The sequence below is a fragment of the Copadichromis virginalis genome, linkage group LG3 (assembly GCF_057382275.1).
Source record: "Copadichromis virginalis isolate Kocher_CV1m ecotype Utaka linkage group LG3, C_Virginalis_male_GT1.1, whole genome shotgun sequence".
Taxonomy (NCBI): Eukaryota; Metazoa; Chordata; class Actinopteri; order Cichliformes; family Cichlidae; genus Copadichromis; species Copadichromis virginalis.
In genome coordinates, this window is record NC_140620.1 from 2,908,727 (window position 1) to 2,980,228 (window position 71,502).

Below are 71,502 nucleotides of genomic sequence, written 5' to 3' on the forward strand. Positions count from 1 at the left end.
GACACAGGACTTGAAATCAGGCCGGAGCTTCCTGGAGCAGGAGGTCGCAAAACCTGACGAAGAAGCTCCAACAGCAGGAGCAAGCCCTGAAGGAGCTACAGAAGAAAAAGGGTCAAGTTAAGGAGGAGCGGAAGAAGGAGAAGATGCAGGACACTGGAGAAAAGCACTGCCTCAAATTGGGGCCAGAACCTTAACAAGACCTTGTGGTCTCCTGTTTAGCAGAGGTGAGGACCTGCAGAGCAAGAAGCAGTCTGATCCAGACTCTTCATGCTGTCCTTCAACAACAACTTCCATTCATGAGAACGGAAGAAGGAACAGAGCAGACCCAGCAGCACAGGTGGGAGGGGCTCATCAGTTCATTTGACTGGACACTGCAACATTTCTCTGCTTTCTTCCTCTTTCATTTACATTAAATTTGTATTTTATTTCCCTGTGTGTGTCTCTGTGTTCAGATGTGACTCACTTCTTTTTGATTGTCCTGTTGAATGTTCAGACAGAGTCCAGCCTCTCTCCAGGAGGCTGATTCCAAAGCCTCTGTCAGTGCGCCCCAGGGCAGCTGTGGCTACAATGTAGCTGCCATCAGCAGTGTGTGAATGGGTGGATGACTGGATATGTAAAGCGCTTTGGGGTCCTTAGGGACTAGAAAAGCACGACACAAATACAGGCCATTTACCATTTACCATCTCTACTGATTTGACTTTTAGACCTCAGAGATTATTTTGCTGCTCACACAGGTACCGGCTAGATATAGGCAGGCTCACCTCAACACATGGCTTGGGCTTTGGAATCAGCCTCCTGGAGAGAGGCTGGACTCTGTCTCAGTCTGGAGTTGCCCCCGAACCAAATGGTGGACACCAGAGCTGAGGGGAGCCACCAAGCTGAAGAAGGAGTCCTATTGGGCTTAGTTAGCCTGTGGAACTTGGGAAGCAGCTGATATGTACCGATAGGGCTTTGGAGTTGACGTCACGCCGCAGTGCATTGTGGGATCGCGGCGCCATGTCAGGAGGCAACAAATCAAAACAAACACACAGTGTTGGAGTGTTGGAAGCGGGACTGCCAGAACCATGCTTAAAATCAGCGCAAAAGACAAAGGGCTGTATCGCGACCGATTGCGCCCAGACGCCAAGAGACGGTACTTGGAAAAAATAGCGTGCATGGGTAATGTGGACCCGTATGAAAAAAGGCAGTGGAGAGGAACCCAGACAGCCTACCGCCGATGTCCTATCCCAATATCTTCGCGCACCTTGCCTGTGGAGTCAGCGCATAGGGGAAATCATTTTCGTGAATATAAATCCCTGGAGGTGCATATCTAATTCACAAACAGTTGGGTACAAGATTTGGCCATTTTTAAGCCTCCACGTGAGTATGTTGACCATATGACCAAGATACAGCCAGAGGTTGCACATAACATGGACTTCTCCTCAGCAGCTGCCCCCAGAAATTGCTCTAGATGAACGATTGATGCCAGCTGTGCGTTGCCATGTAAATAGTTTGCATACTTGCTAAGTACATGTGAACAGATCTTGAATTTAAAAAAACAACATACTTTTCTTTTCTGTTTTATTGAAACCACTTTACAGAAAGTACAATTATTTACAATGAACTGTGCATGCAACACAGCAGTTTTATGAATATTCAACAAGAGCAAGTTTCATTTGGCCCTGGTTTGACAACCACACATGGGGCACATATTCACCAAAACACAGCACACCTTAACAGTCTTATCAAGCAGTGTTGTGTCTTCACCCTCGCATGATATGAGTAATCAGATTGGAATTGTAGTGTGTAGCTTCTTGAACTTGTTACGCAAACTACTATTACACGCTCAACATGAATTCTCAGGTGGGCAATTGCTCTCGTTTTGGGATGGCAGAGAACTCGATATGCGCTCGGCTGACCGCTGCAATCCAAGCGTGACGTCTTCGTTTAGTAATATCGGATACATGAGATCCCTCCCGTTGCCTCCAGGAGGGGAAACGATGAAAAGAGAGCCAATTTTCCAGCTTCTTGCCTTCCTTATCGTGTGATCTGCCGTTGCAACCGACAACACAGCACGTACGAACCATAGCTGTTGCTTCCGTGTGCTTTGTTTGGCCTACTTTCATGGCGGGAGGGGGCGTGGCTCCCCTCCTGTGACATCACGCTCCAAAGCCCTATAGAGATTGACAGACCACATGACTTTCATGCATTGCATGCCGGGCACTGGTGGCAAAACAATCAAAGCAATGCATCAAACACAAGCATTTGCAGCACTGCAAAACGTTCATTCTCCGGTTCCAATACCTTCTTGCTTTTTCTTTGCCCCCCAAAAAGTTATGTACAAAACGAAGGAGAACAATGCCGGGCCGTACGAAGATAGACTTGATGAAAAGTCAAAGAAAAGATACGAGGAAAAAAATCAAAGGAGTGAAAGGGTCAGACCCTTACGAGCACACAGAGGGACAAAAGACGTTAGCGTGCTGCCAACTTTCACCACACTCAGATTTATAATCATACGGTTCTTGGAGTGAGTGCATACACTCATGAAGTTTAGTAACTTCAGGTCACTGCAACAAGCCCAGGTACAGTTTACCGACGGATGGGTGCAGGACCTTGAAATGCACCGTGTAGAACAAAGACCATCGTACGAACAAAGGTAAGTTTACCAGTCTCACAAATCGTCGTCATAAATACACATTCGTTAACTGTTTATTAATAGGACCTTTGAGCTCAACGGTAATTAATTAGTAGTGGAAATAATCTCTGGTAGCATCACAGAAATGTAGCAGTGACAATAATACTGTATGTTGTAATCATACTGGGCAATTAGTGATACAAAACAACTATTTTATCCTGTGAATAAAAGTATGTTTTTGTCAGTGTACCATAATAACAGAAGCTAAACGCAATATAGGGCTTTGGAGCGTGATGTCACGGGGGTGGGCGTGGAAAGGCTTTTGGCCCGAGCCGCCATTTTGGGGGTCTAAGTAAGGAGCGAAAGCATAGCCATGGTTCGTACTTGCTGTGTTGTCGGCTGCAATGTTCGATCTTACGACCGGCACGGGAATAAGTTTGGATTGTCTTTTTATGCTTTCCCAACCTGGAAGCAACGTGAAGGAGCTCATGTATCGGATATTACCAAACGAAGGCGTCTAGCCTGGATAGCAGCCGTGAGACGAGCTGATATCAAGTTCTGTTACGTCTCCAGATATCAGCTGGTGTGCTCAAGACATTTTCATTCCGGTAAGTTCTAAATATGTTCACATCACACTTTATAGCTGAATAATATCATCGTTGGTGGTCTCGGAAGTTATAGAAATTGCAATCAAACATGAATGGAGTGACTTGATTGGTTGATGTAAAGACAATAAATGAAATGAGACAGGAAGGACACAAATTGGCGTTAATAATTTGCCCGATTATCAAAGTGTTAATTTGCATGTACTTTACAATTATGGGCATATAATATGATAACGTTATTTTAGCAGTTCAATGATAAATGTATAACATTAATTATGGTGTGGGTGAAAAATGGCTATTTCACTCGGTGCACTCCAGCTGACTTACTTTGACGACGTACTCAGAGTTTGGCGGCTTGAAAATAGCCAAATCTTGCACCCAGCCATTTGTAAATTGGATGTGCGCCTCCAGTGACTTGTAATTACGAAACTGGTTCGCAGTGTAAACGCTTACTCCACAAACAAGATACGTGAAGATATCGGGGTAGGACAGTGGCGGTAAGTCGTCTGGGTCTTTACTCCACCGCCGTATTTCATATGGGTCCAGATTTGCGATGCACTCTATTTTTTTCAAGTACCGCTGCTTCGCCTCTGGACGCAATCGGTCTCTATACCGTCCGTTTTCTTTTGAGCTGCTTTTAAGCATGTTTCTTGTCGTCGTCGTTCCAACACAGTGTGTTTGTTTTGATTCGTAGACCCCGAAAATGGAGCTGCGCTCCCACAATGCATTGCGGCGTGACGTCAACTCCAAAGCCCTATTGTGTCAGGACAATTCACTATTTATGCACAATAAACAAAGGAGCATAGCGCGACCATTTCTGTTCAGCGCCAGACTTGCCTGTAACCTATATCACCAATTATGTTATGAAAAATTACATATTAACTACAACAGCAGACTGACCTTTGTGGGAATGCTTGGAGCAGACTAACCTGTGAGCTGGAGTGTTCTGGGACGTTATATTTGGTATATCCAGACCATCCGTCGGCTCTTACTTCGGAAACATGGCTTAAAAAATTTCTCTTCGACGACGTAATCCGATAAAAAAAACGATCTCTTTACCCGTCGGCTTCCCGTGGCTGTCATGCGACCGGCTATTGCAGTTAATAATACAACAGCTTCTTGAAATTTTTTGGGTTTCTTTTTACCGCTGTGTAACTGAGTTCAATTGAAAGCCTGCGTGCGCTTGTACCTCTTGCCACAAGTTCCCAGAATCTTTTGCGGTTTTACCCCTGAATGACGTCACATTTTCAATCTTTATCCTGGTGGGCCGGTCTCTAGTCAAAATGCCCGGGCCGATTTTTTTGTCCCAGTCCAGCCTTGTTTATAACTTGCATAGTTCACATTTCTGTATAGCGGTATATCTCAGATTTCTGTATAGTTTTTATTTCATATTTATATCCTGTTCATAGCCTGTACATATAGTCAGTGTTGGGGAGTAACGGAATACATGTACCGCCGTTACGTATTTAGAATACAAAATATGAGTAACTGTATTCCGTTACAGTTACCGTTTAAAAAGGTGGTATTCAGAATACAGTTACTTTGTTGAAATAAATGGATTACACTGCGGTACTTTCCTGTTTCATATTGTCGCGGGTCAGGACTGTTTGGGTTTTGTTTGACAGCTACGTTCTGTTGTTCCAGGCGGCAGTGTTACAGTTGCCATGGTTACAGGGCGACGCTCTCTCTCTCTCTCTGCGACTGTGTGTTTCCTGGGTGAGAGAGCGCCTTTTCGTTGTTGTTGTTGTTGTGCTAAGCTAACAGGCAGAATGCTACAAGCATAGCTCTAAAGAATGTAGCATCATGGGCAGTGTAGTCCGTGCTGCAGGGAGAATGGACTGCCATACACGTTATGTGTCTGTGAGCGCGAGGAGGGAGAAAAGGGGGAGTGGAAAGGTACGAGTTGTCGAGGAAAAACGGGAGCTGGAAGCATGTAAATATAATAATAACCACTGCAGCCAAGAAGAGAGCCTGACGAGCCCAGCTGTAAGTAAGCTATTAAGACTCGACTGTACACCGTGTTCGTGTTTTCCTCCGAAAACAATAAGTTCTGTTGGAGCAGTCTTTCAACGCCTCTCTCTGTCTCTCGCAAGAAAAGTTGACCCACACAACAAAGTAAAGCTATTTTTCGGCTACGAGCCGACAGGGACCCCGCCGTATTAGTCAGAGGTCCCTTTACTACAGTTCGGAGTCGCGGAGCTTCAGTAATAGTAATAAATCACAGCAATAGTACATTCACGTTGTTGTAAAAAGCATGATAATATATTCCAAAATATTCAGAATACGTTACTCTCATTGAGTAACGTAACGGAATACGTTACAGAATACATTTTGGGGCATGTATTCTGTATTCTGTAATGGAATAGATTTTAAAAGTAACCTTCCCAACACTGCTTATAGTTATAGCATAGTCACAACATACTTCATACCGTGTACATTATAACATACCATAATAGACCCATTTCTGTAATATACTCACATATCTATATTATTGCTAATATATATTGTAATATATCTATATCACTAAAGCACTTCTGGATGGATGCAAACTGCATTTCGTTGCCCTGTACCTGTGCATGTGCAATGACAATAAAGTTGAATTCTATTCTATTCTATTCTATAATAGTCCAGTAGACCAACTCCCTCTCTTGCAAGCTCCTCTTCCGTTCCCTGGATCCTGGAGACTCTCTTATTCACAATCGTGAAACACTAAATTGCAGCTGCGCTACCTGGCTTAGCTCAACGTTCCAGCGCTGGCTGTCATCCAACCAATAGGTCTGCTTCGGGATGGCAAATGATTAGTAGCAGCTGGCGAAGTGATTAAGCGCACATCTGGCGACTCCAGCGCGGGACACTCCTCCCGGGTCAGCTGCCGTTCCGTGCCACAGTTCCCGGAAGTACATGTTCCCACATCACAACAAAGAACACACACACACACTGGGCGGAGAGGAGAAAACCGCACACAAAGTGCACACAAACACAACCCAAACTGGCAGATCGACCGGTGAGGACCTTCTGGCCATGACAAAATGAGCAGATGAAACAACAGCCGAGGGAAAGATGTATTGTCTGGTAGTAGTAATGTTTTCTAAGTGGGTAGAAGCATTCCCCACAAAAAGTGCAGACAGCAGTGCTGTGGCAAAAGGCCTCCTGTCAAAAATCATTCTCGGGTGGGGTATCCCGGGGAAAATCACAAGTGACAGTGGCACTCACGTTGTGAACCTGACATTAAAGAAAATCGGCGAGCGACTAGGTTTTATTGATCCCAGTTCTTTTATTCTTCTACTGGACAGAGAAGACGCGACTCAGTGTGGTCAAAGTATTTATAATCATTTTATTCAATCATTATCTTCCGGAAGACAGATGTGCACAGTGCTAAGCATCAGCAGATCTGAAGAGCCGTCCTTGTGTGGCAGCACGAGGTGGGAATAAAGTAAATACTGTTCACAGTTTAAAAGACAACGCCACCCTGGGAATTTCACCCAGAGAATACTGGAAGTAACACTAATCACCAAGAAGGCAGTTAGGTTCGCTATACTCAGTACAGAGTAGGGCTGAACGATTATGGAAAATAATCTAATTGCGATTTTTTGCCCCAATATTGCGATGCGATTATTTTTTAAGGTCTTTGTCTTCTGTATTATTAAACAAAGACAAGCAATACATCATATAGTATGGCCAATACTATATTACATTAATTTTAAACTGTTCTTTCCTGGAAGACAGACCTCTGTTATGATGACATGAGGTGATGCATGAATTGATGACTGACATTTTTATTTAACTTCTTCAATCACAACAGTATATTTGAACATACACAATAGTTTATTTTTAGCTTACAAACATCTGAGCATAAAGTGCTGACAAGGAACCCTGGTGTAAACATTAAAATGAAAGTCAGTACAATGTGCAGATTGCAGAAATATACATAAACAAAATCAGTGGCTTTCCCACACTCAGTTTTTCGACATCTGTGAACTACTAGACAGTCATTCAATTAAAAAATAATATTAAATAAATAAAACTAATAAATAAAAAATACACACATCTTACTGATCTCTGCAGTCAGTAACATTACACATAAAGTGCAAACATAATAGCAATTGTATAAACACACACACAAACACGCCTTTAAATTAAAACTGGCTGAACATCTTGATTATCTGCAGTAAGTAACAGCAACACAGCACAAACTAAAGTGCACAATGAGTACGGCTCAGCTAGCCATAATCATCCTAGCTCACAGGTTTTTTGCTAGGAAGACCAGCATATCTACTTTTGCTGGCTTTAAGGATGAGCAAGTGCAGGTCACTATATTCCCTCCAGTGCTGAACAGACGCTCTGAGGGGGCACTTGTGGCTGGCACACACAGATATTTGCGGGCCATCTTGCACAGTCGTGGAAAGTGAATGTTGTGCACCTTCCACCAGGCTAAGGGATCATCCTCTCCGTCAATGACAGGGGTCAACAGGTAACTATTCAACTCTGCCTCTACGACATCTTCAAGTGGCAGAGGCAAAGCTGAAGAGGCCGCACTGGTTTTAAAAAGACTACCAATAGTCTTCTTTGCCTTTCCCCCAGAGGCCTGTGCACTTGGAGAATTTTGAGCAGTTTCAGTGCGAGACCTCTTCTCCTGCCAGATGGGAAGAGAGACATTAGTTTTGCAGTTAGCTTATATATAAATATTATGTGTTTGAGGAAATATAATTTTCAAGGATTTACCTGATTATGTGTACGTCTAGCCATTTCCACCATTCCTGTCTTCAGTCGGGCCTTAATGGCAGGAAGGTTGTCTGCGCTGATGTATTGCGTTTTGAACCTAGGGTCCATGAACGACGCAACATCCAAAAGCTCCTGGGTGTTGAGGTCACTATACTTGTCGTTGAGGTATGCCAGGACCTTGGTTTTAATTGATGTAGTCAGATCAGTGTCCTCAGCATCTTCAGCCAAGACTGATGTTGCCAGAAGATGGAGAACTGGCTTGAGGTAGGAGATGCTCACATACTCTTCTCCAGAAAGAGCATCAGTAAATTCGGAGAGAGGATGCAGTGCCTTATGAATGGACTCCAACACTTCAGCATCCTGCCAGGTTGGGATGAGGGAGCGTGCATGTCGGTCACCTGTCAATACCTGCGATATGGCTTTCATCACTGACTTCCTGACGGACAGGAAGCAGCATGTGAGGCTGGGAAAGAATGTCTCGGACTCCCGGACCATCAGCACCGGCTCCCCTCAGGGCTGTGTTCTTTCTCCTCTGCTCTTCTCCCTGTACACCAACTGCTGCACCTCCACCCACCAGTCTGTCAAGCTAATCAAGTTTGCAGATGACACCACCGTTATTGGGCTCATCTCGGACGGGGATGAGTCTGCCTACAGGAGGGAGGTTGAACGTCTGGTGTCCTGGTGCAGCCACAACAACCTGGTGCTGAATGCCCAGAAGACAGTGGAGATTATTGTGGACTTCAGGAAGCACACAGCTCCACTCCCCCCCATCATCCTGACTGACACCCCCATCACCTCTGTGGACTCATTCCGCTTCCTGGGCACCACCATCACCCAGGACCTGAAGTGGGAGCCCACCATCACCTCCGTCATCAAGAAAGCCCAGCAGAGGATGTACTTCCTGAGGCAGCTGAAGAAATTCAACCTGCCAACACGGACGATGATGCAGTTCTACACCGCAATCATCGAGTCCATCCTCACCTCCTCCATCACCGTGTGGTACGCTGGAGCCACTATCAGGGACAAACAGAGACTGCAGCGTGTTGTGCGCTCTGCTGAGAAGGTGATTGGCTGCAGACTCCCATCTCTGCAGGACCTGTACACCTCCAGGACATTGGGGCGTGCAGCTCGGATCTCAGCTGACCCTTCTCACCCTGGACACAGTCTGTTTGACCTGCTCCCCTCAGGCAGGAGGCTCCGGTCCATTCGCACCAGAACCTCTCGCCATAAGAACAGTTTCTTCCCCTCTGCTGTTGGACACATGAACAATAACCGTATGACTGTCCCCACCACTAACACATGACCCTACGCTGTGTCACTGCATCATTTCATGTTTGGCACTGATCACCACCTGCACTCATGTATATATCATGTATATATCTATCTACTTAGCACTTTAATTCTTATTCTTATTTTATATTTTATGTTTGCACTGAAGCACCGCAGCAATTTCCTAATGTTGTAAACCTGCTCAACATTTGGCAATAAACCCTTTCTGATTCTGATTCTGATCTGTTCCAGCACTCTGGCAATCATTTTCTCTTTGGACCTTCATCTTGTAGCGCACTCAGTAATGAGAGAGTGCTCAGGAAGCTTAAGCTCCTTCTGTGCCTCAGTGAGAGCTGCCTTTTTCTTCCAACTGTGCGAGAAGTGCCCCACCAACTTCTTGCACAGCACAATTGCTCTTGATACTCTACCATCTTTGATTGCATTTTCTGGAGGGAAAAAAAAATAAAGTAAAAAGTAAAATTAGTGTTAGACATACAATTGCAGTTATGATGCAAGGTTTCACCATTTCTCTCTCTCTCTCAAATTCAAAGTTGCTTTATTAGCATGACTATGGGAACAGTGTTGCCAAAGCTATTGTTACATACATCATGACATACAAGAACATAAGACCATAAGACAAAAACAAAAAAGAAAATTCATAAGAAGAGGTGGGTACATCAGTGTGGGGTTGACGTAACATATCTAGAATTAACAGCAGTAAAGAACAAGATAAATAATAGTGTGGTGTGTTTGTGGGAGAGAGTGATACACAGGCTCGCGCATACATGCATGCACACGCACACACACACTCTCTCTCTCACAGCAGTAACTTACAAGATGTAATCTGTGTCCGAAACACTGGAGCCTGGTCCATTCGTTCAGCTGTGCTGCTTTCACCATATTTGACGCGTTGTCCGTCGTTATGCAGACAAGGTTGTCTTCAGGGAGATCCCAACACGCAAGCCCCTCTCTCTGGCCAGCAGCAATGTTTTCCCCTGTGTGGTCTTCGGGGAAGTAGGCCGTTTGTAGGCTGCGAGCTTCGAGGTGGAGGTCTTCGGTAATGTAATGCACCGTCAGACTTTGATAGGGCTCTGCTGTACGGCTTGACCACATGTCTGTTGTCGCCGCAAAAAACTCAACAGCCTTTAACTCCGCTGCGACCCTCCGCCTACATTGCATATGTAGCTCGGGTATTGCAGTCTGACTGAAATACGTGCGGGAGGGCATTCTGTACCTCTTATCCAGTGTAGTTACCAAATTATTGAACCCAGGCTTGGTCACCGTATTGACGGGCATCATGTCTTTCGCGATGCAGTGGGTTACTGCTTTGGTGATTTCCACGATCCTTGCCGAGTAACGTTACTAGGTTTATTCTGCGCACTACTAGATTTTTTAGCCATACATCTATCATACACTGTTTTGTGCTGAGTCTTAAGGTGCTGGTACAAATTCGTAGTGTTTCCCCGAGATGTAGAAACTCTACCAAGACAGGTTTTACACAGTACCTGACTCTGTGCGACATCATCTCTTTTAAACCCAAAATATTCCCACACGGCTGATGTGCAGTTCCTCTTTGGTACTAGCATCCCCGCAGGCTCTGGTTCTGTTGAACCTGAGGCCATTGTGTAGGCTACAGCTTTGCTTGCTAGTTCACTCTCGGTAGACTGTTTCAAAACTTTGCTCCCCGTGTCACGTGACCAGAGTGCAGCCTCTGTGGTTAGACAATCTCGTTTGATCATATCACATGTTTTACTCGCGCATGTCACGTAAACAGAGTATAATCGCAGCCTTTGCGGTTAGAAAATTGCACTTGATCATGTCGCGATATTATCGCAAATGCGACATATCGTTCAGCCCTAGTACAGAGACGAGGTTCAATGATAAAACAGTTTGACAACTTATTAATAATTATTTAAAACAACATATAAAAGCACAATCATAAACATCAATGTACAAATATGCTTAAAAAAAGGTATTCAGAGCTGAGGCTTACCAGTGGAGGGGCAGGGATGCCACGCACAAACTCAAAAAAAAAGAAAAGAAAACACACCAATACACAAGTGCAGCACACTCTCACACACTCACACTAATAAAAGAAGACAGGTGTGTAACACTCAAAGGATCCCACACCAAGGCGCCCCCAGTCTCCTCCACGTCAGCCCTCCACATCTGAATAAAAGAAACAAATTTTTTTTAATATATTACAACAAAACTAATATGCAGCGCTGGGGGATAACCCAACTGCAGGACCACACTGGTGATCTGCAGATAGAAAAAGGGCCTCCCACCAGTGGCGTAACAAAAATCCAAACTGCAAATCCAAACAACAGAAAAACAACATACAATCTAAATAAAACTTTAGAATCTGGAGCAGACGGAATCGCCGTATTGCTCCAACTTGCCGTCTGCCCGACTATAAGTTAATCGTCCAGTCAATCAATGTGCACGCCAGCCGACTCCCGTAGCCGGCATGCATATGGCCGCTGTCCACGCCGACGTCCACTTTAGGAAGCTGGCAGCAGCAGGAAAAGAAACCTCGCAACAGGAACAGACGGTAAAAGCAAAGCAGCAGCACTTCAGTTAGCGTAGCGTTGTGTAAAACTAAGGCCCACACTTCTGAGTAAACAGCGTCATGAATCATGAGCAGAGTGGCTCATAGGAGGCTTCTACAGCTACGACCTAAAAACAACATCTGTTTACCATCAAGTAAGGTAATGTACACACTACAATGAGTAAACAGCCGCGATGGAGGCTTCAGAAGGGTAACCCGCAGATGATCTCTGCAACACCAAGGGAAGTCAGGTGACCAAAAAGGAGATCACAGGTAAGCGATCCAGGAATGGTCAAATGGCCACCATTTATACTAGCGCCCCCCTAATGCGCCAGGCCGAAAGTGGGTTGAACCGAGACATAACATTCATGACTCCATGACACTCTCAGACCGTGTGCAGAGAGTTAGAGTGGGGCCTCATCTTTCCTCAGCCCTCAGCCTCAACACCGGCTCTCCACAAGGCTGTGTACTGAGTCCCCTACTGTACACTCTGTACACACATGACTGTGTTAGTTCCCACCCAGACAACACAGTCATCAAGTTTGCAGATGATACCACCGTGGTGGGGCTCATCTCAGGGGGAGATGAGACGGCGTACAGAGCTGAAGTTCAGAGGCTGTCAGATTGGTGTGCAGATAACAACCTGGACCTCAATACCACCAAGACAAAAGAACTGGTAGTTGACTTCAGAAGGAGGAAGTCCGAGCTGCAGCCTGTCAGCATCAACGAGGAGTGCGTGGAAAGGGTCTCCAGTTTCAAGTTTCTGGGTGTGCACATAGACACAGACCTCCAATGGAGCTCTAACACCTCTGCGGTCTTAAAGAAGGCCCAACAGCGTCTCCACTTTCTGAGAATCCTCAGAAAAATGGACCTGAAGAAGGAGCTGCTGACCGTCTTCTACCGCTGCTCCATTGAAAGTGTGCTGACATATTGCATCGGTGTGTGGTTCTCCAGCTGCACCACAGCACACAGAAAGGCACTGCAGAGGGTCATCAACATGGCCCAAAAAATCATTGGACATCCTCTTCCCTCCCTGAAGGACCTGTACAGCACTCGCTGTCTCAAGAGGGCACGCAGCATCGTACGGGACTGCACACACCCAGGACACCGGGTGTTTAAGCTGCTGCCGTCTGGCAGGAGGTTCAGGCTGCTGAGGTCCAGAACAAATAGACTCAAGGACAGCTGTTACAACAGGGCAATAGCCCTGATCAATGCAAACAGCTGACCTGACTGGATACCTCCCTGGACTTTTTAGGGGGAGGTAACAATGTTTAAAACAATAACAATAATATTTATATTTATAACAAGGTGCAATAATAATTAATGTGCAATAATAACAGTGTGCAATACACATACACTTATTCTTCTTTTTTATACTAAGTTAATATACTGTGTTGTGTTGTTTGTTACGTTGTGATGTGTCATATCGTGTCGTGTTGTGTTATATGTAGTGCCGACGTAGGACAGTTTTTCCAATTTCATTGTACTACTGTACTATGTATGACTGTGCAATGACAATAAAGAGTTATCTTATCTTATCTTATTTAATCTTTCTCCAAAAGACATTTCACTCGTCCATGACGAGGAGCTGCGTCTTTCACTCGGGCTTCAAGATGTCGATTTTGGAACAGTTGCTTCTTTCTTAGTCAGCATGCTCACAGTCCATGGTTATATAACACTGGCTTCACTGTGGATGGTGATGCTCGAGTTGCAGCAGTTTCCAGTTCATGGCAGAGTTGAGCCTTTGTGATGGACACAAAGTACCTTTGCATTATTAACAGCTGGAAAGCTGATGAAACACATTTGATTTTGCTCCACAAAGTGAAATGAAACAGAAAATCACAACATGAAGAATAAAGAAATGAAACCAAAAGAGCAAGTTAGGTATGTTAAATTAGTCAAAACAGGTTTGACTCGCTGTGTCGGTGTGGGTGTGGACTCTAGTAGGTGTACAAATATCTGCAGACAGAAGGGCATTAGCACAAGAACCACCGCTCATCTTCATCCACACTTTACGGAATCATGGAGGTTTCAACATTAAAGAAAATGATAGATGGTTTGTGTCTCTGCGAAGACGTTAAGGTAGAAAAAACAGGTCTCATCATTGATGGTAATGCTCTGTACTATTCTTTGTATTATACATCCGATCCAAAGCTGGACCAGCGCTGTGGAGGGGATTATCCTGGATTCAAACATGAGGTCTGCAAGTTCTTTAAGACTCTGCAGGACTGTGAAGTCAATCCGTACGTCATCCTGGATGGAGGCTCAGGGCCCGAGAAGCATGAACACAATGTGTCTCGTCTAAAATATAAACTGAAAAAAGCAAAGACAGTAGCAGAGACAGAGCCTGACGGCACTGTACCAGAGACATATAGTGTCTTACCACCTCTGGTCAAAGATGTCTTCATAGAAATCTTAAGGGAAAAAGGCATAGAGTTTAAAGTGTGTTTAGGAGAGGCAGACCCTGAGGTTGTTTCCGAGGCAAATCAGCAACAATGTGCTGTGCTGTCCATTGACAAAGATTTTTACATCTTTGATGTGCACAAAGGTTTCCTTTATCTTGACAACTTTGAGTGGAAAAAAGAAGAAGATGGAAAAATTCCTGCTAAGATCTACACACGTTCAACGTTTTGTGAGCATTTTAAATTGGACCCTGCTCTCATGCCAGTCTTTGCTTCAATAGCAGGAAATGATTATTCAAGATTAGAAGACTATGGCGCTTTTGCAAAGGAATCATCTTCACCTGGTGAGTGCAGCATTAAAAGACTGGATGGTATGCTCGGCTTTTTAAGTAAAGTGAACCTGGATGGCTTGGACGACTCACAGAAGAGAGAACGTGCTCTGAGTAAAGCTTTAAATCATGTTGGTAAAAAAGAGAACCAAACATTCAAACTCGCCATTCAAAAATATGTTAAACCAGAAAAAACAAGTTCTAAGTTGCCACCATGGGTGTGTGAAAAAGTTGAGCGTGGAGAACTCACCACTTTTGTCACAAGTGTTGTGGATTGGAAGACAATCCTGCTGACCCCACTTGTGGAGGACTTTTCACAGAGTAGTAGTTACACAGCTGCTTACCGCATCAGACAGTACTTCTATGGACTGTTAACAGGAGGTGAGATTACTGAATATGGCAGGGATGGAGAAGAGATCAAATACTACCGTGTCCCATCAATACTTCCCAGCAGTGATGAACAGAAACAACTGAAACTACAGCGTCTGCATAAGGTACTGAGGTTAATCATTAAATATGTGTTTAATTACTCTGACAGGCAGACGTGTTTCTGTGGTACATGTGAGCATCTTATCTGTGCAGGCTCCTGAGCGTTTGCGTCGCAGGGTGTTTGAGGAAGCTCTGCAGGTTCAGACTTCAGACTTAGAAAACATCCCCGACCAGCTGAAGCTGGCAGTCTGTGTGACTGTTTTCTGGTTTAAGAAGCTACAACACCACCCAAAGCCTGAAACTGTAAACTGCCTCCATGCTCTCCTGCTGTGGTTAGTGTGTGAGCCCGATGGTCCAGGTTAGTCTCACTGGGTAACATGATGGATATCTACAATGACATGCATTTATTGGTAACAAGCAGTCAGCAGATGGACTGTAGTCAGAGTTCCTGTATTCAGAGTTCCTCTAAACAGATTTTGTGTGACAGCAGCAGCACTGATGCTTCCACATCAGTCTGAACAAGAAGAGAAACTGCTGCTGGTCTCTGGTTCTTTGGCACCAAAACTTTGTCTTACTTTGTCTGTAGAGGACGAGTTTGAGAGGAAGATGAAAGCTTTAAAGGATGAAGGTGTGCGTAACTGGCAGCCACGTGTGGCTCATGCTTTCAGCCAATGGCAGTGCTGCATGAGGCAGAGCCTCCACCTGAACCAGCTGCTGTGTTCCCCTCTACCAGAACCTCAGTGTGCACGGTAAACAGCAGACCAATGATGTGCTCCACAGATGTTTAACCCACTTCATTAACTTTAACTGTGGTTTTCTGCTTTGTCAGACTTTACTGTGGACCTCTCCTTCATCGGCTGGCAGATGAAGACACGATTAAACAACTACAGAAAACACTGAAAGGACAAAAGAAGGAAATATATAAAAATTTAAAGACCATTCTTAATCCAACAACTACTGAGGAGGGGTCCTCAAGTGAGGAAGGATGTTAACAACTGGTCTTATTGAGGAAGATGGCATCCATCCCACTTTGGATGGTGCAGCTCTCCTTTCTAGACATCTGGATGAATTTATCCAGAATTAAAACCAGAAAATAGAGTTAAGGGCTTACATGCAACTCTGAACAGTCCCTCGTCCTGTCACCTACCCCCAAAACCCTGTCCTCACAGAGGCTGTGACTCCATAACACCAAAGAGCCAAGACAGCTAAATGTGGTTCACTGAATATATTATTTTTACAGTAGAAGTTAAGAACACAAAGAAATGAGTGACGCAGTTTAAAGATCGATGGCTTCCTCTCCTCCTCCCTCCTTTTGTCTTTGGGTAAAGATGATAACATTTTAGAAACTAAAACTAATGCACAACTAAAACACAATCCTACTTCTAAATGACATACAGGAAATAGAAAAATAGTGAAATAAAGAGCTGTCGGTGTGGTTTTACGTTGTTTTACTCAGTAGTTGAACTGAACCGAATCAAATTTAGCTAACGAGCAGCAGGAACCTGAAGAAAGCAGCAACATGGACTCCAGTCAGGTGTTTAATGAGCAGCTGAGAGAGGAGAGAAGAATTTATCAGGGAAATGAGGCAGACATTAGTAGCCGGTGTTCATTAACCCCACATTGTCTGCACAGGATAACTCACATGCACAACAGCCAATAAGAGCTCAGGCCATAAGACGTCCACATGCAGGAAACACCTCGATTTCACCTTCTTGTTATTATTTTGTGTCTACAGTGTGACCATGCAGAGGCCCACAAATCTGGAATAATATTGAAAGCTCTTTAAAAACTGTTAACGCCTTTCTCTGTATTCAAACGGACGCAAGGATTGTGTGTTGCAAGGATTTTTCAAAACTTGTAATCGAAGTGCTATTATTTCTAGTCCTGACTGACTTCATGTATTGGAGTAGCATTTTATGTTAGAACTTCTAGTATAACTTTAGGGTGTTTAGTGATTTAGGTTAGTACGATAATGTACATTGGGTACTGATGGGTTTAGATTTTATTATTGTCATTTGTATTACGAAATATTTAACCACACATGCTTAGAGGTGTATAATCAATTGTGTAGTGGTAGGTTGTGTGATCTTTAACAGGCTGCAAAGGCTTGGTGTGTATTCCACACTGGAATGCACACCTACATCCTGGGAGCATGGGAAGAGGTCGTACCTTGTCTTATTGTTTTATGGTAGGATTATTGTAGCTATGTCTGTTTTAGTTTAAGTGCTTCTTTACATATAGATGAACTGCTGGACTTCCTCACGTGTTATCTAGGGTGAACCATCTAGGGTGAGGGGGGGTCTACCCTCTTCCTGACCAAGGATGTTGCCTTTGTGCTTTTACGTATATGACCCTTTGATCAGCAGTACCACACACACACACACACACACACACACACACACACACACACACACATTCAACATTATGCACTACACACTGTACAGTAATGCCGCTGTTTTGCACATATTCAACTCTGTATATTTTTATATTTTATTTTATTATTATTATTATTATTTTTTTTTTCACTATTTAATTTGTAAAAATGTGTATACACACACACACACACACACACACACGTAGGATAATATTTAGTATACACATCCAGAAATGCATACACTATTATATATTGTACATATATTTATTAGTTTCAGGTTGGCCATTCTTGTATTTTGCTCGTTTGTGTTGTTGTGTTTGCACATCTCTGTTGCTTGTGGGGCTCGCACACAAGAATTTCACTCGCATGTGCTGTGCCAGTGTGCCTGCACATGTGATGTGACAATAAAAAGTGATTTGATTTGACACACACACACACACACACACACACACAGTATTCTTTGTTCACATGTATACCTATGTAAGATGCTATATGTTAATGACCCTATGCATATTCATGTAACCACAATAAAAGGAGTGCTATGGGGAGCCTGGCTGAGAGTCTGACGGAGGTCAAGTGGTGGGACGACGCTTGGCTCCAGGCAGGTCTCCTCATGCATGAGTAAACCAGAGAACTTTGGTGCCTTGTGTCTTGCTTTTTGCTGCGTAGCAGATTGTCCTTAACGTTCCAGCGAATAGGTTTATGCTACAAACCTATCAGGTACTATATATGTATTGTCTGTATATAATCTGGCGTTTGGGCCAAATGACTATTACAACCAAATATGTTTTTTGCTAATCTTTTAGAGCACTTTGTAAAATGTTTTTGAATAAAGTTACACGTTAATAATCAAGACAGTTTGATCTTGATCCATGTGAACTATCCAGATGAAGCTGGAGGTGAAGAATAAAGCTGTGTGTGTGTCTGTGTGTGTGTGTCTGTGTCGGTGCTGATGTTTTCCCGTCATCTCAGTTTTCCTGGTTAAAAGTAAACAGAATCTCAGACAGGAGTCCTGACAGCCACTCACTTTCGTCTCAGTTATGTGATGACATGTGTCATCAGCTAAAAGCTCTGCAGGGAAATGTTTTCCCTTTAGTGTGCACAGCTCTGCACTGTGGAAGAACACAGCTATTACAACCAATAAGTTTTCATTTTCTAGTCTTCATGAGTCAGGTTATTGATTATCTGCAGCAAGGCTTGTCACGGGGCCGAGTGGCCTGTACTGAACAGGACTCAGGTGCAGAAACCCAGAGCAGAGACAGCAGATGATGTAACAATTTATTAGGTTTAAGTGCAAAAAAGAAAACGTAGCAAAGACAAAAAAACAATAAGACGTGGAGTTTGACGAGGCATGGCCTGGGGAACGTGGCTAGGGCGAGGGAATGAGGCCTGAGATGTGGAGTGGAGCTGAGCAGGGAACAGTCACACTGAAGAGAGAAGATAGAGTTAGGGAGGTAGTGGAGGCAGCTCTGAAGTGGCCAGTTGTAAGAGCAGCAATTCTTACTTGCAGTTAGGGACCTGGAGTGTTTGAGAGGGGGGGTGATGAGAATCCAGGGGAGGCTGAGTGGCGTGGAAAGGCTGGCCTGAGATCCGGGGCTTCAGATGGAGTGTGATGGCAGGAGGGCAGGCAGGTGAAGCACAGAGAGATTTTCAGAATGATTGCTTGGTATCCTGAGTCCGGAGGTGGAGCGTGAGCCAAGGTGAATCCAGCAACTGCAGCACAAGAGAGTCGTGTTAACAAGATAGATCACAGCAAGAACTTGAAGTAGAAGGCCTGTTACCAACATGTGTTGATGACGAACTGGCAGTGAATGAACATCAACGTGTGGTTTAAATCCCTCTGGCTTGATTGCCTGCAATAGGCTCCAGGTGTGCAGGAGCTGGAGTTGGCCCTGCCCAGGGGCGGATCCCAGGTAAGTTCAGGAGCCTTATGGAAATTCCAGCCACCCACCGCAGACCATGACAAGGCTACTGACAGGAAATTGAAAGAGAGAGCAGTGTGGTTCATCTGACAGAGAAACGTGTTACATTGGACAAATATCACTGCTGGTTGTGAAAATTCGTCAGTAACCGAACAACATGTCACAGATTAAGTGATTGTGCAGGTGTGTGCTGTAAAAATAGTTTTGTTTTCAGTTCTATCAGACATGTGCTGTAAAAGAAACCAGAAGAAAAACTGTGGAAAAGAGACACAATACAAAAGTATTTGTGATTATTTGTGACAATAGAAAATGTTATTGAAGGAAAATAACATTCTCATTTTTAAATACAACCTGACAAATTGTCATGTCTGTGTGTAGGCAGGCAGGAGGAGAGGACCCAAAATGCAGGACTCAAGGAAGCGGAAGAAACTCAAAATACACAGCTTTATTGCTGGGATGAAGCAGAACAGAAAAACACTAACTGTTCTGGATTCAAATATTGGGGATGGATACAAGAGGAAAAACCACAATAACAACACTGGTCCGGCCGGGTTGAGTCAAATGATGATTTTAATGATCACAGGCGTGGGAGATGGACACTGATGCAGACAGCCTCAGATCTCAAAATGGTGGAGCATTGCTCAAACTCTTATAGCCTCTGGTGCCCCCACCTTATCATAAAAGCCTAAACATTCACATGCTTTCTCTCACACGGCGCCTAAGCTACGACCTTGGCTCCCTGTTTATCTGCTCCTGCTGAGATGGAGCAGGAAACTCCAGCATGTTCTCTTCTAATCAGACAAATAAGACGATGACTTTCTGTGAACAGTATTTCTTATAACATCATAAAACAATATCATTCATCCACAATAAATCAGCAGTCTAATGTAATGCAAATCAGTTTAACTAATGCAATAGTTATCAGCTTCTTCTAATTCAGGAGAATAATGCAAACTAAAACTACATAATAATTCACAATCTTTAATTAGGGGTCTAACATGGCATAAAATAATATTATAATCCTACACCGTCTGGGGCGTTGTCCTGAATCAGCAGAAGTGTCTGGCAGAAAGTTTGAATGGGACTGCGAGAAGCATGAGGTGTGTGTGAGCCAGCCTCGAGGGGGCGGGGTCACAGGCGGAACGAACGAGGAGTAAAATGTGTGTGTGAGAGAGAAAGGAAGGTGGGGGCGAGTGACCAGGCTGTGAGTGTGTGTGAGAGAGAAAGAAAGGTGGGGGCGAGTGACCAGGCTGTGAGTGTGTGTGAGAGAGAAAGAAAGGTGGGGGCGAGTGACCAGGCTGTGAGTGTGTGTGAGAGAGAAAGAAAGGTGGGGGCGAGTGACCAGGCTGTGAGTGTGTGTGAGAGAGAAAGAAAGGTGGGGGCGAGTGACCAGGCTGTGAGTGTGTGTGAGAGAGAAAGAAAGGTGGGGGCGAGTGACCAGCCTGTGAGTGTGTGTGAGAGAGAAAGGAAGGTGGGGGCGAGTGACCAGCCTGTGAGTGTGTGTGAGAGAGAAAGGAAGGTGGGGGCGAGTGACCAGGCTGTGAGTGTGTGTGAATTCCTGGATGACAAAAGAGGGAGAAAAGTAGGTCAGTTGATGTTCTGTGAAATAATAATAGTCAAGAAATCAAAGTGATCAAATAGGAGAAAGTGAACTAAAGTAAATAAAGAAAACTAAAACAGTGGATTAGTGTTAAGGTAATGAAAATAAATTGCTAAAATTAACAGTGACATTTAAAGGTGATCAAGTATTCAAGGATGAATGGAGGATTTGATGGCTGACTGTTGACTGAGCTGTTGGGTGAAAGGACAAAGATTTGTGTTCGCGGTTAAGAGCAAATAAAAATTCACATTTTGGGGGTTTAAAGTCAGTAGAGTTCAAAACAAAATAAGCAGAGATGTGTTGCTTTAGGAGTGATGAAAACATATGCAGTCACAGTGAATAATGAAAGTCTCTCAGTCTGTCGTTTACAGGTGGGGAACGGACCTGGATCAATTCTCCACGGGCAGCAGTCGGAAGAAAAGGTTAAGATCATTAGAAAGAAAAAATAGAAACACTCAGCCAGAATTTTGGCTGAATTGTTTTGCAGCTCCCCGTCCTCATCCTGAACGAGCAAGCTCCAAGGAAGCTGATCTCTCCCTGAAGACACCGAGTGCAGTTCCAGAAGCACGAGCATGAACATCAACAGTGGACAGGAGGCCAAGAGACAATCTGAGCAGAGAGGTCCAGCAGCGCTGTGGGCAAACGGCATCAGGAAGAGAAGAACCACCATCTAGATTGGATGGATGGAGATGCGTTTCCAGCAAGCTGCAACCTCACTGTGTGTGAAGGACTTTTGAGAAGACTGTCTGAGTTTGACACTTGCCATGTTTGGAGTGAGATGGCAATGAAAGTGACAGTGGGACAAAGAGAGACACGGGACAAAGAGGTCAAAGGAGCTTGCATAGAAAAGCGTCTGGACTTCTTTAAGTTACTTGAAGACGTTTCACCTCTCATCCGAGAAGCTTCTTCAGTTCTAAGGTCAAATGGTGGAGAGTCCCAGATATAAACCTAGTGGGAGTTTCCCCCCACAGAGGGACAAAAGGACCCCCTGATGATCCTCTAATCACCTGAGCCAAGGTGTGAAACTGGGTGTGGGCTCCAATCAGCCAGAGTTTCGGGTGAGCTCATTGTGAAACCTGGCCCCACCTTATCATGTGATTTCCTGAGGTCAGATGGCCCAGGATGTGAGTGGGCGTTAAGGCGTCTGGGAAGGATCTCAAAACTGGATTATAGATGGCAGAGAGAGGACTCCCACTCACAGACCAGTTCATACCTGAAACCAGTTTAGACCAGTCTAAATCTCAAACCACAGTATATGAGTCTACAACTCATATACTGATCGTGGCTCAAGAGTTGGGTGTTCGCCTTGTAATTGCAAGGTTGCCGGTTTGAGCACCGGCTTGGACAGTCTTGGTCGTTGTGTCCTTGGGCGAGACACTTCACCCGTTGCCTACTGGTGGTGGTCAGAGGGCCCGGTGGCGCCAGTGTCCGGCAGCCTCGCCTCTGTCAGTGCGCCCCAGGGTGGCTGTGGCTACAATGTAGCTGCCATCACCAGTGTGTGAATGTGTGGATGACTGAACGTGTAAAGTGCTTTGGGGTCCTTAGGGACTAGAAAAGCACTACACACATGCAGACCATTTACTAACACACACACACATGGAATGAAGCTCATTAGGATCAAACACAATTTTAAGTAGGTAACACTGTTACCATCATCCTGCCTGGTTTATCGAGTGGGGTGAGAACTGACACATAGACGACTGAATTAGTATTATTTTGGGGAACATGATAGCAGGGTGAACAGAGTCCTGCAGCCAGAGTTTGAATGAGTGAAACTGGCAGATTTTTGTTTGGTTTTGTTTCTGTTTCTGAAGTATGGGGAAGGTTTTACCATGGCACCAAGTTTTAGAGTTGGTGTTTTCTCACCTATAAGAGAAAGAATATTCTGTGACAAGTCCTAAGACCGGGCTTCGGTTTTTTCATCTACTTTTGTTTTGTAGTTTTATCTTTTATTTTTCATTTGTGCACTGATTTCTGTTTGTCAATTTCTTTTCTTTAAGCAGATCTGCACAACGGGAATTAAAAGTGCTATACGACCTGTCGAGAAAACCGTTGCAAGTGAGTTTCTCCACATTAAAATGGGCTCAGGAGAAAGCCACTTATCTGGGACAATTAGAAAACGAGACTCCCTGTCCTAAAAAGGATTCAGCGAGGTAATCCGATCTAAAGTTCTTTTTCTTTTTGAAATGACGTCATTTTGCTGAGGGCGGAGCTCTAAATGCGATGATAGTTTCCACTATCAGCAAAGAAAGAAAGAATGGATGAATGGATGGAAATAAAAACAAACTGACTGACTGGTAAAAGCTGACAAGACTTGACCACGACTCAAGGTTAACCTCCACCTAGACAGGACGAAAGGGTGGATGAATTTATGTGTTTCCTTTTAAAGGAGCAGAAAGATGACAGCAACATCCGAGGTTGCGTGATGGTTTAACCTTTTAAATGCCATTTTTATGTTTGTGAATCTACCAGGGGTGTGTTATTCATGGGGTTGTGTTGTGTGTTGCTCACAGAGGTAACTGTGACAAAGTGTGTATACACTTGCGCAGCGCTAACATTTGCATTTTCCTCATTTGGAAATTGTAGCATTAAATTCAACTGACCTGTTTTAACAGCAGTCAACCAAAACACAGAGGTTGATGAGTTCACTATTCCAGTAATGTTTGAGTACTTCCTCGTTTTTTAACAAACTGGGAGGAGTGGGGAAGTAACCTGATGATAGTCCTGCCTCTTGCTGCCATATCATAAAAAGGTCAGATTTGCAGATGAGACAGTTGAACTTCAGATTTCTGGAGACAGGATGGAGACCATCTTGGTTTTCTCTGTGTTGCTTCTGGCCTGCTCTATCTCAGCAGCTCAGACAGCTGAAGATGAGGTCATTCTTAAAAAAAAGATTGCGCTCCTACAGCCATTTACAAGTGACATGGAAGCTGTGCTGACAGGGATAGTCGCCTCTTTGGCTGTACAGAAAGAGCAGATCACACTTCTTCAAAAGGAGAATCGAGGTACAAAATTGTGTTAGTTAGTGAGAGACAGCAGCATCAAGAAGCCTTCATATGATCCGCTGTTGTGTTCCAGTTATTTTAAAGAACAGAATTGTATTTCTTGATCATGTAAAGACAGAATTTTAATTACAGGAACACTAAAGCAATCTGAGGACAAGCTGTGCAACCATGTTCCATTTCCTTTTGTTTTGTCAGAACAAGAAGCAAAACTAAAAGAAGTGGGGACACAGAAGACTGAGATTGAGCAGCTGAAGCAGCGGCTACAAGGTACTGTGTGCAAATCCTCAAGGGCAGAATTTCTATAGAGATGTTGTAATATTTATGTTTATGACACAAGTTTGAGCTGTTGAAATAAAATTGTCTAATTGTCAGCACAAACAGATAAGCACTGCAAATATATTCACTGGGAAGTGATTTAGCATGACTTTTGTCATGCATTTGAATTGCATAGTTATTGGTTCCATCTTCAATAACTTGTCTTTTATATGGAGTGAGAGAAACAGACTGAAGAGACAGCAGGGATAACAACTTTGAAATAAAACTGCTTCATTTCTTCACATAAATCATGATATGAAGCAACATATAGAGCAGGCAATGCAGGACCACGGTCTGATGTCACGGGACCGAGTGGTCAGTACCAAAACTGGACTGAGGTGCAGAAACCCAGGACAGAGAAGGCAGGTAGCTTTACAATATACTCAGTCTTAGAAAATGTGTCAAGAACAAAAAGCAGTGAAAGGTAGAATTTGACGTGGCGTGGCCTGGGTAACATGGCTAGGGGGACGTGGAACTAGAAAGGGGAAATGGGCCTGAGATGCAGCCTGGAACAGGGCAGTTAGCAGTCACTTTGCAGGAGGAGCAAAAGAGCCATGAGTGGAGGGTGAGCTGAGCAATGTGGAAAGGCTGACCTGAGGTGAGATCTAGAGGTTGCTGATAGAGTGGTGGCAGCGGGCAGGCAGGTGAGGCATCGAGTGATTTCAAAAATGGTGGTTTGTTATCCTGAGTCCGAGAGAGAAGCGTGAGCCAGAGGTTTGAGAGAAGGTGAATCCAGGAACTACAGCACAAGAAAGTAAGGTTATCAAGATTATTCACAAAGGGAGCTTGAAACATGAGAGCCAGCTACCAACATGGATTGATGACAAACTGGCAGTGAATGAAGGTCAGTGGGAGGCTTAAATCAATCTGGGTTGATTGGCTGCAAATCAGCTCCAGGTGTGAGAAACTGGAGGTGGCCCTGCCCAGGGGCGGATCCCAGGTAGACTCAGGAGCCTGACTGAAAATTGCAGCCGCACACCATGACACCTGAAGTGTTTAATGGGAGCTGATGTCACATGCTGCTCCAAATATACTCTCTAATCATGTTGATGAAGTATTGGTGATACTGGCACATCCTGATGTGCCCATGCTGGCAATAATCGGCTTCTAGTTTAGAATTCATTAGACAAATGTTTTATATATAAAGAATATTAACTGTTAATAGTGGTAAATACGATTGATAATCTAAGAAGGCTTACATAAGTTAATCGAATTATTAGTGAAGTACAGGAATTAAAATGGAGTCAGCGCCTTAAAAAAGGAGTGAAGGTGGAGCAGTGGTGACCCATCACACTGTTACTTTAATTTACTTTATTGATGTATATAGCACTCTTAACACGGTAAAAGCGTGCTTCACAATAATGTAAAACAGATAAACATGAAACAGCACAAAGCTCGTCTAAATATTAGACTATCACTCTCTGTATTTTCTGTGCTGCTGACAAACTGAAGAATCATTAACTTACAGTTTCACAACAGTCTGTTTTTAGTGCAGTGAACACGATGACATTTCTTCAACATGATATCTACATAAACTAATATTTCAAGACTATATCAAAGTAACGCATTTACCAAATGGGGTTTGTGTAACGTGTAGTATTTGAATTCACAGCCTGTACAAAGGAGGTATAACTGTAAAACAGGAAGTTTAAAATAATGACATTTCTCTCTCTCTCAGCCAAACAGGTGGCGTTCTCAGCCTCTCTGGTGGAGCATGGTGGTGGAACTTATACTGGACCATTTAACACAGAGACTACTCTGATCTTCAAACGTGTCGTCACAAACATTGGAAATGCCTACAACCCCTACACAGGTAATAACACTCAATGTCACTTCTCTGCTTTGCTGATGTTCCAGATGTTCTAACAGCTGATTTTTCATGTAATATGGCAAAAACAAATGTCCCACAGGTATTTTCACTGCACCAGTCAGAGGAGTCTACAACTTTGAGTTGACCCTGCATGGACACGGAGACATTGCATATCCTACAGCTGCTAGGTTGTTCATGAATAAAGAGCTCATTTTTACGGCATGGGAACATCAGACAACACTTTCTCCAAGTGCCTCTAATGGTGGCTCACTGCTTCTAGATGCTCAAGATCAGGTGTATGTGCGCCTCTGGGCTGGTGGAAGGATATTTGATGATTACAATTATCATACCAGCTTTAGAGGGCATCTGCTTTTCTCCATGTGAAAGGTGTACCAGCTGCAAACTTCCTGTTTGGGCTGTCTTGTAGCTTTTTCTTTATTTTTTCAGAAGTAAAACAGGAAGTTAATCACCTGCTGGGATTATTTTTTATCTGTCTGTAAATCCAAAATCCAGATACACTAAACAATAATGTCGTTTGGATCTCTCTCTCTTCTGATTTCAAAATTCAATGTGATTCCATTCTGTCATTTCATTCTAATAATATATCATAATAAATCGATGATTAAGCAGCAGAGTTAGTTTCTTTGTGTGTTTTAATTGCCATTATCTCATACTGACAGCAGAAAAGTCATGTCACAGTTGTGTTTCCAGAACAGAGATCAAACCCGACACATGCTGGGAGTTTGGCCCGATTTAAAATTCTGTGCTGAATCGTTGTAGAGTCAATGATGTCGACGATAACCTACATCAGTACATCACCGCTATTACCTTGTGGTGGTGTCCTGGTGTTTTATATGCACTGCCAGCTGTTAGAAACAAAATACTGGACCCTTTGTTGCAGTCAGTTTATTTGTGGGCGTAAGATATTTGTACTTCTAGTTTTACATCTTAGTACGTTCCTTCACATCCAATCTGACTTCAGTAATATCCTTCCTGGAATTTGTTCAAGTTTACCAGTTTTTATTTTGATGCTATGATTTTTTATTCTGTCACTGATAAATTAAAAAATTGCAACAAAAAAGTAGTTGAAAATCCACACTGTAAAACCCAATGCGTTAATTTAACTCAAAACTTTTGGCTAAACTGATTACATAAAATATTTTAAGTAACTAAAACAAACAAAAAAACAAGTTAAATAAACATAATTTATATAGTTGATTTGGATAAAAAAAAATTTAAGCTACACTGATAAATGTTTTTTTGTTATATCCACATTTTTGGTTTGGTACTGTCACTGTGTGTGGAGGCAGGCCGTGCGGTGGTGTGTGTGGTGGACCCAGGTGCGAACACAAGTCAGTAGACGGGAGTGAATTTAAACTGAAAGCGAGCCTTTATTATGGCTGATGACAGAGTTCAAACAAAGTTATTTAGTCAGAAATAACGTGACTAAACTAAACTATAACTAAACTGGGAAACTGATACTGTGATAAATTATGGAGACTCAGAGAACTATGACCATGACTGCAAAGACTGGCCGTGAAAACATGGAGGGTGGGAACACAGACGACGCGACACAGGCTGAATGAAACACAGTGGCTGTATCCCAATTCAGGGTCTGCAGCTTTAAAGTACGCAGCCTCGACGATCCTCAAGGGCCGCGTACTCAAAGACCGCTAAGGCCGGAAGTGCGAGGCTTGTGAAATGGGCGGTCTAGCCTCCGTTGCGCTGCCCAGGTTGCCTAGCAACCATGATACTAACAGCTGGAAACGTGTCATTCAGCTTTGTGTGACAGAGATGAAGGAGAACATCTTTTGTTCATTTGTTTGTTTCTACATGAGCTTTGATCATTCTCTGATGAAGCTCAGCTATTGAACGGCGTGTATTTTAAAGTAAAGGCTTTAAAACCAAGTTAGTACAAACGTCACTGATGTCACATGACTTTGCCGACATGTGGCCAACAGTAATGTTTTAATGTTCTTCGTTATTAAACATTTGCACATAAATAAGTGACATCAAATTCAGTACTTAAAGTTCACTCTTCGGGCGCCCCTCATCCGCCGTTTTTTTTTCGGCAAAATTATCCACACCCACCGCCGCGCTATGCATTCTGGGATATGTTGGGCCACGAAGTCTACACTGCCACAGCCTTAAAATTCAGGGAAATGAAGGACGCATTTGGGGGCTGCATTTCGAGCAGCCTTCGAATTGGGACAGCCTTCGGCGCGCCGCTGTGACGTAATCGGCCTTAAAATGCGGCCTTTAAGGCTGCAGACCCTGAGTTGGGAGACAGCCAGAGACTAAATACACATAAGGGATGATCAAGGGAAGTGGAAACACATGAGGGGGAACAGCTGATACACATGAACCTAAAGACAGGACAGGGAAAGTGAAACTGCATACACTGACATTAGACACAGACTTTCAAAGTAAAACAGGAAACATGGGGATTAGACGTGACCTGAACTGAACATAACCACACAGACATGACGCATGACAGGTAGACGCACGGACCAGGGAGACTGAATACAGGAGGAGATGACATAAACAAATAAGAAACAAAGGACTAAACAGCAACCTCAGAATGAACTAGCTGAACTAAACTAGGACACAGATGAATACCAAAATATATAAACACTCAAACACTGGGTCACAGACCCCGCCCATGACGGGTACTCTCTACGTGATCTTTTGACTTTCAAGTACAAATCTACCTCAATACATTTTAGGAATTAATAATTAGTTTTAAAATGTTAAGCATCTTAAGCTAATAGGACTCAAAGCTTTAATACACCCAAACTCTTGTAATAGCCAAAACTACTGTGTTTTGAATTGGATATTAAAAGAAAATGTGTTAGAAATAAGCAATTACACTTGTAAAAACACAAGACAGACAACATAAATTTACTGAGTATTTTTAGCTTGCATTACAAAATGTCTTAACATTTGCACTTTTTCAGAGAACCAAAAAACTTGCAAGGGGATAGAGCTGAGATCCTCTATGACAAATGGAGTTCAGTAATAAATGACAAATTAAATTTCCTTGTGTGCATGTTCATAAAAGAAAAGAAATCTCTGGCAAGCCCAAAGAGATAAATTCAACAGTTTTATTGGAGAAAATGTCAGAAATGTCAAGTTTAGGCACAAGTTTACAATATTAGAAATAAAGAATTTCACAACATGTTTTAACAGTGTTCTGATTTGATTAACACATGAGTCATTTTATTAAACAAAGAAAGAAAGAAAAGGAAAAGAAAAAACCCTCAGATAAAATCCTGCATTATCAGGGGGGGAACTGAACTTAAGTAAATAACAGTGCAGCTAATACACTGAAATATTATTGGGAACTCTTATAAAATACAATCCAATTGCCTATTTGATAAGTATATATTAAAGACTATATTAAAGCGTAATATTAAAGGGTAATATTAAAGGCCGGCTTTAAGGGTTTATATATATATAAAGTATACTGTGCTTTAGGTCATTACATTTCCTGGAGAAATGAAACTGTGATAAACAGGAGCTTTAGTGCAGACTTTTCAGAGAATGTAGCTCATGTTTGTGCTGCTAGATGATGACCTGAAGGTCGTCTCCTGTTGTGTCCGTGAGGAGTGGGGGTGCAGAGTATATCACTCTCATCCTGTCAGTAATGCAGTAGATCTGCAGAAAGCTTTCACGCTGTGCACATCTCCCTTCCTGAAGGTGTTACTGAAGAAGACTGTATTGAATAAAGTGATTGCATATGTTTTGATTACACTGAGTTTGCGTCTTCTCTGAAAAGCCTGAGGACAAAGGAATTGGGGTCGATAATTGGTGCCTGTGACCCGGATCCAAAATGGCTGAGAGACACGAATTAGATCGTAATCATGGGGTCGTGAAACGAGGCGAACAGAGGACAGGTCTAACAGAATCTTAAAGGTAAGCACCACCTGTTGCATCCAAGTGTGCATGTTGGATGAACCCTAAATCATCTGTTCGCTAATTTAAACGGCAGTCGTGCAAAATTCTTCCAGTGTCTGGGCACTAGAGCAGGAGACTTTTGTTAAGAACTGCAGGTTGATGTCTAACGGGACAAATTTTGACCTGGGGTTGGTTCCCCCACCGATGGCTGGACGCAGCGGCGGACCAGCAGCGTCTGGGGTCCTAGGCTGGTAACCTGAGAATTGAGGGCCCCCAAACCACCCTAGAATAGCACAGAGCAAGATACGTTCATTAAGAACTACAGCTTGATGTCTGGCATTCTAGTATTGTTTTGTTACACAGCAAAATCTCCAGTGTTAAATTAACACTAGAGAGTGTCTATATGGGGCCACACCTCTGAGTGTTAAATACAACACTGTTGAGTGTTAAAGTAACACTTCTGACAGTGTTATATGTTTAAAAGTAACCTAGTCAGTCTTGAAGATTAACAATGACTAACACTGAGCAGTGCAGATTTTCTAACACTGGAATATTTCTAACATTTTGAGTTATTTTCATTTCGCCATTTGTTGATTCACTTGAAGAGCGAGTAACGTAATATTGGTCAAGTGATCAGTTTGATATCAATCTTTCGTGATTCACCGTCATATTTACATTATTTGTACGGTACGAATGATTTGCTTTGGTACCTGGTCAAACTTCAGCTCTCCTTAGTATGGCTGGCTCCGTTTCTCCAACAGCGCACTCACGGGCAGCAGCTGCCCCACCCCCTCGCTCAGTCGCTTAGTGCCTGAGCTCGGATCATACCAATATCAGGGGGGATTCACGCACAGTCGTAAATTCCCACGGTGTGCACTATGTGCTTCGAATATTGTGTGTACTTTTTGTTTTATGCAGTTGTCAGCCAGGCATCTAACTATGAAAAAATTACACTCCAAAAGACCCCGGGCTTCTGACAAAACAACCCGGGCTTAAGCCCAGTAAGCCACCCCCACGCTCCGCCCCTGTTTTTGAGGATATAGTAACAGATCCCTCAACCGGGGTACTAACCATCAAATATGAAACAGGTTTGTTTGAGTGATTTGTGTTTCATTGGATGTCTTTTTTTTTTAGTGTCATTATTACATTGTTTAATCAAAGAGTGTATAAAATGAGTCTATGGAGGGACCATGTTAACTGATTTGTTTTGCTCCTATTTTTAAGGTCTGGAAACATCTGTTGCAGAAGTGTCTCCTGAGCGGTTCCAGTTATCATGGCCACATTCATCAGATTCACAGGATACGGTCATCCTTTCAGACAGCCCTTTGAGGAAACGTCAGAAGCTGGATGCAGAAGCTAAGCAAGTAGGAGCTAACAGATTTCCACATTCTTCTAATAGTGTCTTTTTTGTTTGTAGTTTAAGTGTTCTGAACTGTAGTGGTTATATCAACATGTAGGATGTTTTTATTGTGTTTTCCAGTTGGTGGAATCCATTCTCACAAGCAAACCTGGTGGAGAACGTATAATAAATGAGTACAATCGGACCAAGTCCCTGGTGGATGAAACCAGAAGAAAAATGGTCAACATACTGGTAGCTGACATGACAGAAAAAAATGGGTAATTTATTTCTGGCCCTGTGATTTTTTTAACTATCATTTTCAAATTATTTTAAATCTCTATTAATTCCAGCGAAGCTGACTAGTTCTTTTCCTTTTGATCTTGCAGTACATCACCACCACGGCAGGTAAAAGAAATGTATGCCAGAGGAATTGTAACCTTTTTCCCTTAACTCAGTGACCCGTACTCAAAAAATGGCTATGTGAGTAGCTAACAGCAATAACTGAACAACTAAAATCAAAATTTTAAATCCTGCCAAAATGTATGTCCTTATCAACTGTTCATGGTCACATAACTTACTGATAAATTAATAAACAAAATGTCTGTATATGTCACTCTCCAAGGAACATTATTATGATGGCGAGAGTGGCACTGGGTACTTGGCCTGGAGGATTAAAGCCATACAGAGATGCACTGCTAAAGAGAGGCGATTAACATCTGGAGGTAACATTCCTAATTCAGTGGAAACGTATAATACAGTTCCAAATTGTGGTTCTGTATTAATAATGGTTATCAAATGTTATTATTAGTTTTGATAAAGTTGTATTTCATATTGTCTAGCACCAGGAGATGGATCATCGGGTGAAGACCAGTGTGGTGGACCGACTGCCAGACGAGAGTTGCAGTTTGTTACAGAGAAGATGCTGAGTGAGGATGAGTGCAAGGAAGCAATCTCTCTGATGAAACATTCAGCTGATGAAGACACAGTCAAGAAGAAGATGAAGTTGACATTTGTTTATCGACACAACATGGTCCTTGACCCCCTGCTGTCAAGCAACATACTGTCTGTGTTTCCACGTTTCAAAGATATCAAAGGCTTGGTGAATATTTTTCATTACGTTGACAATGTAAACACATTTTATTTTTTGCAGAGAGCAGATATAATTCTCTGTTCTCTATCCCTGTTACAGATCGAACAGGATTTTGTACTGATGTTTGGTGAGGATGTATCAGGCAGGTTGCTGGAGAGGTGGCCAACAACATTCAAAAGAAAGATTATCCAACAAGGCAGGAAGCTTCCTTCTACCAGTGACCTGGAAGAACTCTTGCTGGCAGCTGACTCTCCTGAGGATGCCACTGAAGTTAATGCTGACATTGGTGAGCTGTTATTTCTTTAATTAGAACATTCACAGGATATATAATGTTTGTCACAGAACAGCTGTCCTTTTGTATTTTGGGTCTACTCAAACATTTTGTCAGTGCAGATGCATTGAAATTTGTTATTGATGAGGATGATTCAACTTTATTAAAAACAAATATTTTTTCAGGCTGAGACGGTGACCTCTCAGCGATGCTATTGCTATTACATCTGATTCCACCATCTGGTCAGGGTCGGAAGAGACCAGGAAAGGTGTCAGCTTCTCAAGCAGAAAGGCATCTTGTGGTCTTCAAGAAGGTTTGTTTCTTTTCTGTTTTTATGGTATGAATTACCAGTTTAAGAAACACTTGATTCTTATTGCCTGTCTGTATTTGTCTTTTCAGACTGGAACAAATATCCAAGAGCACCTTGATGCCATCACTACCAGCACTCAACCCTACCTCCTGGCTGTTGGGGTGAAAAAGCATGACATCCACCAGTTCTTCATTATTCTTGACAAGAATGCCATACCATGCAAGTCTACCTCTTCACTTGGTGCTTTTGATGAACTGTTTAAAGCACATTTTGTGTTTGGCACATCTTACAACACCATGCTTCACAACATGTACACGTTCATCCAAACCACAGTGTACAATATAGATGTTGGCAAAGTCAAAGAAAGTCCCAGAGTTGCTGAAACACGGACAAGGTTGCTTCATTAGGGCTTGAAGGTTAATTCTCCATCATGAAGTGTTTTGTCTGTCAGGCTGAGTTTACTGGTTCAAACATGCTTGTTAGGCATTTACGGTTAGTCCATGGTTACTTACCTGGAAGAAATCTTCGCCTTAAATGTGCCCAGCGTGACTGTGGCTGTGTGTTTGGCACTTTTGCAGGTTTTAGAAAACATTTAAATACCAAACACCTTAACTATTTCGACCAACAGGCTGACACTGATGTTAATTTACAGCCTGATGTGGCAGTTAAAGAAGTTAGCACTACAGGGGAGGTGGTGTCAACTAATGTAGAAGAAACACCCACAACATCTGAAATGTTGAAAAGTTCAAATAAGAGCACTTTGGATATGTGTGCCTCTACTGTTGCACAGCTCAGGGCAGCTGGATTAAGCCAATCTACTGTGAATAGTTTTGTCTCCTCAATGGAGGAAGTGTTTTTTGAGATTCATACTCAGGCTAAAGATGCAGCTTTACAGAGCTTACCTTCACAGGACACTACAAGTAAAAAGAAATTAGAGCAGTCATTCAAAAACTTTGAAAACCCATTCACACTGTTAAATTCAGAAGCTAAACGAAATAGGCACTTTAAACAAAAATGGGCAACTGTTGAACCTGTTGAAATGGTGCTTGGCACAAGATTTGACAGTAGAAGAAACAAGATCACAGGGACTTTTGATCAAGTCATTGTAACCGATAGGTTTGCATATGTTCCTATTTTGGAAACACTGAAAACTATCTTTCAAAACCACCATGTTGTCGACATGTTCAAGTCGAGGAATATGTCCAGAGAAGGTGTGTATGCAGACTTAATCGATGCTGCCTATGTTAAAAGATGTCCCCTATTTTCTGCAGAAAAAGATGCCTTACAAATTCAACTGTTTTATGATGACTTTGAAACTGCAAATCCCCTGGGCTCTGAAAAGGGTGTACATAAATTAGGTGCAACATACTTTACACTAAGGAATTTTCCTCCAATCTTTAATTCGTTGTTGGTCAATATTCTTTTGTGTGCTCTTTTTCATACACAAGACTCAAAGCGTTATGGCTTTAATTCAATCCTTGAGCCACTTGTCAATGATCTGAAAGTTCTTGAGACAGAGGGACTGAAACTTCCCATGTTTAAACACTTGGTTCATGGCACTGTAATCCAGGTCACTGGGGACAATCTTGGCTTGCATAGTCTGTTTGGGTTCGTGGAGTCATTTGCAGCTCGATATTGTTGTCGTTTTTGTCTGCTTGAGAAGGATTGTTTTCAAAGTGTGTTCTGTGAAGATGATTCTGGTGTTGCACTAAGAACTCTTGATATGCATAAGCAGCACTGTGAAAGTGTACAAAGAGATCCTACGCTACCTCATGTATGTGGTGTGAAACGCACTTGTCTCTTGAATTCACTTAAATATTTCAACACAGCCAACAATTTTTCTGTAGATATCATGCATGACATTTTGGAGGGAGTTGCTCAGTTAGAGGTGAAACTTGTGCTGCAGTACATTCAGGAGAACTTCCTAAGTGCTGAACAACTTGCTGGTAGAATACATGCCTTTGACTATGGCTTCAATCAGCAGCGAAATCGCCCACCAAGGGTAAAGTTGTTCGATGGCAGTAATGATTTAGGACTAAATGCAATTCAATCTTGGTGCTTATTGCATAATGTACCTTTGATGTTTGGCGATTTGGTACAGGTGGGTGATAGCTACTGGCATCTTCTACTTCTGCTTCTACAAATTGTCAATATTGTGTTTTCACCAGTGCTGTCAGAAGGTATGACCATCTACCTCAAACATTTAATTATTGATCATCATCAGCTCTTTAAGCAGTTATTTCCTACACTCAGTCTCCTACCAAAGCATCACTTCATGATACATTACCCTCGCAGTATACGAAATATTGGCCCAATTCTGCACATGTGGTGCATGCGTTACGAAGCCAAACATAACTTCTTTAAGAAGCAATTAAAAAGCTTTAAAAACATTACAATGACATTGGCCAAGAAACACCAAAGTTGTATGGCCATGTATTGGGAGTCTTTTAGCCTCGAAAGATTAGCTTTAGGACCAGGAAAGATGGTGACACTTGGAGAGCTGAAAGAAGGTCCAGAAATTGCTTTAAAATTTGGAGCTGCGTTGTCTACCAGTGTTTTATCAGCTAAGTGGATAAAACATCATGGTACAGAGTACCGCCCTGACTTTATCATCTGTACAGAGGTAGTGTCTGAGATTCCAGTGTTTTATAAGATCAAAAGTATTGTTGTGAAAGATGACATTGCATTGCTCTGTGGAAAACTGATGGAAACCCTGTGTTTTGATGACCATTATCATGCATTTAAGGTGAGAATGCACCCCAATATGGTGCTGAAGGTGTTGAACATAAAAGAGCTGTGTTACTTCAAACCATTTGATCTTCAAATGAAGTATGGCACTTCTGATTCCTCCCTGTATGTGGTTCCATATTGTCATTTTATGCTGAACTAAATTCATTGTTTTAAAGTGTTTTATGACTGTTTTTGTGTGTGTGTAGTGTTTTATGTACACTACATGAGATGTTTTAATATTTTGAGCCTGACATCAAAATAAAGCCGTTAAACCTATTATCTAGTTGTGGTTTTTGCTTACTTGTTTTATATTTTAAAGCATTATTAGAAACCAGGTTTTCATGCTGGAAGAGGAAGAGTTTGAGTAACACTACTTGGTGTAAAATTAATTTAAAATTTTACTCTATGAGAGCTAATTTTTCACAAGAAAAAGTGTATGAATAACACAGTATCGAGTAACATCAACTCTCATCAGAGTTATTTGAACCCCCAGTGTTAACTTGAAATAACTCAATTCAGTGTTAAAAATCAGTGGAATTTTACTCAAATAGAGTTAATTTATCACTATGTTAGAGTAAATAATATGACACTACTAGTAGTGTTGGGTTCATTTAACACTCTGCGGTGTTACTCAGTGTTAAATTTTACTCTATTTAGAGTTAATTTTACTCTAAAATTTTAACACTATAGAAAGAGTTGATTTAACACCAATTCCGAATGGGACCAAATAGACTCGGACCAGTGTTAAATTTAACTCTTTAAGTGTTATTTTAACACTCCGAATTTTACTGTGTAGGCTCGTTATTCGTTACTTCGTGTGTTGCGTTCGACTTACCTCGAAAATCGGAACACGGACCTGGGAATGATGTCACATGCGAGTAAACAGCGTTCTGGTTAGCAGATGTGTAAAATTGCTTGGTGGTGGCTGTGGCAGAGCTTCCACAGATTTAGTAACATTAGCAAGTGGTGGAGGCTGGCCTTTTTACCGTCCCGTACAAACAGAATCGTCTCGTATTCAGAGAAAATATTACGCGTTTCGTATTGAGCTGAAAAGGAACAGTTTGTCCCGGACTTCAGCTACAATGGAAAAGACACAAAGCTGGAGTTATTCTGCGTTTACGCTGCACAGCTGCCTCTTCTTCTCTCATTCTCTCCTCCCTCTCCTGTTGCTACTTCAATCATGAAACTGATCAATGATCAGCTGATCGGCTCTCTTGTTTGTTTATCGCCCACTTTGCACCAGAAAGAAAAAAACAGCAGATGTCGCGCTAAACAACAGCAGCACATTTGATCAGCTGTTGTTAGAATGTATTTAATATTACTTTCTAGTATCAGCTGATGTTTGCTGGAGCCACAGCTGTAAAGCTGCTGGTCATGATGTCGGTTTGGATATGTGGTGAGAGGGAAACATGAAGATGAAACCAGGAGATGTCCTTACTGGATCATCAGAGCTGTGATGGAGAAACAGGTTTACCTTTTAGGTCACATGGATGAGTTGAAGTTATGAACTGTTTCTGAGAGACAAATAACACCAGGATCTGTTAGATTTGTATTGTTGATTGTCATTCATGCTTAGAAATATCTACTCATATATGCTTAGAGTTTTATAATCAATGTCATGTTGGTAGAGGGTTGATCCTTAGTTGTCTGCAAAGACTTTGTGTGCATTCCAGAGTGTTCTGGCATTCACACTCACATCCTGGGAGCATGGGAGAGGTCGTACCTGCTCTTATTGTTTTATGGTAGGATAAACGTAGCTGTGTCAGTTTTAGGCTAAGAGCCTTATGTTTAGATGGACCGCTAGACTCCTGGCACCAGCTTTGGGGAGTCTTCACAGGGTCACATCTTGACCCCACACACACACACTAGTTACTTCTATCAAAGGTTGTGTGTGTGTGTGTGTGTGTGTGTGTGTGTGTGTGTGTGTGTGTGTGTGTGTGTGTGTGTGTGTGTGTGTGAAAGGCACCATGTCACATTCTAGGAGAGGAGAAGGCAGTGGGCCGTGAAGGTGAGAGAGGAAGGGGAGATAGTGGCTCTGGGTGGAAGACAGCCACTAAACAAATGGAGGAGTTAGGAGAGGCAGGCTCTGTGACTGCTTGGCTTGCATGCCTTTGTGACTTGTATGTGTTCATGTTCAGACTGCCTGTAGGGGAGAGCTTTTATTTTGACCCTGTTTTCTCTTGTTTATGTGTTGTCAGGTAGGTTATGGTTATAGGTTGTATATTTTGTTTTCTTGAGAGTTAGGTAAGTTTCTTTTTTTCATATCAGGGGAGATTTGTTTGTTATGTTGGCCATGGCTCTCCCTGGAGTTAATCCTCAGTCTGAACCAGAATTTCAACACTAGCATGAAATAAACTTTTAAAATTATGATCTTAGCTCCTCCTTCACTATTTACCTTTATGTTTGTCCCTTCAAGCCCCCTAGACTAGCCAGGGGAAGTAACACTGTGGAGTGTTTTCTGCTGATTAAGCAACATGAGTGAGTTACTGTGGGGAGGAAACTCTCCTCTGTGATAAGATTTAAACATGCATCTCTGTTGTCCTGTTAACTGATTAGATTACAGAAAAGATGAGATGACTATATTTATTAAATAAAAAGGTGTCTGATAGTGTGGATAGAAGGTGTAGCGGGAAATGAAAAAGCAGCTTCAGAAGAAGTGCCTAAAGAAACACCTAAAAGTGAGATATGAGAGAAGGAGAAGAAAGGGGAGGGAGATCTGACACAGAGCTTGGGCCGGCGCTTCTCCCCTCTCCGTATAATATGGTAAATGGCCTGCATTTGTATAGCGCTTTACTCAGTCCCTATGGACCCCAAAGTGCTTTACACTACATTCAGCCATTCATGGTGATGAAAGGCCTACATTGTAGCCACAGCTGCCCTGGGGCGCACTGACAGAGGCGAGGTATAATACACCAAATAGCACATAATTTTCCTGTTCGTCCACCCCTGTCTGTTCTTCTACTTAAGCCCCATTACAGGCTGCTCTGCAGGCCCTGGAAGCCGAAGCTGACCTGGACTCCTGCTCTCCCCTCTCCCCTCGTCGACGTGACCCTGACCAACCGCAGCAGCAGCTGGACCCACCACAACAACCTGAAAATGCCAACGGAGCTGCAGGAGGGAGACCTCACACAGTGGAGACGGAGGGCGCTAAACCCAATTACCTCTGCAGGACTGGCTTCTGTGTCTTCTGTGTCTTCTGGACACTGGTGTTTTTCACTATTTTTCTTCTCAATCCACTTCGAGTTTTGAAATATTAGCTACATACATACATGACAGTATCAGAATCAGAATCAGAATCAGAATACTTTATTGATCCCTGGGGGAAATTATTTTTTGTTACAGTGCTCCATTTTAAACCAACATTAAGACAAGACAGACAATACGCTAACTAAGAATAGTACAATATATACATATATATACATACATACATACATAAGTCACTTATAAATAAATAGTTGGAAAAGAAACATGTGTAGTTGTAGCAGCAAACAGTGTGTTAAGTGGATGCGTTGTACAGGGAGATGGCCACAGGCAGGAATGATTTCCTGTGTCGTTCAGTGGTGCTTTTCGGTAATCTCAGTCTCTCACTGAACGAGCTCCTGTGACTGACCAACATGTCATGGAGTGGGTGGGAGGTGTTATCCAACATTGTCTTTATCTTGGACAGCATCCGCCTCTCCGACACCACCTTGAGGGAGTCCAGCTCCATCCCCACAACATTGCTGGCCTTACGGATCAGTTTATTAAGTCTGTTGGCATCTGCGACCCTCAGCCTGCTCCCCCAGCATGCAACAGCATAGAGGATCGCACTGGCCACCACAGACTCATAGAAAATCCTCAGCATTTTCTGGCAGATGTTGAAGGACCTCAGTCGCCTCAAAAAATAGAGACGACTCTGGCCCTTCCTGTAAAGTGCTGTGGTGTTTTTAGCCCAGTCCAGTTTATTGTCAATGTGTACTCCAAGGTATTTATAGTCCTCCACAATGTCAACACTGACCCCCTGGATTGAAACAGGGGTCAAGTGTTTCCTGGTCTTCCTGAAGTCCACGATCAGTTCCTTGGTCTTTGCCACGTTGAGCTGCAGATGATTCTGCTCACACCACGTGACAAAGGAGTCGACCACAGCCCGGTACTCTGTCTCATCATCCCTGCTGATGCATCCAACCACCGCAGAGTCATCAGAAAACTTCTGAAGATGGCAGGTCTCTGTGCAGTGGCTGAAGTCTGTGGTGTAGAGGGTGAAGAGGAAGGGGGAGAGGACAGTCCCCTGTGGTGCCCCTGTGTTGCTGATCACCTTGTCAGACACACACTGTGGGAGACGTACATATTGTGGTCTTCCTGTCAGGTAATCAACAATCCAGGACACCAGAGAAGCATCCACCTGCATCGCTGCTAACTTATCACCCAGGAGGGTCGGCCTGATGGTGTTGAAAGCACTGGAAAAGTCAAAAAACATGACCCTCACAGTGCTCGCCGGCTGGTCCAGATGGGTGTAGACACGATTGAGCAGGTAGATGATGGCGTCCTCTGTTCCGAGACGAGGCTGATAAGCGAACTGAAGGGGATCCAGATGTGGTCTTACTATGGGTCGCAGCTGGTCCAGGATGAGCCTTTCCAGGGTCTTCATGATGTGGGAGGTCAGTGCCACGGGCCTGTAATCCTGGGGGCCACTGGGACGAGGCGTCTTTGGTACAGGGACGAGGCAGTATCCAGAAGACACTCTGTTTTCTAAGCCAGTCGGCACCGGTACCGTTATATACGTAAGCTAAGTGCAACAAGAATGTAGGTGCGGCTGGCTAGCTTGAACGTGACTTCGCATGTGAGGGCTCACTTGACCACAGTCTTGTAACAGGCTGCTGCTCCACAGCTGTCGCATTTCACAGAGTTCTGAGAGTCTCTGCTGAGACTAATATATTGGTAAGTAATGCAGCTGCTTCACTTGGGCTACTAGCAGGTTGCTGAGTAGACATCTGTTGTATTGGTTTGTTTGAAATCTACCCCTTTTTCCTTCAGTTTCCTTGTCAGGAAACAACTTCCTGTTCAGCTGAAACTGCTTGGTTTTCAGTAAAGTGTGTGTGTGTGTGCGCTAAAGTTTCAGTAGTGTGTGTGTGTGTGTGTGCGCTAAAGTTTCAGTAGTGTGTGTGTGTGTGTGAGAGCGCGAGCGAAAGCTAAAGTTCAGTAAAAATGTCCCTTACGGCACCTCATAGATTATATTCTTAAACTTAGTTACAGCGCTTTCAGAAAGACATCTACTGTGATAAAGTCTACTCTCCACCGCTGTGTAATCAATTATTGTAAATGTAAATGTTATCAGGAAATGATCAGACAGCAGAGGGTTTTCAGGAAACACTGTTAAATGTTCAGTTTCTATGCCATATGTTAAAACAAGATCTAGAGTGTGATTAAAGTGGTGGGTGGGTTCTTTTACGTTTTGAGAGAAACCAATTGAGTCTAATAACAGATTAAATGCCACGTTGAGGCTGTCATTTTTAGCATCTACATGGATGTTAAAATCACCCACAATAATTATTTTATCTGAGATTATCACTTTTTTCATGTGCTGAATCATTTTCACCTGTATCCTGATCATTTTACTGTCTTTGTGCTTGTTCTTTACTGTTTATCTAACTGCAGCTTCCTGCATTCCATCACTGTGTATATTTGCCTTCAAACTGGTCAGACTGGTGTGGACAAACAATATTTTGTTTTGTATTCTTATGATGACATTTTATAACCATAACTATCATTGATTAATCATTTATCATTGTCGTATCTGTTGACAGAATAACCTTTTAATTAGATCTATGTTAATCTGAGTAAAATATTAATGTACACATATTTCCATCACTTTAAGTAGTCTCTGGATTATTCTTTCTGTCTGCTTAAGCTGTTGCAACATCACCATCACCACTCGAACTGGTGGGTCCAGCTGGACTGTTACATTCAGTTTTGCACGTAGTCGGGCCTCACTAACGTGCACATATATACAGACTTATGAAAGACACGCACGTTCCCTCACATACACACATATTAACAAAGGGAGGTCGTCTCAGGACATCCTCTCTAGTGGACTCACAGTTTCACAAAATGCACAACAGATCACACACTTGTTTTCTCTAAAAGTATCATCTGATGTCTATATAAGGAACTTTTGGGATTGTGGGGACTTGATATCATTTCCAGTAAGGTCTGTGTGACGTCATCATGAATAATATAAAAAGATATGGAGAAGCCTCCGCCCGCCAGAGATCTGTTGTTGTACTCTTGTCTTCCCATGCTTCTGTTTTAGAGGTGTGTAATAAAGATCACTATTCTGGCATCTACTGAGACCATGCAGTCGTTTGTCTTCTCCTCAAATTCGAACCATGACACTGGTCATGGTTCACTGTTGAAATGAAACCTTGTTGTAGCTGCCAGTGTGAACACACTGATCCCTGCTCAGCTCTCACACTCACTGTCTGCTTTCTTTGGAATATGACCGATGCAAATATTGAAAGCCAGGGAGTTTCTCTGTTTACAGTCTAGTCTAGTCTAGTCCTGTTCAACTTCCTATGTTCACCACATCCACAAAGTCATTTATGTATCTGGGATATTTTTCCACTTCCCAAAACACTGGTAATGACAATAAACTGTCCAACAAAATATATTAATGTTCTGTGAATATATGAAAAACCAACATAAGTGTGAAAACGTAGTCTTTCTACAGAGATATTTCACCTCATAGCTGCTCACAGACTGTATTTACAAGTGACCAACTACAACATCTAACGCATAAGTACATCGAAAGTATATATCAAATATTTTCTGTATTCAAATATATTCAGAGATATTTGAAAGCCTTTCCAGGTGAGTTGATCGAGGAGGGTCGGAAGCCAGTGTCAGACAGAGACTTTACAGTCAAGGAGTCAAGGAGGCCATTTACATGAAAGGGGAAAGACCATCTCTCATCGAGGAGGGGCCTAAGGGTACATCTGTCACCATCTTACATGCTGTGATTGCAGCCATTCCCCAACTCTCTGTGAATGGGACTCATGGACATTGGTCAGTGGGCTTTGATCAGTGGTTGTTGATCAATGGTCATTTGAATTTGCATATTATGATCAACAAACTGAACTCCCAGCCCATTGTTCCTTCAGTGATGTTGGTTTCAGTCATTATGCAAATGTTCTGTTGATAAGGTTAGGAAACCTGCAGTCAGCTGAGACTGAAGAAGTCGCTTGGAATAGTGGCTTGAATTAGTGGCTGCCTTCTGTCTGTGCTGGTGCCCCATCTATACTTTGTTCATTGTTTTATGTTGTTCCTCCGTATTATCGTGAAGCACTTGGGTTTTTAAATGAGCAAAATAAATAAAACTCTATTGTATTGTACTTGGATGAGTGATGAAACATTTCTCCCACTGAAAACACTATGTCCAGATGAACAGAATCAACTTTTTCCCAGACTCTGATCACACTAACAGAACTATAGAGCAGCAGATTTCAGCTGCACACAGCTGATGTTAGGCAGGACAACTTTACACACTGACTTTAATGGAGAGACCGGAAATACAAACACACACAGTTTGTTGTGTGAAGAAATCAAACATGAGCTGAACAAACAGTAAAGTTCCTAAAGACAAATTGTTATGGTGATGAGTCTGCATACCGGCAGGAAGTTGAGCGGCTGGTACTCTGGTGCAGTCAGCACAATCTGGAGCTGAACACTCTTAAAACTGATGACAGTGGACTTCAGGAGACATCCCTCAACTCTGCTCCCCCTCACCATATCAGACAGCCCTGTGTCGACTGTGAAGACCTTCAAGTTCCTGGGTACAACCATCTCCCAGGACCTGAAGTGGGAGACCAACATCAACTCCATCCTCAAAAAGACCCAGCAGAGGATGTACTTCCTGAGACAACTGGGGAAGTACAGTCTTCCACAGGAGCTGCTGATCCAGTTCTACACTGCGGTCATTGAGTCTGTCCTGTGCTCCTCCATCACAGTCTGGTATGGAGCAGCCACTAAACAGGACAGGAGCAGACTGCAGCGGACTGTACGGGCAGCAGAAAGGATCATCGGCACCCCCCTGCCCTCCATCCAGGATCTGTACCTCTCAAGAACCAGGAAACGGGCAGGGAAAATCATCACAGACCCCTCACACCCTGCACACAGACTCTTTGACCTGCTGCCCTCTGGCAGACGGTACAGAAGCCTGCAGACCAGGACCACCCGACACAGGAACAGTTTCTTTCCCCTCGCCATCTCCCTTCTTAACAGTTGACCTGTCACACTGCTCCCACTGCCAGACTGCAGCTGCACCTTATGTACATTCTGTAGTATTCATTCCACCTCATTCATTTCTGTATTTATGTATATAAGTTTAGATTCGTTATTTTATAGACACGTGTGTGTGTGTGTGTGTGTGTGTGTGTGTGTGTGTGTGTGTGTGTGTGTGTGTGTGTGATTTACATTGCTGTGCTTCAGAGCCACCATCTACCAGAACCAAATTCCCTGTATGTGTCTGCACATGTACTTGGCCAATAAACACGATTCTGATTCTGATTATTGTAGGATCTACCTTACAATATAAAGTGCCTTAAAGTGCCTTTATGTATATAAGTTTAGATTCGTTATTTGATTCTGATTCTGATTAAAGGAGGAAACAAAGCAAATTTACAGTTTCTTCACACACACACACACACACACACACACACACACAAACAACAAGTGCCCCTCAACACCTGGACACTAAACACGGACACACAGGTGAGCTGCTTCCTGGAAGGAGGCGGGACTCTACCTGAAGCAGGACAGGTGGGAGGGGCAGTGAAGTTCATTTAACTACACTGGAAAATTTCTCGCCTTTCTTTCCTATTTCATTGCATAGAATTTGCATTTGATTTCTCTGCGTGTGTTTCTGTGTTCAGATGTAACAAACATCAACCAATTGATTAATTTTTTAATTCATAATCAGACTTCCTCCAATGACACCAATTTTATCAAAAGATAAACAAGAAAAAACTTTAATAAAGACAAATCAAATTAGTCCATCATTTTTTAATGGATCCTGATCATTTTACTGTCTTTGTGCTTGTTCTTTACTGTTTATCTAACTGCAGCTTCCTGCATTCCATCACTGTGTATATTTGCCTTCAAACTGGTCAGACTGGTCATAGTAAAGTTCACTGTTGAAATGAAACCTTGTTGTAGCTGCCAGTGTGAACACACTGATCCCTGCTCAGCTCTCACACTCACTGTCTGCTTTCTTTGGAATATGACCGATGCAAATATTGAAAGCCAGGGAGTTTCTCTGTTTACAGTCTAGTCCTGTTCAACTTCCTATGTTCACCACATCCACAAAGTCATTTATGTATCGGGGATATTTTTCCACTTCCCAAAACACTGGTAATGACAATAAACTTTGTCTATAATAAATATTCTCGTTTGGCTCTCAGCGAAGGCGGTCGCACTTTTTCTCCTCTCCCTTATCTTCCCTGCTTAGCCGCTTATGTCCTTGTCTTGTGTTTTTACTTTTCCCTGGAACACTCTCTCACAGTCTGCTCTCTAAAACCTAAAAGAGGAATTATGGATTGGATCAACTGGTCCCTAAATGCAATTGACACCCTTTAACGAGAAGTTTGGGCTCGGGTGAGCCTGAGTGCTGAAGATATCGACCTATTCGGAACCATGGTAACAGCGTTCTGGCTGATCGGAGCTGGCTTGAAATTCATATGAGCTGTTCGCACTAAAGTAAAAAGCACCATCACTTCATGCGGCTACCCCTTTGGCGCCAGCGGCGGTCTCGAGGCTGGAGCCGAACAACAACACCCTGATAACGGCTGTGTTTAGTCTGTTCCTTCCCATTCCCTGCAAGGCCACCTGGGTTGGCTGGAAGACTGTTTACTTAGCCTGGCAGGGCGAAGGACACTGTCTCAGCTGAACTATGGACACGCACACACACACACTTATATTGATAAGCACACACTCATCCCCCCTCGCTTTCCAAACGCCTTCGATGCTTGTTTCCTGCGGGGGAACACGGCGGGTCAAGGTTCAAGGTTCAAGGTTCATGGTTCTTTATTTGTCACATGCATAGTTATACAAGTATAACACACAGTGAAATGTGGCCTTACACGCTCCTCGACATGTGCAAAAATTGGGGGGGGGTGTAGAGGAAGAACATTATATATATATATAGTATATACACTGGGTGAATGTGCAGTAGTAGCAGCAAGCAGGTGAATTCTGTACATTAATATGAATAGACATCTGACTATTTTACAGGATAGACAATATAAACATATTTAAAATTAAAGGAATTGAAATGTACATTGTGCCTTGGTTTAGTGTCTGGAAGAGAGTCCTGTCTCAGTCAATTATAGATGATGTGAGAGGGCGGGTGTGTGTGTTTAGGGCACGGATGGCTTGGGGATAGAAGCTCCTCTTGAGTCTCTCTATCCTTGCCCGGATGATGCGGAACCTTCTACCAGATTGCAGAAGTTGGAACAGTTTGTTGCCAGGATGGGACGGGTCCTTCAGTATCTGCGCTGCTCTAGTCCGGCATCTCCTGGTGTAGGTGTCCTGAAGCGGGGGGAGAGCAATCCTGCAGCAGCGTTCTGCTGTACGGATCACTCTCTGGAGAGCTTTTTGGTCCTTCACACAGCTGTTCCCGAACCACGATGTCATGTTCTGTGTGAGGATGCTCTCCACAGCGCCTGTATAGAAAATCCTGAGGATCTTTGGAGAGACCCTGAACTTCCTCAGTTGTCGTAGGTGATACAGGCGCTGCCTAGCCTTTTTGGTCTGGACCTGAATGTGGGCAGCCCATGTCAGGTCTGAGGAGATGTGGACACCAAGATACTTGAAGGACTGCACCCTCTCCACTGGAGCTCCATTGATGATAATGGGCTTGTAGTCTCTGTGCTGACCCCTTCTGAAGTCCACCACCAGCTCCTTGGTCTTGCTGACGTTCAGCTGGAGGTGGTTGTCCTGGCACCACGATGCCAGATTCTTCACTTCATCCATGTAGGCCGCCTCATCGTTGTTGGAGATGTCACCCAACACCACTGTGTCGTCAGCAAACTTCACAATGGTGTTGGAGCCATGGGTGGCCACACAGTCTGAAGTGTAGAGGGAGTAGAGCAGTGGCGAGAGGACACATCCCTGAGGTGCTCCTGTGTTGATGGTGATGCTGTTGGAGAAGCACCTTCCCACCCTCACCACCTGAGTTCTGCCAGTGAGGAAGTCCAACACCCATGCACACAGACGGCTGTTAAGTCCCAGATCCCTCAGCTTTGTGAACAGTCTGCAGGGCACTATTGTGTTAAACGCTGAACTGTAATCAACAAACAGCATTCGCACATAGTTACCCTGTTTCTTGTCCACGTGGCTGAGAGTGGTGTGTAGGACGTGGGCGATGGCATCCTCTGTGGATCTGTTGGATCTGTAGGCGAACTGCAGCGGATCTATGGTGTCTGGGATGGAGGAGGAGATGATGTTCTTCAGCAGCCTCTCAAACACCTTCATTACTACCGAGGTCAGTGCAACTGGCCGGTAATCGTTCAGGGATGAGGGTTTGCTGTTCTTGGGCACAGGGATGATGGTGGATCTTTTGAAGCATGTGGGGACCACAGACTTCGCCAGGGACTCGTTGAAGATGTAAGTGAACACACCTGCTAGCTGGTCAGCACAGCAGCGCAGCAGACGGCCGGTGATGCCGTCTGGCCCCGCCGCTTTCCTTGTGTTCACTCTCCTCAGTGCCGCTCGGACGTCACGCTCCGCGATGCTGGTCACCGGTCTCTCGCTGATGACGTCACTGTCCTCGGTAGTCAGGCGGTAGATAGCATTAGCCGCCTGGCTAACCTCGAAACGGGCGTAGAACCGATTCAGCTCGTTGGTGAATGCAGAGTCGGCATTGATCGGCGCAGTGTCCCTGGCTTTGTAGTCCGTAATGGTGCGTAGTCCGTGCCACATACTCCGTGTGTCGCCCTGGTGGAAGCGGGACTCCACACGTTCCCGGTACCGGCGTTTGGCATCTCTCACCGCGCGCCGCACGCCGTATGAGGCCGCTTTGTAGGCGCTCATATCGCCAGTGGCGAGACCCGCGTTGTAGGAGGCGGTCCTGGCGTTTACTGCAGTGCGGATCGATCTGTCCATCCATGGTTTCTGGTTTGGGAATGTGGTGACTCTCGCAGTGGGGATAATCCCCTCCGCTAGCATATTGACGAAGCATACTGCTACTTCCGTAAACTCGTTGATGTCGACTGCGCATGCTCTGAACATGTCCCAGTCGACGTCGTTGAGTGCATCCTGAGTGCGTTGAGTGGGTCTGAGCCCGCGCTGGAATGGTAGCGCTGTGCAGGGCGGCTGCTGTGTTCGCTTCGCATTACTCCTCACCCCCCACCCAATCCTGTGGCTTGTCATGTCTTTCACAAAGTTGTGCTGTGGACATTATGTGCTTTTTGTGCAGAGGAGTTTCTTTGTTTCCTGTTCTCATGCTGTCCTACCATGGAAGCACAGCATGAATAGAGGTCTCTTTTTTCCTCTTGTACTTTCCCATTGTAGTGTATATTTCAGTGTTTTTCTGTAACGCTACCGATCTGCGACTTGTATCCCCATGTAATGTCTGTGTTGTGTGTGTAAGGTCGGGGGGGGTCCCCATTTCACTGCAGGGCAACCTGCATGTGGCGAATAAAGCTTTGATTGATTGATTGAACGGTCAAACAAAACTAAGTTTCAACCCATTAAGTTCATCCAGGGGGTGTTTCATAATCTTCTCATCTTCTTCAACAGAAAATTATTCCTATGAGTGACACCAGTCCAGAAACCATGCAACGGCAAATTATTTGATAATCTGCTGTTTCATTCAATTCAGTTCAGTTTTATTTCGATGGCATGAAATCACATCAACATTTGTGTCGAGGAGATCCTACAATAATAAGATGACCCCTTATTAGCAAGTATTTGGGCAACAGGGGGGGGGAAGAAATTCATTTCTAACAGGAAGAAACCTCCAGCTTAGTTGTGCTTCCGCTGTGGCGTTCAGGTTTATTTGTGTCAACTGTGTTCCCCAGGTGTTCTCATTTCCCTCATTACCCTCCACCCTTTATTTAGTGTCAGGTCGTCTGTTTATCTTGCCACATATCTGGATTTCTCATATCTTCCCGCTCCTGCTCAGGTTCATGTATTTGTCATAGTTTGCATGTTTAGCTCTAGCTTTTCCCAGTTTAGTTTAGCTGTTGGTCTTTTCCTTAGTTTGACATCCTTAGTTTGACATCTGGCCTGGCCCCCACCAAGGTGTGGGGCCACCTTATCATAAGGTGGGGCCAGGTTTCACAATGAACTCACCCGAAACTCTGGCTGATTGGGACCCACACCCAGTTTCACACCTTGGCTCAGGCGATTAGAGGATCATCAAGGGGTCCTTTTGTCCCTCTGTGGGGGGAAACTCCCACTAGGTTAATATCTGGGACTCCCCACCATTTGACCTTAGAACTGAAGAAGCTTCTTGGATGAGAGGTGAAACATCTTCAAGTAACTAAAAGAAGTCCAGACGCTTTTCTTTGTAAGCTCCTTTGACATATAGGCAATCCAGACTTCTTACTCTGTTTGGAACAAACCTTTTTATACTACAAATATTCACATGAGTTTCTGTTTCCAGTCTACAGATCCAGCCACACTTTCTGTCTTCACTTGTACATGAAGAAGGATGAGCAGAAACCAGGTGTGCTGATGGAGGACGGGTCAGGTGATTGGAAACAGTGGGAACACACTGAGGCCACCTACAGGGCAGATGGGGAACAGCAGGGCTCTGAAATCAAATGCAATCACTGAATGTTTCTTCCAAGCTCATTTCAACCTGTTGAAGTCATGACTGAAAGTGCAGACTGAGAGTGGATCACATGATGTCTAAGGTGTGTCATGTGACATGTTCAGTATTGTCACACATGTCTAGATTGTCCCTGATATCATAGCTGCTCAAACACTGATGATTATATTTGAAGAATTATTCCTGATGGCAGCAAAGTTTGAATGGAGCTCTCTGTCTGTGCTGATTTGTCGCCCTCTGGAGGTCAAAGCACAAACTGCATGATGTCACTGTAACCACCACAGTGACAGGAAGTGTTTTTAAATGATGAAACATGTCAGTGATGCTGATAGTGTGTTCATCACAGACGCTCAGGAATCAAAGTGAAAGCAGAGAAACTGGAATGAATCAGGTGATGTAGAAGATGGAGAAACAGGGTGGAGAGAGGATGCTGCTCCTTCTTTGAGATCAAACATGTCGTGTTGTTCACGTGCTGTCAGCGTGACGCACAGAAACCATGGAAACAAAGTGTGAGTGAAATCAGTCCAAAGTAACAGAGTGAAGAGCAGCAGATGAAGCACTTAGGACACAAAAAGGAAGGAAAGAAGGAGACAAGGTCCATCTGTGTCCTTTCAAACAAGCATCAACGTCCAGGACTGAAACATGAGTCCACATATTTATGCACATATTTATTTAATGAGAATAAAACAAGAATATTTATAACACATCAGCAATAATCAGGCCTGGGATCCTCCTGGTTAGAAACAGGGTCCAGGACTGGGATCCTCAGGTGGATCCTGCAGGGTCTGGTTCAGGAAAAGAAGTCAGAGGTAAAGTCCACAAACAGCATTCTCACGTACGTGTTTCCTACTGTCCAGATGTGTGAGGGTTGTGTGAAGAGCTGTAATTATGGCGTCCTCTGTCCACCTGTTGGCCTTCTACAGACTGTAGCAGGTTGAAGTTGGTGGTGAAAACCTCTGCTAGTTGGTCTGCACATGCTTTAAGCTCTCCACCGGCTGCACCGTCAGCACCAGCTGCTGTCCTCGCATAGACTCAGTGTGGCTCTGACCTGATGCTGCTCCAGCTGGATGGGGGCGTCGTCCCTCTCTGTAACGGCAGGATAGGTGTTGGTGTCACTGTTTTGTTGGTCATGAAGAACTGCTTTATGGTGTCAGGTGAGGTGATGTGCGGGGAGTTTGTTTGTGTGCGATTGTCCTGCGATTGTGTGCCACATGTTTCTGGAGTGGTTTGTGTTAAAGTGTTCCTCGATGCGCTGTTTGAATCTGCGTTTGGATTCTTTGATGCCTTTAGATTAGACGCCTCTTTGTAGGTTTGTTGGTCTCCTGATCTGAAGGCGCTGCTCTCAGTAGAGCTTGCACCTCACTGTTGAGCCATGGCTTCTGCTTTGGGAACACTTTAACAGTCTTTGTTGTTGCTACACTCTCAGTGCAGATGTATGAGGGTACAGATGTGTGGCCCTCCAAGTCTCCATCTCATTTATTTCCCTTTCCTTGTACAACTGTTAGTTCATGCTGGTTTAAATGAGTCCTAAACTTCATTGTATGTGACATTAAACATCTTAAATGTAACTTTCTGTAGCAAAGAAAGCTGCAGGAGCCCAGGTTTCATCTTCACACACATCAGGAGCAGCTGCTCCATCACAAACACCACAGAAGAAGAACAACACTGGATCAGATTTACTGTAACTGGCTGTTTTTATCTGGATTTATCTGACAGGGACAGAGTTCATGTTCATGGACATCAGGATAAAAACAGAAGATGGAAACCTGCCAGATTTGAGCTGCTCATGTGTCGTCCCTGGGCAGGTCACATGACTCCATCCAACACACAAAGACACACAGACACACAAGAAAAGCCAGAGAAACAAAGACAAATCCAAACAATCCATCATACTGAGTCAAAGTGATCACAGGTCTGCTTTGTTGGAGCCTTCAAATCTGTTCCTTTATTACTACCACTGAAGGCCACGCCCCTCTGGTCATGTGATCATGTGGTTTGTAGGAATGCTCCTCTTCCTCAGAGGATCCACCTGTGCTTCCTCTCCTCTCTCCTCCACCTGTTACAGTGAGGGAACGTCCTCCATGATGGAGGAGCTGCTGGAAAGTGCTGAGAGTTTCCTACAGAGTGAGACCTCTGACACAGTTCAGAGGATCTACGGCAGCAGAGACCTTCATGAGACTAAAAGTCTCAAACACACAACAACAACATCACACTGACTCCAGTCTGACATCACTGATCAATAATCAAACAGATCAAACTGATTGATCAGCCATCACAACCACAACAACTGTGAAAATAGTTGGATGGACGTTGCTGCTCAGTCACAGCTGCCTGGTCAATGTTTTTCATTAGCAATTTAGCAAAGTTGATGATGGTGATGAGTGTCTGTGTGAGTGAAAGAGACAGATTTTGTGTTATAACCAGAGATGGGCAGTAACGCGTTACTGTAATCCGATTACTTTTTTCAAGTAACGAGTAAAGTAAGGGATTACTATCGCAAAAACGGTAATTAGATTACCGTTACTTTCCCGTAGGAACGCTGCGTTACTGCGTTACTAAAACCGTGATTTTTTGCGAGAATGTCTTATGACGTAAGCGAGTGCGACGTTAGTGACAACAGCTGTGTGCAGATCAACAGTGGATCATATATCGAGTGCAGGAGAGAGTATGAGCGTGCAGCGTTTAAAGCGTGGAAGTACTGACCTTACTTTGAGTTTGATTCCATAAAAAGTGACAAAAACATTAGTGTCCGCTGTGCGTGGGAAGAAAACTTCTTTTTACAGCGAAAAAAACCCCTAAACTTCCAAACAAGCACCGAGTAGCTACGACGTAATGGGAAACTCACAGAGAAACTCGCGGATTCTTCCACTGACCGCGGCACACCTGCGCCAGGGTAAACCTCCGCCTACCCCCACTCCTGCTTTACAGGTTAAAATAGAGCAACAGGACCGCTGAGTCTTTGACTTTATTTATGTTCTGCTGTGTTTTACTTGCATCTATTTGAAAGAGTGAGTGTAAACACAAAAAATATTTTATTTTATGTGCTGGAATGTGCAGAAAATAGGTTTAAATGTTAAACTAATTTATTCAAGTCAGAGAATGTTGCATATAATTAAATTTTTGCTTGATGCATAAAGTTAAAAGATTAAAACTAATAAAACAAGTTAAAAAGAGACTTTTCCATTTGATTACATTTTGTATGATGGATTATGCAGAAAAAGTAGAATTGGGCTGAAAGTTTAGTTACTGATTACTTTTTTAAAGTAACTTGACCAACACTGGTTATAACCTTCATGTTATGGACACACAGTGTGAGCACTCAGGTCGCATCAGAGCATCGGGCCGTATAGTGTGAGAACCTGCATCGTGACCTACAAACTTCTAACCTATGAACTTCTAACGAGATTCAGTCGTACAGTTTGAGACAGCTCAGACCTGCTCTGCACAATAACAATGTTTTATTTATGTAGTGATATTTGTTATATGCTGTTACATAAGTACAGGTATCTTTGTGAAATACAGGTATATTAATAAAGAAAAAGCAATAACTGAAAGGGGTTTTTTTATAAATGAGAATTTATATTTTTTAATAACTGGATAAAATATGAAAGTATACTTGATATTCCCTCGTGTCCACAACAACAACCACATGGTGTACATCTGAACATGTAGCATAAAGCAGTATCAGGGAAAAAAAGCAATCTACACAGCTGCCTGATGCTTCTTTACATGTTTCACTTATACCAGAGGGAGGGTCTCCCAATGTTTTTGCTAGCTGATGTTGTTTGACCAAGTTTGTACCTCTGTGATTCTTTGGTTCCTCCATCCTCTCTCCTCATCTCCTCCAGTTTCTGGACCTTCTCCGTGTCTCCTTCCTCCTTCATCTTCTCAATCAGGAAGTCCAAGTGGACAATAGTGGATGCTGAATCAGCTTTCAGAGCGATTTCCTCCAGTCTGACAGCATGCTGGTAGGAGTCACTTAGCCACTTTTCCTTTTCTGCTGTCAGCACTTTAATTTCCTTTTCAAGATTTTCCAAAAGACTCAATATTTTCTCAATTTCCATTTTATTTCTGTGATTTGTCTGCTTCGTCAGAGCTTCTCGGATCTGTCTGATTTCTGTCTGTTTCAGGTCAGCCAGCTCGATTCTGTCTTCCAGGTTTTGGATGCAGGCTTTCAGTCTTATTCGTTCATTTAACACTTCGGCTGTTTTCACCAGTTTCTGAGGATTCGATTTTCCCAACAAGTCTGTCAAATGATCCATGTTTGTCTGTGTAAGTTCCCATGAATTTCTAAAAATTGTGTTTTCCTCCATTCGCTCTTCAAGCTGGCAGTTATTAAACAGGAAGTGAACAGGCTGACTGTCCTCATTTTTGGCACATTTAATGTTTGCAGCTTCAAGAGCTTGAAGAGGGTTTTCAGGTCTGCTTCCATCTGAGTGTGTGATCAGAGCTATGATGTTTTTCTCCACATCTTTTCCAAACAGAGACATCACTGAATCAAAGACATACCTCAATGGCTCACTCAGTCGATTCACACTCGCCTTCATCACCAGACCCACTGCATGAACTTCATGGACTCCATCGTCTGATTGAAACAGGTCCAATAATCTGTAACTGATGGTGTCATCATGTTCGATCCCTCTGGTGTCTCCATATCCAGGAGTATTGATGATGGTCAGAGAGTAGGGCAGAGTTTCATCTTCAAAACCAAAGATCTCGTACACGATCACATCTGATGTCTGACTTCTTCTCTCCTCCTCTGCGATCATAAACCAGACTTCATCCTCCCACTTCACTCCCATGGTGTAGTTGAGCAGAGCGTTGATCAGAGTAGATTTTCCTGCTCCTGTTTCTCCCACCAGTAAGATGGTTCTGTTCGGCTTGTTTGGACGTTTTTCTCCAACAGTCATTCTTGTCAGAGTTCCAGTCTTCTGTTTCTTTGCTCTCAGCTGGTAGACAGCAGGAGGTCCTGACCTGATGAGAAAACTGTCTGAGATGATGTCTTCATGTGGTGATGAGATCAAACTGATCCTGCACAGAAAAGCATAGAAAGTCTTCAGTACACATGCAAACATTATGAACAGGTTCCTATTGTTTAACATTGAAAACTGAGCTGAGGCTTTTCTGCTCAGAATCTAAGGTCACATAAAATTAAACCTTTTTTTATTTTGTCCAAATAGATTCTTTTTTTTTTGTCTGCTCTACCAAAGCATTAGTGGTCACACTGCTACTTTTTAATTATACTTTTATTTTCCCTCAACCTTTGATTGGGTTGGCATGACATCATCTGGGTGAGCCACAGCTGTTGCTGCCCTGGATTCATACAGTTTTAATTTCATTTTTAGTTTTTATTGTAAGTATTAGAATATTGGGGTGATTTTCTATGCAGATTTAAACATCTGGCATCAAAGTAGAGAAAGTGAAACTTTATATTTATTTATTTTATTTTTATTTACCGTATTTTCTATACTATAAGGAGCAGTTAAAATCCTTTAATTTCTCAAAAATCATCAGTGCGCCTTATGTATGAATTCTGGTTGTGTTTACTGACCTTGAACCAATTTTATGTGGTACATGGCCCTCAAAAATCTGTCAAAAAGTGTTTAAGTACGACTTTGGTAAGGTACAAAGCTGCACTGCTTGATGGATTGTTGGAGCGTTACGGATACCGTTGTCAGGAGCGTCGCGGAGTAATCTGGGTCCTAAACTCCGTCTCTTCAGGTCCGAAAGTCAAACAAACACTGCAGCATCACTGAGAGTTAAAACTGTCTAAATTCTTTCATCTTTAATAAAATGATCAGCGTTGCTGCTTTACCAGGTGTAACAAATAAGTTTAACATCCAGGCATCCACGAAAACAGAATTTATTAAAGCTAACTGAGTTAGAAGCTAGCAAGAAGTTAGCTCACTAGTTTCCACCTAAACATGATATACGATGTTCTCACTGAGAGATTTCTGAAAACATTAAAACATAAAGCTCTGCTATTGTGACAGGTTGAAAGACTACTGAAAGTAAAAGGGTTATACAGTTAATACTAATTCATCTTAGTTGATATAAGGATAAAAATAATGTAAATACAGTAAAGAAATTGTTGACAAGTTTTTTCATGTTACACCAATGGTTCTCATTTTATTCAAGAGAGATGCCATCTGCACATCACTGATCGGCTAGTAAGCCTTTTCTGGGATTGATTGGTAGTGTCTCCATTCTGACAAGGGGGCTTTCGTGTGCTTTCCTCATTGCAATAAACAACTGCATGAGTGAAGCAAGTCAAAATGATCAAAAATCTCGTGATTCTTTTCCCCCTGTTTTCAGGTAAAAGTGTTTAAAAGTTGATAAATTTACAATCTGTACATTGTTAATATATTTAATAGGTAGCCCTTCTATGTCTTGTAAGCTTTAGAAGCATTATATTACAGTTGTTTTGTGCACATAGATACAAAACAACCTCAGTTGTTTGAGCCCCAGTGTTATACTGTATAATGTCCAATAAGCTAACGGCAGGAGAGGTAGAGTATTACTTCCTGTTCCTGTTCCAACACACAGTAGCTTATCTGCAGAGCAGTTTAACTAAAAACTTTTAGATAAGTCTGTGAAGGTTCTCAGTCATCCAGGTCATCATAGTCAAAGGAGTTTGCAAAGAAAAGCGTCTGGACTTCTTTAAGTTACTTGAAGACATTTCACCTCTCATCTGAGAAGCTTCTTCAGTTCTAAGGGTCAATGGTGAAGAGTCCCAGATTTAGAGAGTCCCAGTCCCTCCTGCACTTTCCTGCTCATTGTGTCAGATGTTTAGTTACTCCTCAGCCTCCTTTAGCAGTAATGATATCTGTAACAAATGTAGCATATTTGCAGCTCTGGAGGCCAGGATTACAGATATGGAGACTCGGCTTCGCACCCTTCATTCACCCGTAGCTAGCCAGGCCACTGTAGCTGGTGCAGCCGAAGATAGCGTAGGCCCCGCTAGCTGTTCCCAAGCAGCTGGGGAAAGAGGGAGGCTGGGTGACCGTGAGGAGGAAGCATAGTCCTAAACAGAAGCCCCAGGTACACCACCAACCCGTTCATGTGTCTAACCGTTTTTCCCCACTCGGCGACACACCCGCCGGGGGTCAAACTCTGGTAATTGGTGATTCTGTTCTCAGACATGTGACGCTAGAGACACCAGCAACCATAGTCAATTGTCTTCCAGGGGCCAGAGCAGGTGACATTGAATGAAATTTAAAACTGCTGGCTAAGGGTAAACGTAAATTCAGTAAAATTATAATTCACGTCGGCAGTAATGACACCCGGTTACGTCAATTGGAGGTCACTAAAATCAATATTGAATCGGTGTGTAACCCAATCAGACCCAATCAGGAGTGACATGTTTAGCCGCATGTTCTCCTTAAATTGCTGGCTGTCTGAGTGGTGTCCCAGAAACGATGTGGGCTTCTTGTTAGGAGAGACGGCATCCATCCCACTTTGGATGGAGCAGCTCTCATTTCTAGAAATATCGACAGACTTATTAACCCCCCGAAAAAAAAAATGACTATGGAGAGTTGGGACCAGGAAGCAGAGTTGCAGTCTTACGGTGCATTCACACCGAACGCAATAGACGCGACAAACGCGAATTGGTCATACTTCAAAATGTCCTGTTACCTTATTTAGAGCCCCGCATTTTCCGACCGAGAGAAACCATACCATTGTTTTCGGCCGTGATGCACTGAGATCGGTGAGCACATATTGTATGTCTAGTTAGTTCACGTCTGTTTCACATTTTATCGTTGAGAAACTGAATTAATGTCAATTGTTTGATTAATAATTGTCGCATATGCACTGACTTTACTTGGTTTAATGCATAGTTTGTGTAAGAGAGATGTTTTATTTTTGCAAATTTGAGTGTTTTAATTGCAAATTGATGTTGAATGTGATTTCAACAAAATCCTAAGTTGTGAATTATACCTAGAACAGCATACCGTACTTTCTGGACTATAAGCCGCTACTTTTTTCCTAGGTTTTGAGCCATGAGGCTTATACAAAGGTGCGGCTATTCTGTGGATTTTTCTTCCACCACTAGGGGGACTCTAACCAGAATTAGAATAAAAAACAAGATAGATGAAAAATCAATGCAAAGAAGAATACACTACTTTTTCTTTAGCAGACAGAACACGCACAACAAATTACCAACTGGTAATTATTTTCAATACCTCGCCCCTTCATCATGGAAACCACACGAAGAAGTTCGTATGATGCAAGTTTTAAATTGAAGGCCATCGATCTTGCTATCCAGGAGGGAAACCGCACTGCTGCACGCAAGCTTAGCGTCAATGAGTCTATGGTGAGATGTTGGAGGCGACAGCGGAAAGAGCTCATGCAATGCCAAAAGTCGAGAAAAGCTTTCAGAGGACATAAAAGCAGGTGGCCTGAACTTGAAAATGTCCTGGAGGAATGGGTGAACACACAGAGAGCAGGTGGCCGAGGTGTATCCACTGTACAGATCCGACTGAAAGCCAAAACAATCGCCCGCGAAATGAATATTAAAGATTTCAAAGGTGGGCCGTCATGGTGTTTCAGATTTATGAAACGTAAAAACCTGTCCATCGGACCACTCTCTGTCAGCAACTCCCCCCTGACTATCAGGAAAAAGTTGAAAACTTCCACAAATTCGTTGAAAAAAAGATACAAGAAAACTCCATCGGACCAGACGACATAATCAATATGGATGAAATACCTTTAACATTTGATCTGCCTCTGACCAGGACCGTTAACAAGACAGGTGCATCATCCATGTTGTTGAAAACAACAGGCCATGAGAGGACGCACTTCACCTGCGTTCTGGCATCCACAGCATCCGGACAAAAACTTCCACCAATGGTGATTTTTAAGCGCATAACTATGCCGAAAGAACAACTCCCGAAAAGCATAGTGGTCAAAGTTAACACCAAAGGGTGGATGATAGAAGGTCTAATGAAGGAATGGTTAACGGAGTGCTATGGGAAGCGCCCGGGAGGATTTTTTCACTGGAAAAAAGCACTGCTTGTTTTGGATAGCATGAGGGCCCACATCACAGATTCTGTGAAAGCAGCGATCAAGAAAACAAACTCCATTCCAGCTGTGATTCCTGGAGGTACAACAAAGTTTTTGCAGCCACTGGACATCAGTGTAAATCGGGCATTTAAAGCTGCACTACGGGTTGAGTGGGAGACTTGGATGACAAGCGGTGAAAAGTCATTCACAAAAACTGGCCGCATGCGAAAAGCATCCTTTTCTGATGTCTGTCAGTGGATCCTAACAGCGTGGAGTGCTGTGAAAGAATCCACCATCACCAATGGGTTCCGAAAGGCTGGACTGCTGCGCGAACAGAGCGGCGCACCTTCAGAGCCAACTTCACCGGAGGATGACAGTGACACGGAGAGCGAGACTGATGGAGACAGATGTGATGAAGCGCTTCTGAGCCTGTTCAACTCCGACACTGAAGAAGACGACTTCATGGGTTTCAGCGAAGATGATTAAAGTGACTTGTGGTTTCAAATACAGGAAAAATGGAGGTAAATAAATAGCGGTTATTTTCTCTTGGTTCTGTTTTAATCAGCAAAGTTGCTGCCGTGTTAAAAGGCATTGTTCGGAAAGAATCTGTTCAGGTACATACATGTACATTTGCAGTACAAGATTGTTCTGTACATGCAGTAAATATCTATTTTTTAATCATAGATATCTGCGGCTTATAGCCGGGTGCGGCTTGTATATCTTTTTTTTTTTAAATTTTTAAAAATAGAGCTGATGCGGCTTATATACAGGTGCGCTCTATTGTCCAGAAAGTACGGTAATTAATATTTGAATTGCTCTTCTGACCCTGTCTGTTGACAGGTCAGGGTTTTTTTTGTATGCTGAATTGTTCCTGAGGTGGATTCCTCCGGTGAAATAGATGGCGAGCCTTCCCACCTGGACTTAGACAGACTGAGATTCGCTTCTTTTCCACTTGATGATCTGCTGCACCTTGCGGTGTGGTAGGACTGTATCACTCACACTTTCACACACAGCTGGTTATACATGAGACCACTGACTGACGTTCTCTCACCCCTATTTTCTTTCAAACCCTGGGAATTTTTTGGACTTTACCCCTTGGACATTTTTTATTTGGGACTTTAAATAATGAGCTGTTGTGTAGAACAATTCTCCACATGTGAAAAGAGTGTGAGATTTTCATTTGAATGTACATTGGATTTGTGTAATCTGTTTCTATAAGAGTTAAGGAGTCAGGTTACTAGGGTGCACCCAAGCATTGAATCCCATACATTGAAACCCGAACATTGAAACCCAACACTGAAAACCAAAAGTAACACTTGGCCAAGTCATTGCTTAGTAGTTTATGTGTTTTACTCTTCTTTTAATTTTTGTAAGTTTCCTTTCTACCATTGTAAAGTGTCTTTAACCTGTGCTTGTCAACCTTATGGTTTATTTCACTAAAGTCGTCTGGTTCTTTTGAGTTAAAATCTTGTCTCTGTGTCTCATTTAAACACACCCCTGTGCTCCTATAGTCGAGCCTATTGGCCCATTGATGTATTCTTTTCAACAATTCCCCTTACTGTGTTACATTATTATTTAGCTTTTCCTTCTACCATGTGCCATTAAGCAGTACAGAATGTGAAACATTTATGTTCATTTTGATTGCAATAAACGACTGCATGAGAGAAGCAAGTCAAAATCACTCCCTGTTTTCAGGGGTGTAACACTATCACTTCCAGCATAAATGAAGACAGAAAACTAAACACTTTCTGTGACATTTGTAGGGTTACTGAAGTTAGGCTAGCTGGTACATAAATTTATGTGCTACGTGATCGCTAGCGACACAGCTATGTTAGCATAACATTAGCACAGTGGCGCTGGAGGATGAACGCTAACTTTTTTCCACTCGATAAAGGTTAAGGGGATGCTGTAAACGGACCAAACTTCAGTCAGGAGAACAACTGAGATAATCCATCCACAATATGAGGTTAGTCATTAATACACTGCAACAACATGGGAATAGAGCAGCTGCAGAGAATTCAACATTAATGGATCAATGGTACAGAAGTGGAGGAAGCGAGAAGAATGAGTTGAGGGAAGTTTGACTTATCGGACCGTTTTGTTTTGCTTAATGCACCTTATAATCTGGTGTGCCTTATGGTCCAAAAAATATGGTATTTATATTTTACATTTATGTTTATGATTGGACTCTATATAAAATTATTTTAAATATCTTTCCATTAACTAAAATAGTCCATGACTGAACAATAACCTCCAGCTGTAACCCTCTGTCTTTAGTGAAGGGGCTGGGATAAGAGCAGCACCTCCAAGTCCGAGGCCATGGTTCCCAGCTGGAAAAGTTTGAAGTGCCCATCAAAGTTTGGGGATGAGATGCTGGACTAAAGATTTTTTGCACATCATTGTAGTTTTACCTCAGTATAAGACGTTTTGTGTAATTCTCCATCCTTTAAACCAGATGTCAATTTCTCTATATTGTATTTGTTTTCATGTTCTCACACAAAACACTGATTGATTTCAGTTTCTTTATGATAAAAGACACATTTCCATAGCTAACATTCAAATCCAGCCATGAGAATCAGTTTTTTTCTCCTCCTCTTCATCGATTACAGAAATGTAGTTTATTATGACTGTGTCACGCTGAGCAGAGAAACTGTTTGAACACTAAGAGTGAAATAAACCCACACCTGGATGGGGGAAAAGGCACGGTCAGGATACTGTTTCTTGACTTTTCCAGTGCCTTTAATACCATCCGGCCCTGTATGCTTCAGGAAAAACTGAACAGGATGGAGGTGGACCCCTGCCTGGTGGCTTGGATCTCCGACTACCTCACCGACAGACCACAGTACGTCAGGCTGAAGGACATCACGTCTGACACTGTGGTCAGCAGCACAGGAGCACCACAGGGAACTGTGCTGTCCCCTCTTCTCTTCACCCTGTACACCTCTGACTTCTGCTACAACTCTGAATTATGCCACATTCAGAAGTTTGCAGATGACACGGCCATCATGGGGTGTATCTGGGATGATCAGGAAGAGGAGTACAGAAGTCTGGTGAGGAACTTTGTCGCATGGAGTCACACAAACCACCTGCAACTCAACACCTCAAAGACTAAGGAACTGGTTGTGGACTTCGGGAGGTCCAGAGAAGGTCCACTGCCGGTTCAGATAGAGGGGGAGGAGGTGGAGGTGGTCAACAAGTACAAGTACCTCGGGCTGTGGGTGGACAATAAACTGGACTGGTCATGCAACACAGAGCACCTGTATAAAAAAGCCCAAAGCCGACTGTACTTCCTCAGGAGGCTGAGGTCTTTTAACATCTGCAGGAAGCTCCTGAGGATGTTTTACCAGTCGGTGGTTGCTGGAGTACTTTTCTATGCTGTGGTGTGCTGGGGGAGCAGCACAGCAAAGAAGGACTCATCCAGGCTGGAGAAACTGATCAGGAGGGCTAGCTCTGTGGTCGGCATGAAGCTGGACACTCTGGTGACAGTGGCAGAGAAAAGGACACTAAAGAAACTGATGGACATTATGGACAATGCTGGGCATCCTCTGCACACGGCCATAAACAACCAGAAGAGTCTGTTCAGTGACAGGTTGCTTCTCCCAAAGACAAGAACTAACAGACTTAAAAACTCCTTTGTCCCACACGCCATCAGACTGTTTAACTCCTCTCTGGAGGGGAGAGGGAGGGGAAACAGGAGGACAAAGGAGGGGGGAACAACTAAGCTGTAGTGCCTCTTCACCTCACTGTGCAATACCTTGTGCAATACCTTTTGTAAATAGTCAACAGTGCAATAGACTCAATACTTGAAATGTGCAATTCACTTGTATTTTTATTTTTTATTCCTATTTATTCTATTTATCCCCTTTGTATATTTTATTTATATTTGTCTCTGTATTTATATATGTGTGTGTGTGTGTGTGTGTGTGTGTGTGTGTGTGTGTGTATATATATAACAATTCTGTAACTGTAACTTCGGTCGTTGCTGTGCTTTTTGGAAGTCGAATTTCCCAGAGGAACCCACCCGAGGGATTAATAAAGTTCTATCTTATCTTATCTTATCTTATCTTAAACCCAGGATAAACTATCACTGATGTGTTTCAGCAGTGATATTGATCTGTACACTTTTCTATGATAATTAAACACCTAGTTTATACTTAGTAATTATAAACTCCAGTCACTGTTCTGTGAGTGCTGTAAGTTTTACATACCTCAGAGCTCCTCTAATTCCTTCATCCTCTCTCCTTCTCATCTCCTCCAGTTTCTGGACATTGTCTGTGTCTCCTCTCTCCTTCATCTTCTCAATCAGGAAGTCCAAGTGGACAATAGTGGACGCTGAATCAGCTTTCAGAGCGATCTGCTCCAGTCTGACTACATGCTGGTAGGACTCATCCAGGAACTGGGACTTCTCTGCTGTCAGCAGTTTCATTTCCTTTTCAAGAAAATCAACGTCCTTCTTTTTTGTTCGTGTTTTGTTCTTCTGACTGCTCCTTATCCTGGTCACATATCTCCACTTTTCTTTCACATGCACTGATGCAGGACACTTGTTGGTGCATGACGTGCAGAGACCATCTCTAAAGACCTCACAGTGATTTAAGGGCACCGTGCATCCAGGATAGTGACAGTTCTCCTCACAGACTGTACAGCTGACAGCTGCTTTCAAACCCGGCCCACACATCTCTGATAGGTTCTTTATGTTTAAAAACAACACATGGAGTGACCACTTCATTCTTCTGCAGAGCTTCCCGAGTCTGTTTCATCTCTCTCTGTTTCACTTCAGTGAATCTGATTCTTTCTTGCAGGTTTTGGATGCAGGCTGTCAGTCTGATTCTTTCCTTTAACACTTCAGGAGTTGCCTCTGGCTGCAGAGGTGTACTTTCTTTCAGGAAGGCTGTGAACCCTCTCACTCCTCTCTCTGAGCTTTCAAAGTTTAGTTTCAGGTATTTTTCTGCCTCGTCTTCAAGCTGGCAGTTATTAAACAAGAAGTAAACAGACTGATTCTTCTTATTTTTGGCACATTTAATTTTTGCATCTTCAAGAGCTTGAAGAGGGTTTTCAGGCCTGCTTCCATCTGAGTGTGTGATCAGAGCTATGATGTTTTGCTCCACATCTTTTCCAAACAGAGACATCACTGAATCAAAGACGTACATCAGTCGATCACTCAGTCGATTCTCTGTTGCCTTCATCACCAGACCCACTGCATGAATTTCATGGACTCCATCCAGCAAGTTCAATAATCTGTGACTGAAGATGCCACCGTGTTCAATGTCTCCATATCCAGGAGTATCGATGATGGTCAGAGAGTAGGGCAGAGTTTCATCTTCAAACCCAAAGATCTCGTACACCATCACATCTGATGTCTGACTTCTTCTCTCCTCCTCTGCGATCATAAACCAGACTCCATCCTCCCACTTCACTCCCATGGTGTAGTTGAGCAGAGCGTTGATCAGAGTAGATTTTCCTGCTCCTGTTTCTCCCACAAGTAAGATGGTTTTGTCTGTCTTGTCTTGTCTTTTTTCTCCAACAGTCATTCTTGTTCCAAACTTCTGTTTCTTTGCTCTCAGCTGGTAGACAGCAGGAGGTCCTGAACTGATCAGATCACTTCTGGAGATGATGTCCTTGTATTTTGAGACGTTACTCGTCCTGCACCAAAGCAGAGTTTCAATCAGAGGGCAGAGTGAATGCAGAAGTCTTTATGAGTACTGCTGTCTGTGATTATCATGTTATCTGTACTGATGCAGCTGCTGTACAGCTCAGACTTTACTTTTACAAACACTATGACGTTTAAATGAGACAAAACCTGAAGACACAAACATGTATGGTGACAAAACTCAACATTTATGTGATCAAAATACAGAAATCAGATGAAGCCAGACGTCTTACTAAGTTTAATAATAATAATAATAATAATAATGTATATAATTCATGTGAGAAGGAATATAAATGAACAGGTATATCACAGGGAAGCTTCAATAATAAAATTGAATAAAATACGAAAACATGGTTGACCTTCAAATAAACAGATAAAAAAAATAAATCAAAACTCCTCTGCGTCTGTTAGGAATCAATCAATAAATAATCAATTTAAGGTCACAGGAACTGAGTTAGAGATCAGTCATCTTCTACTCTCAAAAAGAAACTGATATTCAAATATGGATTTATTACCCGTAGATTGATTCTGTTCATCTGGACAGAAACGTTTCGTCACTCGTCCAAGTGACTTCTTCAGTCTCAGCTGACTGAAGCTTTCCCCAAATCTTATAAACAGTACATTTGCATAATGACTGAAACCAGCACTGCTGAAGAAATAATGGGCTGGGAGGTCAGTTTATGATTGCCATGACCATTGATTATTGTCCACGAGTACCATTCACAGAAAGTTGGGCAATTACAGCAGGTCTAACTCAGGCAAGCTGAAAGCCTGTGTAAAAGTTATTTGAGAGTGACTTTGAGCGTGTGTGTGTGAATGAGATCAGGAGATCTCTGAATGTGCAACATTTAAAGTGTGTGATTTAGTAAAAAAAGGGGCCTTTATTGAACGTATTGAGTTTTAAAGAGAAAAGTATTTGGATTAAAAGGACTCATGTTAATGTGCTAATGAAATGTGAGCTGAATAACCTTTGCCTTAGAGATGGAGAGGATAATAAGGACGGGCTAAAGGTCAGTAAATCTTATTTAAACACCTGATTGTTTGACTAGATATAAGAGAGAGGGAGGTGCGGGGAGTTGAAAGTTAAAAAGTAAACTGGGATGTCTGGAGGCATTCTGGGTCAGTCTCCAGTGTCCCGCGAGAAGGGCAGTTCAAAGGATTCCAGAAGTTCACTGTTGGAAATTTCAGCAGCAGCACCGGAAATCGTCCATGTTGGACTTGGATTTGACTCTATTCCTCCTCCTCATCATGATTTTAATTGATGTGTTGGATTATAATTCTGAGAAGGATTTGGACTTCCAAAAGCATCCTCGGGCAAGATGCTGAACCGCAGGTTGCTCTTCGATGTTACAATCAGAGTGAGCTCTTAGGTAGCAAAAACAACAAAGCTTAAATGGGTGAAAGAGGAACGTTGTATAAAGCACTTAGAGTGGTCAAGTAGTAAAGCGCTGTATAAGAACCAGTCCATAAACCTGACCACCCTCTGCACTATTTAATAACCAGCCAGCGGAGCTCCTTCTCTAACAGACAAACACAAGAATTCTCTACAGTCCCTTTATTATGTAATACCTCTTTATGGTGAAAGGACTGAAAGCACTTTTCTACTCTCCCGGAGTACTCAAAGTGCTCTATACAACATGCCACATTCACCCAATCACAGCCATTCTCACAAGCACTGTCTTAGAGCTTCCTACACATCTTACTCTGATGGATGCATCGGAGTGCAATTTGAGGTTTGTATCTTGCCCAAGGATACTAGACATGCAGACTAGAGGAGCCAGGGATTGAACCACTAACCTTCTGATCAGTAGATGACCTGCTTTACCTCCTGAGCTACAGCCACCCCATGTATAATACTTATAAAGTTTACTACTGATTTTTCAGATATGAGATAAACTATTCTTTATTTTTATGAAATAAACAAAAGTTCATGTACAAAAAGGGGTGTCGAGATGAAGGGACTGACTGATTTTGATTGCGTGACCTCACTGTGTTTCGAGGAGAACCCGTATCTGGATCAAGTCATCAAAACATTCAGATCATACCTCTGTTGTTTCCCACATCTGAAGTTGATATTACACAGCATGCTGACTTCTTCTCTGACTTTTGTCTCCAGCTCGGCCAGGGTCTCCTGAATCATAAACTGGTCACTGGTTACAGTCACAGCAGACCAGTCCTGCAGCTGGGGCTTATTGTAGGTAAGAGGGAGGACGTTCTCCAGGAAGCTGAAGGGGTCTCTGATGAGCGAAGCTTCATGACACTGCAGCTTCTTCTTCTTCATGTGTGTAATCTCTGCCTGCAGCTCATCAATAAAGCTTTCTGCCTCCGTCTCATTTATTTCCTGCTTCGTCTCGATCGCCTCAGACAGTCTGGTGAACTCTGTCTTTATGTGCTGCACCAAAGCAGTCATCACCTTCCTGCTGTACGATAACGCCTCCTCAGCTTTACTTCTGCTGGTCTTCACTGACTGTTGAAGCTCCTGGATTTTCTGCTCACGCTCCTGGATCATCTGATCCATGCTGTTATTTTCTAATTTCAGCTGGGATTTCCTCATTTCAGCCTCGTCCTCCAGACTCACTGTTTCATGTGTTTTATGGTCACCGCATTTACAGGACCGACACAGAAACCTTTGATCCAGTCTGCAGATCAGCTCCAAAGGCTCACCATGATCCCGACATATTCTGCTCTCCAGGTCCTGAACTGGATCGATCAGCTTGTGTTTCTTCAAAGCTGAAATCCTCTGATGAGGCTCCAGATGTGTTTGACAGTAGGACACTAAACACATTAAACAGGACTTCTGGGCGCTGACCTTGGACCCTGCACAGATGCTGCAGAGCACGTCTTCATGTCCTGCTTGTTCAGATGAACTCAACAACATTTCTTGAAGAGATTTTTTAACCTTTTCTGCCATTTCATCAATGACAGGGTTAACCCGAAGCAACGGCCTGGTGTAAAACGTCTCTTTGCACAGTGGACATTGGAGTACAGACAGGGTGCTCCAGTACTCTGTGATACAGTTCATACAGAAGTTGTGTCCACAGGGAATCGACACAGGTTTAGTGAACACACTCAGACAGACGGGACAAAGAAGACTGTCCTCAGACACCAGAGCCGACACCGCAGCCATGACTGCAACATACAAGCAGAGCTAATATTAGCACAGTGTAAAGTTACTATAATCCTCATTTATCATTATCAGAGTTCAATATACAAAAAAGCAAAAATGAAACTGAAAAGAAAATGCGACTGTACCTTCTGTATGAAGTCTGAGTGGTGTAAATCAAAGAAACAGGCTTTTCTTTTTAGTTTCTACTGACACACTGACCACATCGTCTCCTCCCACTTCCTCATTTGAGTAGAACGAATGAACTCTTTAGAAAACAGACCATGAAACCCTCACAGGTTAAAAAGGTTCACTGGGAAGCTGATGAGCAACTACAGCAGCTCAGAATGAACTCCTGGATTCAAACCTCCACCTTCAAGAAAAACAAAGTGGATAGAAGTTTGAACGTGCTCAGAGGAACGAGTTAAGAGGAATGAACAATGGGGAGTTCTGACTCCGCCCACTGAGACTTGCAGTTTGTTCCTGCATCTGTGATCTTTATCTCTGACATGAGGCTCTGGGCTCAGGAACAGAAGTGAGTACACTTCTGTACTGATATCAGCTACATGTCAAATCCTTCACAACATCACAGTAATTTCATCATCACTGAGTTCACAGCTTGAGGCTTTTTTTCTCATGAACATTCAAGAACAGCTTAACACGGCCTATATTGAAAAGAAAAGTAGAAACACAAAATGAAACTAAACTGGGTACTCCTGTGTTAGCCTGATATCATGAGCACAGTCCAAAATAAACACTAGACACTCATACTGAAATTCAGGGCTTTGTCTGCATTAGTGAGTCACATGAAAAATAATTAAGAGAAAAATTAAAACGTCAGACTGTGACATGATGGAAAATCTGACCAAATAAAAGCAGCTGCATCAGAAATCAGAGTCGTGGTGATATTTTAACATGAATCCACACACAGCAGGGATCCACACCGTCCAGGGGCTGTCAGTGAAAATGAACGTCCCTCAGAGTGAAGGACAGTGTCCACGAAATAAAAACGTTGTTTGCTCTTTAGGACAAAAATGCAGACTGAAACGTTCCTAAAGAACTCTGATGAATAATTGGAGCAAACTGGAGTCCAAATTTGATTGTCTTAGAAAAGTTCCAGCATAATAGCATAATAGAATTGAACCTGTCCGAGAGTGTCACATGCAGAATCCTGACAGTGAAGCAGGGTGTGATGATTTGGGACTGCATGAGTCTGAGAGATGGAACCATGCATTCGTGCAAAAAACCCAAAAAACATGTGACAGGGTGAATCTCAGCCTAAGGCTGCCTGGCAGAGGAGGAATATTCCAACTAAAGCTAAAAACTAAACTGGAAATCAGGAAACACTGTAACTGTTCAGTTTAAATAACATGTTCTGTGATTAAGACCCTTTTTGAAAGTGGTCGGGGTGTTGAACTGCATAAGAAGGGTCTCTCACAGTGCGACATCTTTGCTGAGGTGGGACGCAGTAAGACGGTCATCTGAAATTTCTTAAATGATCCTGAGAGTTGTGGAACAAAAAAGCCAAGTGGAAAACCCAAGAAAAAAGTCACCAGCTCTGAGCTGGAGGATCCAGTTAGATCTCCATCAAGACACTGGACGATCCTTGACCCAACAACTTAAGGCCATTACTGTTGCTGACTGCAGCTCCATACCCATCAGACAGCACCTGAGACTGTATGTATGTATTGGTTTGAAAATGATCGTCACTAAATTGAAATTGAATTTTATATGTTGAAAATCAATTCATTTTCTTTGAAACTGTATTTTATCCTCTACAAAAGGATTTTAACAACAATTTAGTTTCAGTTTTAGAATTCAACTTCTGTTCCAAAATTCAGTTTTTTGGGACTCACATCCGGTTCCGGTTCAAGAGTAATCGAGCGCAGATTAATAGAACTACATTTTACTAGCAGACCAAAAGTGTTACTGACGGGACTCTACAGCATCCTGAGCTGGAGCTGGATTAAGACTTTAGAAGTCATTCGTCATGTCGAATGACCAGCGGATAAACTCTAATGTTGGTAATAAATGTATTACATGTATAAGAACATGAACTAGAAGCTAGCAAACAGAAGCATTCTAGCTTTTTAAATGGCGACCTACAACACATACATTAAACCTAACAATAACAGTCACAGTGATGCTAATAAAGCCTGAATGATGTCCTGCTAAAGGATGATTCACCTTCCCTCACTGCAAGTGCTGCAGAAGGTGAGCTCGGGTCTCCACGTCTCCTGCAGAGTGAACACAGAGGCCAGCAGAGCTGTAGCTGATGCTCAGGTCACTGAGAGACTCCTTGAGACAAGCCAGGCTCTGGATCATCACAGGATCCTTAAAAGATCACAACAAAGAACTTTAATGGACAAACAGAAATCTTCTTTCATTAAACCCAGTGTGAGAACAAAAGCAGGCAGAGTTCCTGATTCAGTCACTCAAATAACAAAAACAAAACTCCAAAACACAGACTTAACAATGTGGTGTTTGCTGTACAGTGCAGCGAGGAATGCCCAGACCTCTACATTGGAGAGACCAAACAGCCACTTCACAAGCGCATGGCACAACATAGAAGAGTCACCTCCACAGGACAAGACTCAGCAGTTCATCTGCATCTAAAGGTCAAAGGTCACTCTTTGAGGATGCCAATGTTCACATTTTGGACAGAGAGGACAGATGTTTGGAAAGAGGAGTGAAAGAAGCATCTATGTCCACTGTGAGCGACCATCTTTGAACAGAGGCGGGGTTTACGACACCAACTCTCTGCCATCTATAATCCAGTTTTGAGATCCCTTCCCAGACGCCTTAACGCCACACCTGTTTTCAGACCTTGGCTTGTGATTAGGTAGAGGATCATCAGGGGGTCCTTTGTCCCTCTTTGGGGGGAAACTCCCACAGAGCTTAAACCTGGGACTCCCCACCATTTGACCCTTAGAACTGAAGAAGCTCCACACCTGCTTCACGCCCTGGAGGACGGGGCTGTGGCCCCCCCACACCCTCTAGCAGATTATTACATGAAGGAACCTTTTAAAAAAACAAAAAACAAGCGCGTCCATGCTCACAGGTGTACACACGGGTGATCACACACACAAACTACACCCTTTTTGGCTCCTACCTCAAAGCACACTGTGTTCTGTTGATCTTATGTGCTGCACAATAATGTTTAACATTTAGTATTTACTGTCATATTCCCATATATCATTGTGATGTTGTTTATTCTATTACTCTTGTTCTCTTCTGCTTGCTTTCTTTTTTCTTTCTCAGCAGGTGATCCAGGTGATTGATATATGCATTTTTTTTTCTCTGCCCGTTCTGTTGGTTTTTGTTTTTTGCCCTTCTCCCCCGTCCCTCTTCTCAGCTCTTTCTCTTTCTTTCTCCCCTTCTTTCCCCCAGTCAAGTCTGTCCCGTATTCAGTAAGTGAAAATAAAATAAACAATAAAAGGTGAATCAAATGGACCATTACGGCAAGGCTGGGATGGCCAGTTTGGTAAAGTAAATCCGTTGGGCATCTTTCTTTGCCTTTAGACAACAATTCTGATGCAAAAGAGCCAAACGGGACAGGCCAAAAAAAAAAAAAAAAAAAAAAAAAGAACTGAAGAAGCTTCTGGGATGAGAGGTGAAACGTCTTCAAGCAACTTAAAGAAGTCCAGACACTTTTCTTTCCAAGCTCCTTAGACTACGATGACCTGGATGACTAAGAACCTTCACAGACACATGCTAACAAAGTTCTGCTTACTAGTTACTATTTGTGGACCAAGATGCGCCACTTTCAGATAACGTTCTGGTCTCTCTACAGTGTAAATGCATATTTACAATGACTCCACAGTTTTCAGTATTAGGAGTTTTGAATTCATTTGTTGTTTTCTCTGAAGTTGATGAGGAGCTCCTCCTGTGCTGATGTGTGCTTTGTGTCATGTAGGAGGTCGGGGAGCAGACCTGTGGAGCTGTGGAGGTGACGGCTGTCTGAGACGGAGCGTCTGCCTCTGCTGTGAGTCTCCTTCATGTTTCTCCACATGTATTATCTGTGTTTCCACTACTGGAGGGCGCTGTGGGTTATTGATGTGTGGGAACAGTAACCAATCACTGCAGTCTAAATGCTTCTCTTTGGTCATGTGACCATTTGATCTCTGATCAGTGGCTGTGTCCCAATTCAGGGTCTGCATGCTTGAAGTACGCGCACTACGCGTACTACGTACGGTGCGTACTATAAGTACGAGAAGTGCGGAAGTGAGAGGCTCGTGAAATGGGACGGTATACGCTTCGTCGCGCTGTTCAGGTTGCCTAGCAACCATGATACTAACCGCGAGACACGTTACATTCAGCTTTGTGTGACAGAAATGAAGGAGAAAAATGTTTTGTTG

The 71,502-nt window shown here is 43.1% G+C and overlaps 3 protein-coding genes and 1 pseudogene across 5 annotated transcripts; 3 read left to right on the forward strand and 1 right to left on the reverse strand.

Moving 5' to 3' along the window:
• Window positions 1-13,735: 13,735 nt before the first annotated feature.
• Window positions 13,736-18,080, forward strand: LOC146712308 (single-strand DNA endonuclease ASTE1-like). 2 transcript variants are annotated; one of them, XR_014919023.1, is made up of 5 exons: window positions 13,736-14,986; window positions 15,075-15,279; window positions 15,508-15,670; window positions 15,751-16,904; window positions 18,016-18,080. XR_014919023.1 is itself a non-coding variant. In XM_085452014.1 (4 exons), exons 1-4 carry the CDS (start codon window positions 13,784-13,786, stop codon window positions 15,911-15,913), a joined length of 1,734 nt encoding a protein of 577 aa, XP_085308140.1. In that variant the 5' UTR covers window positions 13,736-13,783; the 3' UTR covers window positions 15,914-17,400. The 2 variants fall into 2 exon arrangements, 1 of the variants encoding a protein (XP_085308140.1); XM_085452014.1 differs by lacking the exon at window positions 18,016-18,080 and having other exon boundaries at window positions 15,751-17,400.
• Window positions 18,081-23,246: 5,166 nt separating this feature from the next.
• Window positions 23,247-26,579, forward strand: LOC146712309 (complement C1q tumor necrosis factor-related protein 3-like). The gene is made up of 4 exons (XM_085452042.1): window positions 23,247-23,822; window positions 24,018-24,089; window positions 25,816-25,950; window positions 26,048-26,579. The coding sequence occupies exons 1-4, from the start codon at window positions 23,618-23,620 to the stop codon at window positions 26,329-26,331; spliced, it is 696 nt and encodes a 231-aa protein (XP_085308168.1). The 5' UTR covers window positions 23,247-23,617; the 3' UTR covers window positions 26,332-26,579.
• A 4,297-nt stretch (window positions 26,580-30,876) lies between these two features.
• On the forward strand, window positions 30,877-34,861 carry LOC146712310 (uncharacterized; annotated as a pseudogene). The gene is made up of 9 exons (XR_014919026.1): window positions 30,877-30,932; window positions 31,069-31,208; window positions 31,325-31,461; window positions 31,570-31,663; window positions 31,806-31,905; window positions 32,023-32,282; window positions 32,373-32,559; window positions 32,730-32,857; window positions 32,944-34,861. The product of XR_014919026.1 is annotated as an uncharacterized LOC146712310 (transcript).
• Window positions 34,862-52,708: 17,847 nt separating this feature from the next.
• On the reverse strand, window positions 52,709-63,621 carry LOC146712311 (uncharacterized). The gene is made up of 2 exons (XM_085451995.1): window positions 62,603-63,621; window positions 52,709-54,422 (listed from the first exon to the last, which is right to left on the reverse strand). The coding sequence occupies exons 1-2, from the start codon at window positions 63,118-63,120 to the stop codon at window positions 53,126-53,128; spliced, it is 1,815 nt and encodes a 604-aa protein (XP_085308121.1). The 5' UTR covers window positions 63,121-63,621; the 3' UTR covers window positions 52,709-53,125.
• Between the last annotated feature and the right edge of the window lie 7,881 nt (window positions 63,622-71,502).

What these genes read in the sequence shown, in the direction of transcription:
- LOC146712308 (XM_085452014.1), top strand. Translation starts at nt 13,784, where the DNA reads ATGGAGGTTTCAACATTAAAGAAAATGATAGATGGTTTGTGTCTCTGC. An exon ending in AACTACAGCGTCTGCATAAG is followed by an intron (nt 14,987 to 15,074) that starts GTACTGAGGTTA and finishes TTATCTGTGCAG; the next exon opens with GCTCCTGAGCGTTTGCGTCG. An exon ending in GTGTGAGCCCGATGGTCCAG is followed by an intron (nt 15,280 to 15,507) that starts GTTAGTCTCACT and finishes CTTTGTCTGTAG; the next exon opens with AGGACGAGTTTGAGAGGAAG.
- LOC146712309 (XM_085452042.1), top strand. Translation starts at nt 23,618, where the DNA reads ATGGAGACCATCTTGGTTTTCTCTGTGTTGCTTCTGGCCTGCTCTATC. An exon ending in GCTGAAGCAGCGGCTACAAG is followed by an intron (nt 24,090 to 25,815) that starts GTACTGTGTGCA and finishes TCTCTCTCTCAG; the next exon opens with CCAAACAGGTGGCGTTCTCA. An exon ending in TGCCTACAACCCCTACACAG is followed by an intron (nt 25,951 to 26,047) that starts GTAATAACACTC and finishes AATGTCCCACAG; the next exon opens with GTATTTTCACTGCACCAGTC.
- LOC146712311 (XM_085451995.1), bottom strand. Translation starts at nt 63,120, where the DNA reads ATGAAGTGGTCACTCCATGTGTTGTTTTTAAACATAAAGAACCTATCA. An exon ending in GGAATTAGAGGAGCTCTGAG is followed by an intron (nt 54,423 to 62,602) that starts GTATGTAAAACT and finishes TTTTCTGTGCAG; the next exon opens with GATCAGTTTGATCTCATCAC.